The 60,948-nt window shown below is 40.9% G+C and overlaps 1 protein-coding gene across 3 annotated transcripts; it reads left to right on the top strand.

The window, feature by feature from the left end:
- Window positions 1-811: 811 nt before the first annotated feature.
- On the top strand, window positions 812-58,046 carry plcb3 (phospholipase C, beta 3 (phosphatidylinositol-specific)). Of its 3 annotated transcripts, XM_085146955.1 has the most exons (35): window positions 812-1,567; window positions 15,603-15,626; window positions 19,456-19,539; window positions 37,669-37,737; window positions 38,813-38,950; window positions 39,254-39,333; window positions 39,424-39,477; window positions 39,753-39,825; window positions 41,124-41,224; window positions 41,323-41,489; window positions 41,898-42,044; window positions 42,136-42,293; window positions 42,501-42,583; window positions 42,856-42,940; window positions 45,398-45,545; window positions 45,699-45,797; window positions 45,880-45,956; window positions 46,042-46,138; window positions 46,345-46,429; window positions 46,985-47,109; window positions 49,350-49,504; window positions 49,584-49,745; window positions 49,835-49,934; window positions 50,076-50,180; window positions 51,041-51,144; window positions 51,242-51,377; window positions 51,802-51,843; window positions 51,991-52,100; window positions 52,204-52,304; window positions 52,488-52,644; window positions 53,335-53,411; window positions 54,009-54,098; window positions 54,197-54,254; window positions 54,651-54,737; window positions 55,607-58,046. In XM_085146955.1, the coding sequence occupies exons 1-35, from the start codon at window positions 1,469-1,471 to the stop codon at window positions 55,916-55,918; spliced, it is 3,789 nt and encodes a 1,262-aa protein (XP_085003081.1). In that variant the 5' UTR covers window positions 812-1,468; the 3' UTR covers window positions 55,919-58,046. The 3 variants fall into 3 exon arrangements, with proteins under 3 accessions (XP_085003081.1, XP_085003098.1, XP_085003090.1); XM_085146972.1 differs by lacking the exon at window positions 15,603-15,626 and having other exon boundaries at window positions 51,041-51,135; XM_085146964.1 differs by lacking the exon at window positions 15,603-15,626.
- The last annotated feature ends 2,902 nt before the right edge of the window (window positions 58,047-60,948 follow it).

The following is a 60,948-nucleotide window of genomic DNA, read 5'->3' as shown; positions in this document are numbered from 1 at the left end:
TCCTCTGCTCGGCATTAAACACTAACAATACAGTGTCAAATCAAGTCAACTTTAATTGTATAGCACATTTAAAAGACATAGGGTGCCAGCCAAAGTGCTAAACAGACGTTCCCTACAGTAATACAGAGAAACTCCCAAATGACCCCCTATGAACAAGTACTTGGCAACAGTGGGAAGGAAAAACTTCCTTTTAACAAAGAGAAACCTCTGGCAAAACCAGACTCAGGGAGGGGCGGCCTGCCTGTGGTTGGTTTGGGGGTTCTGATTGGTTTACCCTAGCTTAGCAAAAAAAAACTTGGAACATTAGCTGGGCGGAGCTTCTTTTCTCAAAGCAAGAGCCTGAGATGACCTTACCATGACCTTGGCCATGTTTTATGTGAACTTAGAGGTAAATATAGGGAAAAGCATAAGAGACATGGAGAGATGGAAGACAGTTTGAATTTGCACGATGGGAAGTTTGTAGATTTACTTCAAATAAGGGACCAAACTGTCTAAAAAAGGGTCATTATCTTTTAAATATGACACTTCCAGGTTTTCCAGTGTAATGGAAGCAGAGTTAGGATTGATTGGAGCTGTCTGAATGGAGTTGGGGAGATTTGGAGATGCCGAATCATGGAACAGGAACAATCGTGCATATATGTGATATGCTGGACCGTGTTCTCTGAGCTTTTGTTGCATGCATGCTGTACAGAGAAGGCAGAGAAGCAGGCAGAGGAACTGAATTAAAACACACCCATTTTACTACACCCCCTCCTCCCTTCCTCCCTCCCTCCCTCCACCCCATTCTCATTCACTCAGCGCTATCTGACGCCGTCCCTCTCTCCTCTCAAAAATCCTCTCCTTTTTTCCCTACAGAAAACATGCAGGGAGGAGAGGAGGAGGAGAGAAGAAGAAGAAGAAAAAAACGCGTCGGAGGCGACAAGGGAGAGAGAGAGAGAGAGGGAGGAAGCAGAGAAAGTTGGTAGTGGAACGAGAGGGAGAGGAGAGAGGGGTCGACCAGATGGAAGGAAGGAAGGAAGGAAAGGATCTCTCCAAGGGCTCAAGTGCGTGATTAAAGGATTCTGCACAAATAAACAAATATATGAATCAAAGCTTATGATTTAAAAAAAAGTGGAATTATAGGCGCGTCACCGCTTTGCGTGGACGCGGACAAGACACAGCGGCGGTGCGCACTGAAACAACCCGAGTCCCGTCTTTAGTCTGGATTTTACTCCTCATGTTCTTCAAACTCTCGGGGAGGCTCGCTAACTTTTAAGGACAGTGCCTGACTTTTAAGAACCTCCCTCCCTCCCTTCCTCGCTCGGTGTTTCAATTAACCCTCTCCCCGGAAAAGAAGAAGAAGAAGAACAGTAAAAGAAGCTCTGGGGCTGGAAGTGCAGGAAGGAAGAGCCTTCTGTTACTTCCGAGGAGTTCCAAGTCGCCGTAGCCGGGGTTTAGGCGTTGGCACCCGGGCTGGGAGTCCCTCGTCATGGCCGGGGCCAAGCCGGGAGTCCACGCGCTGCAGCTGAAACCCGTGGCCGTCCACGAAGCGCTGAAGAAGGGCGGCAAATTCCTCAAGTGGGACGAGGTGAGAATGAAATGTCTGAAAGTTTCCTTCAGATCAAACGCATAATAGTGTCCCATTTATGTTTGCGTGTCGCAAAAGACCTTGAAGCGACACGAGTGCGATCGGCCGTCCTGCTGCGGCACGCTTTGACTAAAAAGACACGAGAAGGGACAACATGACAGTTTTGACAGTAGGCCCACTGTCGCGCGTGCCTGTGCGTGCGTGCGTGCGTGCGCGCGTGTGTGGCTGAGATGTAGACACAGATGTAATAATGTATTTACAGGTGTGTGTGTGTGTGCACAGTCTGTGCTCAACACAGCAGCGCACTTTATTTGCAAATGTGCGCGTTAATCAGATACTCCAGCCAAAAAAAAGTTCCCCATGTAGTCGGCGGCAGGCATCTGTGCTTGAATGTGAGTGTTGTGCTGAATTCTTGTCAAGCCGGTTTCCCCCCTGGGCTCCGGTTCAGCTCATACTTCTCTCACACTCACACACGCATACACTCCCCTCCCTCCTCTTCCTTCCCACCTCTGCACCACCTTTTCCCAGGGGATTAAGGAAGAAGGCACCTGTCTCTGCAGGACTTACATCTATTTGGAATCAATGTTGTTTTTGTTTCTTTCTTTCTGTGATTAATTCTCCCTTCTGGTTTCTGCTTGTTTCTGAAGTGTGTACGGGAAACCTAAACACACACCAGCCTGTGTCACTGACCTGTGTGTGTGTGTGTGTGTGGGTGGGGGGTGTCCATGTGTCTGGGCGTCCATCAATGATTAACGGAGTGGCTGACTGAAGGGCTCAGTCTGCAGGCCCTGTGTGTTGGATTTATATTACAGCTGCTCGCACTGTGTACACCACAGTGTGTTTATCCATGTGCGGTGCGGGTCATCAACAATCTCGCTGCCGGGCAGGTGTGTAGCTCCAATAAAGCCGTTATCATAGCAGCACTTTGCAGACATGGTGCAGTTGTGTTGACACACAAGACGCAGAGAAACTTTCAGCCAAGTGCAATTTAACAACTTATAAGCAACACAGCCCGACATGTCATCACAATAAAATGGTGTGTGTATGTTTCAGGCCTTCATGGAAAGGGTCTCGTCACGCAACACATTGAACTCCCTTTGATTTCCTTTTCTTCTCTCACACACTAGCTTTCTGTTTCTCTGTCTCTCAAAGGGAATTCCCAGGAAATGGTTATGCCGCTTATTAAGTGTGTGAACACTTAAAAATATGTGCGTGCCCTTGTCTGTCTCTCGCTCCTCTCTGTTTGCCGTTTTTTTTCCTCCGCTGTCAACAAGTGAGTTACGGCGACGCAAGAGGGCCTGTTGCTACTAAAACGTGCAGAGGAACGCTCTGCACGTTTGCTCTGAGGATTAAAATCGGCTAGTCTGTGTCCAGAAAGGTTCTTAGACATGAAACAGACTGAATTAATATTTAAAGAAAGCGAGAGACTCGGTGCTTTTATTCAGGAACACGGGTCGGCTTCTTTCACACAGTCAGACTGTGAGTGAAAAAGATGCTTCTAATTAGCCAGCAGAGAGTCAACGAGCATCTCAGTTTCCTCCCTTTCCACACAGCACGATAAATGCTGCGTTAAAGCAAGTAAAAGTTTGGTATGTTTTTGTGCATATTTTCAGCTCCGCATTCTTTCAGCAATAAGTTCAAGGCTGACAAACGGCTGTTGAACTTACTCCCTTTGATTTCCGTTCGTTCTCTAACACAACACGAGGGTTAGTGTGTGTTTTGCGCTGCTGCACCTTCCTCTCGTTTTAATATAGGGCTAACGCTAACAGCCGTTTTATAGCAAGTTATTTCACCAAAATCAACATATAAACATGATCTGGTGTCAGCTTTACGATGGCAGGATTTGAAGCTGCCTGTTATTGTACATTGGGTATCGTTGCCATATGAGTGGGACAAAATGGGCATCTTGAGTGGGCAGATAACACACACGCCCGTTTGCTAATGTTTTAGAGAATAAACAGCTGGAAAAACGAAGGTTACCAGTTTTAAAGCCGTTAGTCAGCATTCATTTTCTTTCAGTTGTCTCCAAATTGATGCCTTTATTTGTCCCAGACGTAAGATAAGATGAGTTTTATTTATCCATTGCAAGAAACTCTTCAAGAAGAAGCACATTTTGCATATTTGGACTAGTAAATGACAAAATGGTTAATGGAGTGGTATTTTCATTTGAATAAAAGCAGATGCTTTGGCGGTTTAGTGATCTGGAGCATCTAGGTGTGCGTTAAGGGTAACGCAGTCTTCACAGGAGACTACATCCCAGCAAATTCACCTGAAGGTCAGACTGTGCAGTGCAATGCAGAAACTCTGTTACATCTCAGAGTCTACAGGCCTCCGTTAGCATTACAAATGTTCAAAGCTCTCAACAGTACAATTAGAATAAGACTGAACAAGTGTGTTTTGTTTGGAAGGGTTGCCAGGAGAAAGCTTATTCTCTCTAAAAAGAACATGGCAGCCCAGCTGAGGTCTGCAGAATCCTGCACTGACCGACCGCTCAAAGCACTTTTTACTACAAGCCCATTCCCACTGCGCTGTACTCTATGCCTTTAAGTACTTCCTAACACACACACACACACTCTGAAGGATTCAACGGGGCAATTTGAGGTTCATTAACTTGCCCCGGGACACTTCAACATGCAGACGCCGGAGGAGCCGGGAAATGAACCGCCGACCTTCCGATTAGTAAGGTCTTCAGGGTGCAGTTGCCCCAAAGTTTTCCTGTGGTTACACTTTTTTAAAAAATGAAGAAATGCACCGGTTATGAGTCGACACTAATATTTCGATTAATGTTTGAAATATCAGTATTTTTGTTGAATAATTTTCCCTTCTTTTTTTTTTTTTTCTTTTGTTATGTTTTGTTTTCGCACAAATCGCAAAAATTTCATCTTTACTGGGAAATAACAAAAAGGCTTTAAAGTCTTTTGTCACATCGTCTTTGAACATTTAATCAGGCAAAAATGACCCACCCAACACACAGTAGAGTCATCCTGTTTGTACTAATATAAAAAATCATTTCAGTCAGATAATTAATATATTTCAAAGTTTATGAATGGAAACAAGGAAATGTAGGCGTGCGGCTTAGATTTGATTGCGTTTGATTTAAAAGTTGTTGTTTTTTTGCTTTTCCGACACAGAAACAGAACGATGCAGCTTTCCAGATTTAAAGCCTCAGAGGTGTGTTTAAACTGGACGTCATCTGCTTTAAATTGAGCGTGAATCCAAAATAATAGTGAGCCAGTAGTTTTGTAACTATTGGTGGTTGCTTGTCATTTATTAACTGTGATATTTAAGAATATTGAATGTGATTTTTCCCTTCTCAGAGTGATGTTCGCCAAAGTTTTAAGCCAGCTGTGTCACAGACTTGGTGTATTCCTTTAAGTACTTAGCAAACTGAGATAAGCATTAGGAAACACACATATGCAGAAAGTGCCTGAGGGCGGTGCAGTTTGTTTATATGAAAATCCCTCATTCGACCCCCCTCTTTTCCTCTCTTCCTCATTACTTTGTCCTTCCCCAACATGTATCCGATTTTTATCCTGTTCTTCCCTCACCATCCCTTCAAACTTCAGCCTCTTTCTTAATAGTTAATTCATGTCTCTTGTATTTCACACACGTCACTCATTCAGCTGCTGTATTCTCTTCCACTTTTATTGTTTTTAGATTTCTTTTGCTCTGTTTCTGAATCGCCTTTAGGAAGTCTGCTGTAGGCACATCAAATGACACACACACACACACACATACTGACTCATGCTCGGGGGAGGAAGGAATGTGTTCCAAACTGACCCTCTTTCGTCTGCGATCGGGCTCGTCCACACACACACAAGCGCACGTGCTCTGTGTGCACGCGTGGTTGTTTTGTCATGGGTGTGCGTTTTGTGTTGAATGACTTCCTGTTTGAGCTTGTTGTAAAGGCTCCAGAGCCAAACCATTTTCCTTCACTCTCCCTTGGTCCGTCTGTTGACTGTACCATTGCAGCTGCTCTGCCCTCTGCAGCCTGGCCACAATTCAATTTAGACAAATTCCAACTGGAATTTGGTTAAAATTCCTCCTAAACAGCCAGTTAAACAAACAGAGACAGACAGTTTGTCCACAGAGTTGCTTGGATCGCTGTCAGTGTGCTGTAGGGTGTCCTGATATGAATCTTAAGAGTCGATTTAAAAAAAAATAAGAAAATAAATAACTTTAACAGCATTAACATTTGCCTCTTATGCAGAGTGTTTGCACGTTTCATTCAATCGTTTTTTCTTTACGCTTCCATGTTCGCTTTGGTCATTACCAAAATGAATAGGCCAAGTAGACTTTTTCCGAAATTTGTGGACTTTATATTCACGTTGCATAATTACAAGCAGACTTGGGCTTGTAAACAGAGTCCCATGGAATCACAAGTTGCTCATTAATTGTACAGAGGTTTGGGAACCTGGCATCATTTTGGGATTACAGGTTTTGGCTCCATTTCAAAACCCTTTAAGTTGAGTGAAGCACGCCGGACCATAAAATGCTTGCTTTTTGGGCTCATTTCCCACAATCTGGTTGGGATTATTTTGTCAGACTTTAAATACTGCACAGCAGTTCACTTATAGGGGCGCAGAACTATAATCTTGGTGACGGCTGAAGAAACTTAAAGCTGCTGTTGTCCTCTGAGTTTATCAGGACGGTGCTGGCAAACCAAACTGACAGCCAGCACTTGTTCACAATTCAGAAATTCCATCTAGGCGTTTCTTTCTGCGGTTGCCATTACTCTAATCTAGTTTGAAGTACACTTCTGTGTGCTTTGGATAAAGTCATGAAAGTTAAACATCATATCAAAAGCCAAATATGATATTTGGATGATTGTGAGTCTGTTTAATTTTAACGACTCCGTGGTCTGCTCAGTTATAATACCCCGTTCCCGTTCAGGTTGTTAAAGCAATAGTTTGAATTCTGGAAATATTCTTATTTGCTTACTTGCCAAGAGCTCAATACATCCATCATATCTGCAGGTTGTTTAGTGCTTAGTTTAGAAAATCAACTGAAAATGGCGTTGGTCTGATTATAACAACCTCTCAGAGTAGCTTTGCATGATTCATTGTTTAAAATAATGCTTATCTGTGTTAATTCCGACTGTAATGTTATTGTGTTTAAGTCATAATTTAACTGTTTAAATTTTACATTTTTACTCAACTAAATATCATAAAATTATAGTAGACTTGATCTAAAGTCGATTCATCTGACTAAAATATAAAGCGTAAAGGTTTACTGGTGAGAGATTGGATCTCGTCTCTCTGGAATGTTTTCATCTCATTTTTGTTTGTTGACGAAATAAACGTTTTTCTAGTCGTGCAAAAGGTGCAAAACTATGCAATGAATTTAACACTGATCCTTATGCATCCAATACCCAACCTTGGTGCAGCCCCCTCGTCCTTTGTCTGAAACAAACTATTGTAGCTTCCTCCCCCTATGAGTGCTTAATATAAGCACCCACCATGGCAACAGTACATGTGCTAGTCAAAAGATTTTATAGACCAACACTATAAGTTTAATGTGAGACATGGGCTCTTATGCATGTGACGATAGCACGTGGACTGCAAAACTGTCTGGATCTGTTGTTGAAGCATTGCTCTCCATTCCTGGATAAGTGCAGCCTTAAACTTGGTTATGACCCAGCATGTTCTGGCGTGTTCAACAGAGAACCTACTAAGACTAAATGCTGGCTAAGCAATCATCTGGATAAACTCCCGATCGTTGGCCATTGTGCTGGTGAAACGGGCATAGTGTTCGGTGTACATGCTGGAGCACCTCATCTCATTGCCTCTGTCCAGTCAGATATTCACAGAGGCCTATCAGATCAGACATGACACGCTCATGGATGTCCAAGCTCAAACATGCGCGGCAGCATCCAGGATGACGCACGGTGGCACTCGTGCCAATGTTGCACTCGCACTGTTTTTTTGTGCTCTGACACCACTGGCTTGAGAGTGCAGTCGAGTGTATTTTTATTTGATAATCAAGTCAATCAATCAGCTGGATTTTCCAAGAGATTAAAATTATGTACAAAGAAATGGATTTAAAAAAAATACATTTTATGATATAAAATGTGGCTTCTGTTGATTAGTCTATACATGACAAAATAAAAAAAATATATATATAACAAGACCACTTTACAGTTTTTGGCCTCCATTAGCTCTATAGAGCTGTTTTTATATAGCTGCAATCATCCATGCACTGTGGCCCTCCTGAGGTTTTTTTTTTTTTAGAGAGATTGCCCAACAGAGATTGCATGTGTGAATACACACTTTTGATGCATTCTGAAGGACTGATCTTCAAGCTGCCAGCTACCTATAGTACAAAGTCTGGATGATGTCCAGTTGCACATGTGAGGATAGAGCAGCTAATCATCCAGATTAGCTGCTCAGATTAGAGATTTCACAGCAACCAAGACAGTATCATGTGTCCTGCCCCCTGGCATGCCCTACCCTACATATCATTTCCAGGAGTGAGAATGTCTGTTGTGCTCTACATGTGAAAAATGGGCAGCTATGGACACCATCCAAACAGTCTCACCCCTCCCCTGGAGTTCATGCCTGAAAACTGATTCAGGCAGGATTGATTCATATTTTGGTTATTACATCAAACTGTTTCGCTGTAGTGCAGGTGGTGGTAGCATGCCAAGACATGTTACAGTAAGTCAGCAAAGGCAGAGAGGAGGAAGAAAGGTGAGCTCGGTGTAATCTCGCTCCTGTAGCGGTTTAGTGACTTCTTTTGTGGTCAGACACCAAAATGGGAGGCAGGAGGAATTTGTTGCATCTATATAACTAACAGAGGCTGAGTGAGATGTTGTGACATGTTGTTATAGATGTTTTTTGAGGTCCTTTTTAAAATTTTGTTCATAATTTTCAAGGGATTAGAGTTCTAACACTTTTGTTGCTAAAGGTCTAAAGAACAGGGTGTGTTTTAGAAGAAAAAAGTCACTCCATCAAAAACATATAAAACAATTACTTAGTACTTAAAAACTTAGGTTTTAAGTACTTAAAAGTACTTAGGTTTTAGGTACTTAAAACCTAAGTACTTAAAAACTTTAGAAAAAAAAAAGGTAGTTGACCCAAAACGTTTCCTTGCGGGACTCCCATGTAAAACAATATTGTGAGAAATGTCACATGAGTAGTTTTTAAATACTTGGAACCTGTTGTATCAAAACATCAGGAATGAAAGCGTTTTCAAAAATGTCTGAAAAATTGCTCTAACAGTTTGAGTTTTTTTGCGAAGTTCTTATATGCTAATGCCAGTACGGCTGATCGTGCCAAATGGAGATAATATCGGAAGTCACTGAGGGGAGGTATTGCCTTCAAGACGATATTCAGTTGCTTACTGGGGGGATGGGAAGAGAAATGCACATAGTCTGCACTTTGGCTTATTTGAATTTCCCCTTATAGCCAATGAAAAGTCAACCTTTTTCAACACACAACCATCATTTTCCTAAATAACTGTACTTGTGCAATGTCCCAATTAGTGTGCATCCATTGTGTTGGATAAGAGAAGTTTTTATAGTTTAGTTTTTAATGTATCTTGAATTGCTTATTACTCGTAATCTATTAAGCAAGAAAGCTATTAGCATGTTAAATGAAAGTAAAACCGTTATCAGCTGAACCTTCTTGTAAAGGTTTGCTTTTCAGCCTGACCGTATCCAGTCGCACGCTGCAGCTCTGATAGGAAATATCTGCCACAGCATTCTAGGGTGATCTTTGCTTTCTGAAAACAAGATCAGATATTGTCGAGCCACGCTTCCTTTCCGTTTTCAAATAGACTCTTTGCTGTTCATGTCTCAACGCTGAATTCTGACGATGCTGGAGATGCAAACCGGGGTTTCACAATGACATGTTTGTGAAAGGCTGTGTTTAAAATGAACACATTTCAGACCAGAGAAACCGATCTCTCTCACCAGCAGAGTCGTCCTCTCCTTTTTTTAGGAGAGCACAATGAGCTTCACTATTGTGCCAATTGCTCCTGTGTGCCAGTATTTTCACAAAGTGGATATCTTGGTTTGGCTCTTGATTGATGCGCGGAAGCGGCGCGCCACAAATTGCAGTTATGAGACAGATGTTTGGGAGATTAGAGTGAAGGCAGGAGCGAAAGAGTAGAAGGGGAGGAACGGATGCGCAGAATCGCGGGAAGGGCCCGACACCATGTCGACAAACGCTGTTGACATCCTGACAGAGTGGTGAGAAACAAGGGCCGGATGGAGAGGGAGAGAGAAAGGTGGAAGGTCAACCACAGCCACATGTGAAGTGTTGGGACTGCCATCTGAACTCTGCATCTCATCTCGTCTCCTTCTCCTCTTTGACTCTGTTACGAATTTTACCTTCATTTTCTGCCGTCTCTTATCTTGTATGTAATCTCTTGCCCATTTGTCATTGCCATCTTTCTTCCTCCTCCTATTCATCTATCTCCTTCCTGTCTTTTGCTTAAGCTCTTCCTTAATTTTCAGACAAGTCTCCTCTTTGCCCTCCTCTTGTATTTCCCTCTTTCTGTCTTGTGTCTTGTGAGTTTTGAGTCTGGTCAGATGTCATGTCGTATCCAATCGTCCACCATTCATTTTTGGTCCTAGATGGCCTTTATCTCATGAAGGATATAAAGTACTAGAACCACCAATCAATGTTAGTCTTCAGGAAAGTTGAGCATCACTGTGTTGATACCGTTTTACTGCACAGCAAGGTTTCTTGGCTGTTTTCATCGAGGAATAGTAATACACTTGGCCCGCGTAGCGCTGTTAGAAATCACTGTGACAAGCAGAGTGTTGAAATTGGATCAGGTTATAGGGATGATTCAAAGAGATGGACACTGGGTGATTGAAGACTGCGGAGGGTGTATCTGTTTATGCTCTGATGCACATTAATCTGAATAGCGTGACATGCAAATCTGGTGATTGTTCCACATTCAGATGCTTTTGTATTTGTGGCACATGTCCGATCAGCTCCCTGAATGTAGACGCCTGTCATCTGTTCAGCGCAGGAGTTGGCTTTCTTGTGTTGCTGTTAATTCTTAGCGCTTGCATTAAAAGCAAGTTCTCTGCAGAGAAACATGTTCAGCTCGGTAGGTCCATCGAGTCGAGCGGAGAGCATTTGCAGGAGAAACAAGAATTTTTTTGTTTTTTTGTGCCACTTACTGGACTGTAGTCGTTCCTGACGACGACAAACACTTTTGTCTTTACTCTCAAAGGGCACTTTGATCAGACAAGTGCCTTTCAAACAACAATTTTCTCTTTTAGTGAACATTAATCTGCTACAGAGTGCCAGTCCTGTGTTTCAGTGAGGAAAAAAGAACCGGTTGTAGTCTCTACATTAATTTGCAGGTTTAAAGTGCTGTTAACACAGGCTACAATCTAGCATTTCCAGTAGGGGGGGAAATCACAAAAATGGATCTTGCCACTTTATTTAGCTGGGTGAAACCTGTGCACACTTGGGTATTGTTCAGTATGCAGAATGTGCTTCTGTCTTCGGAAGGGTTAGTGGTTCATTTGCTGCCTATACAGCCCAATCAGATGAGAGTTAAATGAACCCCGTGGAAAGGAAATGGTGCAGCACCTGCAAACAGGAGAAACTGTGCACGTAAAAGTACTGAGCGTGTGCAAGAAGGTAGCATTAACCAAAATATTAAAAAGACTTCAAGAGAAGCCTCAGGTGTTTAGATCTAGTATGTGTGTATGCCCATCAGACGGCATCTACACCTACACTAAATAAATCTTTACAGACCCACTTATTTCATTCCTTCCATATTCAATTCTATGGCATACTTTCACATCTCTGGCTTCACTTCTCCCTCATCGCTCTCCTCTGTCTTGAGTCCAAAGGTTACCTACTGTCATCAACTTTTACCATGTTGCCAAAGCAGCTGCTGAAACACACTCACACTAAGTGCACGCTGGCCCTCTTTCACACACCACTCCCGTAAGCTATTACAAAACACACACACAGAGTTGCAGTGACCAAAGGTGCAGCCGGAGAAGCCACTTTTATCAGTTTCCAACTAATGGCTTTCTCCTGACTGGCATTACACATACTCATAATAATTTGAAGGCAGTATAACGTGTGTTTGGCTTTCTACATCTGAGCTGTTACACATTGTGATTTTTCAAGAGGTGTTCATTAGTTTGTCCATAAGACATCTGCTCCAGGGGTGGTCCCTCCACTCTGTGTGTGTTTGGCATTATATGGTCAGGTAATGACGGTGTTTGTCACTGGGTCAGGGCATCTGGAGGCAGTCTGGAGAAGGAGACACGGTCTTTAATCAATTAAGGAGGAAGAGATGTTTTTAAACGTTGCTTAGCGAGTAAAGCGAGGCAGCGATTGACACGGAGACGATGAAAATGCAAAGAGGGAAATAAGACTTCAGAGGGATCCTACATATGGCGGTTAATTAGGGAGTGGGTGAGGTCCAATTATAGACCCACCACCCCCCTCTTACACCAACACATCTTAGGGTGTTTACAGTAAACATGGTGTCTGTGTATTCACGCCCGTGTGTCCCGCTAATGATTTCCTGGTTAGTTTTGTAACCTTTACACTTAATGTCAGGTGGAAAATACCTTTGCCTTTGTGTTGTAAAAATAAAAAAAACACCTTCAGATAAAGAATAAAGGCATAAATGACAAATTGTTGTCACTACCGTTAATCTTTTGGTCTACAAATTCCTAACTGCAGCCTGCAAATAACTGACTTTATCTATCCAACAATCCCAAAACCAAAGACATTCAGTGTACGCTGATTAAAAAATATCAAGCCAAGCGTCAAATCCGAACATTTTTGAAGCTACGGCCAAAGAATGTTTGGCACGCAGGCTTGATTTTAAGTGATAGGGAGGAAAAAAACAACTAAACAAAAGAATTAAGTGAAAGTATTTCAGACTTCACGTGGAGTCAGAGTGGATGAACCGTGAAAGAAACAAGAAACTGTGTGTATTTCAAGTTGTAAAGGCAACTAACAGGTATGTAAAATCCAGCAGGCGTTAAAATGCAAATATATTTGACCAATACTGGTGTGTGTGTGTGGGTGTGTTTGGGTTCATCCTCCTTCTCACTTATGCATGTAAATTAGCAGCACCTGTACTTTTCTTTGTGTGAACAAAGAAATCCGCTTTCCATCATCCTGTTGCACTGGTGTCTCCAGCATGGTTTAAAATATTCCCCACCCTCTCTGGTTCTCGGTGCAAAAGGGGTGGGTCTGCCTAATCAGAAAATCCTGTCAGAATTGCATACAGCATCAAGTTTTCCTAGAAACGATTGTGCATTAATTTTCAGGCTGCTGCTTATTTTTCAGCTGCAGGTTTTTCATTCAATTCCAGAAAAATTTCTCAAGTTGTTCCTGAAGGTTGCACAGAAGGTACTAACATATGACATTTATAATATAATGCATAGAAGTTTGCAGATAGCAGGCAGTGAACTAAACCACATAAGCCCCTACATGGCTTAAAACTATTTTTATTACTGCTACTTTACTACTATTATATTACTACTTTATTACTGTTTTTAACAATTAGAGGAATAATAACATTGCAGCTTTTACTGACTATGAAGATGACTCATCAGTCTCAAACATACGGACTTGATAATGACTGTAGTCACAATGACAAAATGTGTGCTTGCAGTTGAGATGCAGTGTGTGTGTGAACCTGATTATTCTGTCTCTGTTTGTCTCTGCTAAACATGACCTGACCTAATCATATTCATGGATTATTGCCTGTTATTTAATATTGGTTATGTGTTTTCTCAGCTCATTATATTCATGGTACACAGTAGTCATGCTATAGATTTTGTTAATACTAAGTTGTATACATTGAGAACAGGGTCACTTTAGTGTACTAAGTAGTAACCTTTCTATCCGGTCGTTAAGTGATGACGTGACGAATCCTACTTCCGGGCCTAAAGTAGTCTGCGTTTAATATGGCTTTTGTGTTGTTAACATGTTATGTATTTTCTTCTATTTAATCTCAAAAAGCTCCTAAAACAGTCAGACCTCCCTCGGCTTTTATTACCGCTAATCATTTATTTAAGATCAGTTTTTAAAACCTTAGGATGTAACTACAGCCCAGCCCATGCAGCAGTATATGAATGACTAACCTCGTATTGTGGATGGATTATCTCAGTTGTTCTCCTGGCTGAAGTTTGGTCCTTTTACAGCATCCTGCCATGCGATTACATTTGTTTCTGACCACCGAGAACACTCATGTTAACTTTTATCGAGTGGAAAAAAAGTTAGCTTGTTTATATTATGCTAACATAGCTGTGTCGCTAGCGGTCACGTAGCACATCATTATATACCAGCTAGCCAAACTTCAGTAACCCTACAAACGTCACTGCTGTTTAGTTTTCTGTCTTCATTTATGTTGGAAGTGATAACAGAGCTGTACGTTTTAATTTGTTTCCAAAACCCCGCAGTCAGGACATGCTCTATTGTATTTAGATAGAAGCTAATGAGCTAACTTCCTGCTAACTTCTAACTCCGTTAAATGTCATAAATTCCGTTTTCATGGATGCCTGGATGTTAAACTCAATTGTTACACCTGGTAGAGCAGAACGCTGATCATTTTATTAAAGATGAAAGACTTTAGACAGTTTTTCAACTCTCAGTAATGCCATAGTGATCGTTTGATATATGGACCTGCAGCGGAGTTTAGGCCCAGACACGGCTAGTGACGTCAGACTTAACGAACGGATTGTCTTCAACTAACAATATGTGTGCAGTTTTATTACAACATAGGCTAGCAATGATTAGCTGTATATCCAGTCTTGCTTTGCAGGGACAGTAGAGCATGAAGCTGAGGTAACATTGTCAGGTCTGTCATATTGTTCCACTTATTGCCGTCATCATTTTTAGTTGGTGAGGTTGAATAGATCCTTAGTTTAGCAAAATCTTTAATTTAAAGGCAACAATTGGTATAATCTTTTAAAACTGGCTTTTTTGTTTGAATGTTTTTGGGTTTTTGTTGTATTTGTTTGTCATTTAGCACTAGGAACATCTGACTTTCCAAATGGAAGTTTTAGTTTGTGTTTTCAGTTCTGTTGTCTTGCACAGCAGTCCCCAACCTTTTTTGCGCCATGGACCGGTTTATGCCAGACAATGTTTCACGGACCGGCCTTTAAGGTGTCACGGATAAATACAACAAAATAAAACTAGTACTGGTACCGAAAAAAAGAAGATTTATTCATAACACATGTGAAAAGACCCAGGAAAACAGAGTAGACAATAAAAACGATAACAAAATAACGCTGAAAACCGATAAAAACCCTGAAAACTATACACTTCACACCTGAGCCTCAACTCTTGCGGCCCAGTACCAAATGACTTACGGACCGGTAAGAGGCCCGGGGGTTGGGGACCGCTGGTCTTGCAGACATAAGATACACAAACAAAAGCTATATGGCTGGAGATTTAGAAGCTTCACTGCAAGACATTTACTCTGACCAATCTCCGGCTGAAAAGAGGCCTTGACATCAGGTCACAGCCTTAAGATGGTAATCACAGCGTGAAATTGGGGATGTATAGCGTTCCATTTGCACCAGTGAGTAAGCAGAGGTCACAAGTTCAGTGGTTAAGCGCACATTTGACTTCACGATTGAAGTTGCATTCAAATTATTCTGTCAGTGAGTTTCTGTTCAGAGCGAAGCAGTAACTCCTGGTATCTCTAGAGCTGGCTGGAGCTTCAGACTGTGTTTTTGTGTTATAGCTGCTTCTTGCTAACTAAGCTAACGCAGCTCACTTTTAAAAGAACATATTGCTGCTCATTAAGGCCTGATGATGGGTCTAAAATTGCCCCCTTGTCTACTCAGTCATTGCTAGTCACTATAGCAACAGTAAAATGGCTGACATTATACATGGTCAAGTTAGAAAAATGAGGCTGATTTAAGATACAGCATTAGATTTAACTTCAGCTACGTCTCCTGACATTTTTGTTTTATTTTCTATTATAACATTTTTTTCTTGCTCCCACCCACCTACTTCTATCCTGTTCTTAAACCTTTGTCTTTCTCCTTTATTTACCTCTCTTGCTAACCTGCGCTCTCTGTTAGCCAACCTTGGAGCCTAAAATGAAGGTAGGTTCAGCTTAAAATGTAATGTATGTTTTGCAAGGAGTCTGTAAGGGAACATTTTAAGAGTTTGGGAAACACTGGGAATATTTTTGCTTAGGGTTGGTAACACGAGAAGCCCAGCATTAGACGCTAAATTTGTTGCTTAGCATAAAAGCTAAAACAGGAAATACGACTAGCCAGGCTCTGTCCAAAGGTAACAGCTGGTGAAAGATAACAATATATCACAAGATATGTGTTGTTTGGATAGCTCATAGGTTTAAATTAAAACGCTAAACTAATATGGTGCACATTTATTCTCTTTTTTGGATATAAAGTATAAATGAAAACTGTTAGCATTGTTAGCCGTTTTATAACTGTTTTATAGATGTAAAGAAAAATTGTGTACTTTAAGTATACAAGAGTATACTTAAGGACTACAGTCCTTTATGGAGTCCCATAAAGTTTTCCTGTCTTTGCCAGTTGCCTCCATCACTTATTTTATCAACCCACTCTGTTTTTGTGTGGAAGCCTTCTAGTGCTTTTTTTCCTGTTCGCTTCATTTTTGTGTTTGAGTTAAAATTGCAGACATTAATGTTTCAGCTTTGTTGAACTCACATGATAGCTGCATAATTTTTTCACCACACATTAAGGAAATTATAAGCTTCTTTCCTTTGTTAAGTTGATAGTGAGAAAGGTTTATGTGGTTACCAGGAGGTCCTTCTCTCTCTTTATAATCCGATTATGAGAAGTATATTGTTAAGTTGATGCTTTGGTGTTGTGAGTCTGTCACTTTAATAGCAATTTGAATCAACATCCCTGTTTCCCGGGCGGTCTTGGCAATGTGTTTGTCTGTTGGACCAGAGTGTGACTGTAATTACGCAGCCAGAAGCTTTGTGTGTGTGTTTGTGTGCCTGTGTTTGTGCATGTGGTCATCGTATCTTGAGTACGACTCCATAATGATGATTCTAATGATATGTTGATTCAGGCTTCTGTGCCATCATTATGCTGCACATGAATGAGATCTTCATGCTGGTCAAAGCTTGTGGTTTCCAGCTTGAAAACAGCTGTTGAGCAACATGTGACATAAATACACGGTGTCCTTTCCTTTGTCTTTCTGTCCATCTACAATGTCATAAAGTTAAACAAAGTAGAGTTTTATACTAACTGGGTCTTATTATTTTTGTAGGTTGGCCATAATTTTGATGGTAACAACAAAAACTTTCAGTCAGTAGCGAGCATTTAGGATTTTCCCATCTGTTGAGTCCGTGCCTCTTCTGCTACTATACAGATGTGTCGTGATTTTCCTTGAATAGTGTTAGCAAAGCATATCTGTCCCGGTTCAATAATAAGCAAATGAGTTATGTAGTCCATGAAATGTGCGATGACTTTTTCTACAGAATTTTCCTCATAAATAAATATGTAAATGATTAAAGTGTGTAAGCAGTCCCAAATTCAGGTGTTTTACCTAATCACTGTTATTAAAATTTTTAATGGTAAATACCTCTCACTATTTTCAGACCATTACGTTTTTTTTATAATTAACTACAACTATATTAAAACTGTTAAACAACAAAAACAAACTAAAATTAAATATATATAACATGCCTTTAATTTTAGACTACAGTCTTTTCAATATAGTCTGATTAGTCAATCTGAGGACGCATCAGTGCAGATGTTTGATACTGGGACTCAAGCGTTCACAATCCGATCCCCGTTCAGAACATCTTTAATGTGCCCCTGACAAATGGCACCCATATTATGACAAAAACAACAACTATAAATAGCACGGAGGCTAGGGCTGGGCGATATGACCCAAAATTCATATCTCGATATATTTTACCTGGACGGCGATATAAGATATATATCTCGATTTTTTTTTTTTAAGCCATAAAGTAAGAACAAAAAGAGAGTTCGTAGTCAAAGCTGTGTCCCAGATGTCACACGGGCACTTTTATTAACATAGAGCATAGATGTACATAAAATTTACTCAAAAATAAATTATGAGCATTTATTAAATAATAATGCTCCATAAATAAAAGAAAACAATGTTGTTTTTGTGCATAACAAAAAGCTCACAATTGTGCAGTCAAAATGTAAACTAAAAGATGCAGAGCATAGTAACAAAGACAGATTTCCCAGCTGCTCTGTTCCCAACTTCTACTGTGTGACTCACAGCACAGAGTTTGAAATCCTCTTCGTAACCACGTCTCTTAACAGGTGCCATTTATGGTCCTTATACACAGTAGGGTAATATTACGTTGAAGCACAGTACGTATCACTCCGCAAGGCTCCTCGGTAGCCGTAATGCTCTGACAATCCATCAACCGGTGCAGCACCGTAGCTTACCAAAGTTGTACTAAAACATTTTTTGACAGATTGCTGAGCGCCGTGTACCACATAAAATTGCTTCGCGGCCATCAAGCACAACCAGAATTCATACATAAGGCTCGCTGTCAACTTTTGAGAAAATGAAAGGATTTTAGGCTGTGCAGCGCCTCTGGGCTGCATGGCGTTAGCCTGGTTAGCTCGTTAGCGTGGTTAGCTAGCTAACACGTTGACGGCGTACAGCCCCACGCACGGGGCGATGCGCAGTAACTCGTTAACGGAGATTTGCCGCGTCCATCTTGTCGCTTCCTGCGGGTGAAGCGATGGGGGAGGAGGGGGAGTTGTGTTCAGTGAAGGAGGGGCGAGGCCCAGTAACGTTGCGTAAAGACAAAAGTGGACGAAAGAGAGGCAAACTTGCGGCTCCACAAGTATAGTTATAACGTAACATAGACTATATCGATATAAAGGATATTGTCACATCTTATATCTCGTATAAAAATATATCGATATTTTTTAAAAACTCGATATATCGCCCAGCTCTAACGGAGGCTAATAAAAGCTAAACTAAAATTAAAATTCAAAAACAAACTAATGAAAAATACTACAGAGCAATTTGAGACTGACCTAAATACTACACTCTGCTATGCAAGTACAATTTTTACACTTACTTAAAAATATAAATGTAAGTAAAGTCATTTAAAAATAGTCATTTAGTCATTTGGCTGCGATGATTTAAGGTTTAACATAAATAACTAGACTTAACAAATGTTAGTCAAATCTGTTTGTTTTGTTTCTATCATAGACAAAAATAATTCAGCTTATGTATCAGATAAGAAATTGCCAAATGTCAGTATTGGTATCAATGTTAAAATCGTATATTGATGGGGCCTGATTGCCTTATGTTATCGAACAGCTGGTTGAAACTCCAACAAACTGGCTGTAGATGGCCAAAAATACCAAATTTCACAATGCTGTTGAGTTATTTATTTTATCAGCTTCCAAGTACCTTGCTAACTGTCTAGTTAGTTAGCAAGGTACTTGGAAGCATATTAATATTAATCATAGCTTTTGAAATGATCTATATTCTGCTATAGTACAAGCTACATGCTTATCTTAGATTCCGGAATGTCGTTGTTTCCCAGTCTTCCTGCTGACGCCTCATGATGTAATACCAGTATCCTCTTTCATCGCTGGCGTGGCTCACTTTTTCATTTCAGAAATGTACTTTAGAGGTCTTTACCCTTTGGATAGTTCAGCTTTTTGAAGGATTTTAAAAAAAAAAGAAGCTTTTTTTACTAGCAAACAATGACAGAGAGCGAGCGTTTGGGACCTTAATTCAATGTGTGTTGTGATAATGTTCCAACATAATACCCCATCAAATTCAAGGCCAAATCTATAAAAAGTAAGACCCAAGTTGTAATAAATACTGGCTCCTGTTTTGAGTTGCACATTGTGTTTTTTTTTCTCTTCTTGGACCTTTATTTTGTGTTTGCAATTTTTTAACATCTGCATTTCTGTTGTCGCCTAGGAGCCTAACAGTACACAGACGCTGATAAACCTGAAAGTTGATCCGGAAGGATTCTTCCTCTACTGGACCATAGGTGCTGGACAGGTGAGACGTACTTGATGTCTTACACACACAGAGTTACACACATACAAACTGATTACCTTCAAAGTCGGCCAAATAGACTGTCGCACATCTCCGAAGTGCTCGGACACGATCAAATACAAATGAGCCACTCTAACCATAATGGATTTTTAATGTACCATCATGAGTGCTAATATGGATATTACACTTGTTATTTGTCTACTTTAACACCACTACATAGCTACGCTCCCACTTCTCCTACATATTTCATCTGTCTTTCTAAATGGTTTCTTCCTCAGCTCTTTGTGTCACTTATTGTGGTTTTAGCGGCCCATTAGTTCAACCAAAATGGGTTTCATCAATTTGTCCTGGCCTTGTTTGTCTCCTGTTTTCTCCTGTTCACTCTGATCCCTGTAGTCTTTGTGGTTATCAGCAATCCTCCATCTCTTTCCCCCCCATTCATGTGTGATTGCTTCCCAACATCCGTCCTTCCTCTCCTTGACTTTAGAGGTTACGTTTAAGCCATTAGTTTAGTAATATTGGATTTTACATTTTAGGCATTCAGCAGTAAACTGGGAATTGGCAGCATGATGGTGATTCTGACTGTGGTTATGCATGTAGATGTATGGGATCATAATGAGTTATTCCTTTGATATTGGAGTATGGATATAGTAATCTGCTGTCATGGGTAAACATTTCCATAAACAAATCCTGTGAACAAAGCTGCCCTTCTGTTATATAGTGAGATATAGGCAATATCTCACTGTTATCATTTTACTCATCTCTTCACACAACTGTATATCCCAGTTATGCTGGCCTGGTCTGTACATTTTATAAGGCTTTCTGGATCAAATGACAATACAGGGGCAGCTCAATTAACTCCCTCCCACGCGCGCTTACACACAAACAAAAGTCCTTCCCAGTGACTTTGTTTTTCTCCTTCCCTTTCTTCTGCATGCACAAACCGTCTCCCTCTTTATTTCTGGCTGTCTGTTTATCCAAAAGGCATGTAAGGAATGACCTGTTGATAGCCAATATTATCACTGGGTTCTGTCTGCGTGTTTTGCAGTATGTGTACGCACTGCATGTGTGCGCATAACTGGGCCAGAGCACACGTCACGCTGTCGGCCTGCACATGTGTCAGCATGTGTTTGTGCATTCACATAACAGACACAAGCTTTAAATACTCATTCTATCCTGATGTCTTACTTATATATATATATATATATATATATATATATATGTGTGTGTGTGTGTGTGTGTGTGTGTGGTATTAGGATAATAGGCCATTTGTCGCCTGAGGTGCAACTGTGACACTGTTTAGCAAAGAGTCAGATTGTCAGTCATTGAATGTTTTCAACAAGGTGTTAAAGCTGCTCACTGTGACTGAAGATGACTTGAGACAGCATTTGAGGAAAGAGAGAAAAGGGACAACACATTGTTTCCAATGTCACTGATTAAACAGTGTACATCTTTAGTTTTCTTGGAGTCATTAAAGAAAAAAAATCATAATAGATACACTGGCTGTATCCCAATTCAGGGTCTGCAGCCTTAAAGTACGCAGTCTCAACGATCCTCAAGGGCCGCGTACTTAAAGACCGCTAAGGCCGGAAGTGCGATGCTTCTGAAATGGGACGGCCTAGCCTCTGTTGCGCTGCTCAGGTTGCCTAGCAACCATGATACTAACAGCTGGAAACGTTTCATACAGCTTTGTTTAACAGAAATGAAGGAGAAAATCTTTTGTTCACGTGTTTGTTTGTTTCTACATGAGCTTTGATCATTCTCTGTAAGATTAAGCTCAGCTATTGAACAGCGTATATTTTAAAGTAACGGCTTTTAAACCAAGTTAGTACAAACGTCACTAATGTCACATAACTTTGCCGACATGTGGCCAACAGTAATGTTTTAATGTTCTTCGTTATTAAACATTTGCACATAAATAAGTGACATAATATTCAGTACTTACTTTTAAAAGTTTACTCTTCGGGCGCCCCTCATCCGCCGTTTTTTTTCGGCAAAATTATCCACACCCACTGCCGCGCTATGCATTCTGGGATATGTTGGGCCACGAAGTCTACACCGCCACGTCCTTAAAATTCAGGGAAATGAAGGACGCATTTGAGGGCCGCATTTCGAGCAGCCTTCGAATTGGGACAGCCTTCGTCGCGTCGCTGTGACGTAATCGGCCTTAAAATGCGGCCTTTAAGGCTGCAGACCCTGAATTGGGATACAGCCACTCTATGCACTTTCTTTTTGCAAGCTTGATGCCTAAATTACCCACAACACAATTGTACCAGGAGTTTGGACAGAGATCCGTGTAGACTGAAGCAGAGGTGAGAGGTGGACCGGACACTCTTTCCCTACCCACAGATTTATCACATGTTGCGCTTTGAAAGAACATCATCCGGTCTTTAAGTCTGACGCCATTAGCCGTTTCTGGGTCCAAACTCCGCTTCAGGTCCCAAAGTCAAACGAACACTGCGGCATCACTGAGAGTTAAACTGTCTAAAATTTTCAATCTTTAATAAAATGATCAGTTTGGCTGCTCTGCCAGGTGTAACAATTAAGTTTAAAATACAGGCGTCTGTGAAAACAGGATTTATAAAATTTAACAGAGTTAGAAGTTAGCAGGAAGTTAGCTCGCTAGTTTCCACCTAAACATAATATACTATGTTGTGACTGAGAGATTTCTGAAAAAATTAGAACGCACAGCTCTGCTATAACTTCATATATAACTGACAGACAGAAAACTAAACAGCAGTCACGTTTGTAGGGTTACTGAAGTTTGGCTAGCTGGCATATGATGCTATGTGGTGGCTAGCTGCACAGCTATGGTTAGCATGACATAAACACATTAGCACAGTGACGCTGGAGGATGAACGTTAACGTTTTTACACTCAAAAGTTAACATGAGGGTTCCTGATGGTTTTGGAGAAATGCAATTGTATGGCAGGATCCTGTAAACGGACCAAACTTCAGTCAGAGCCACTGATATAATCCATCCACTGACTTTTTTTAGGGGTTTGTTTAGATTAAATAACAAGATACAAACCATTAAAACCATTAAAAAAACAGCCTTAATAATTGCAGAGTAGTTTGGACCTGGGAGCAGGGTTCATACGTCATTGCTTGAAGACCGGATTGTATTGAGTCCATGTTGTTCTGTCACAAAGTGAAATAGACCAGTTTCACATTACTAATCAATTGAATTAATTCGAGCTTGAGTTTCATTTAGAAGAGTTTTTGAGACCTCTACATCATCAGTGTGATTTAAAGCCTGAATAAGTTGCAAATAAAAACTCATATGGGCACATTTATATTTCATTTCTTTTTGTTCTTCCTAAGTTGCCAAAAGGTTCAATAAAAACACTTCAGTTTTTGTTTTTTAAATCTAATTTTCTAGCAGTTATTTTGTGGTCCAGGCTTTACAGGAGTTAAACAACATTTCCATGATAAACAGCCGTCCGTTACACACATGCTGATTCCTTATTTGCTTGACTCTAAACACTTCTACACATGCTCCGTAGTCCTGAAACTTTTCTAGACTTCACCACCGTGCAGCTGCACGTGAGATTGTTTAGTGGGTGGGACAGTTCCAGTCTTTTACTAGCTTCTCTAGTGCCAAGCTCGTGTTGTGCTTGTTTTATACCCATTTAAGAATAGAGTGCCCTCACCCAAACCCAACAGGGTGTTTCTAATCGCGAGGATCTACAGCAGAGAAACTCCAGCCGTGTGTGTGGAAAAAGGCTAAAAAGGCTGATTAGTTGTTACATCATTTGCGTTGTGGTGTTTCTTTCTTTCTTTATTTTTTGAAATAAGAAGAACATTATTTCAAAGGAGGCATTAAACTAAATTGCACTAAATGCCAGATTAGATTTAATCCCTGTGAGTGTGATGAAAGAAATCTAGGTGGACTGTCTGTCAAGCCGACTCCGGTCCATTTGCCTGCGTGAACCCAGTTATGCAAACAATGGATTTTCATAATATCAGATTTTATCTTTCCATTACACCAATGCCTAAGTCGAGGAAGATTCCCCTCTGCCTTACTGGAAATGCAAGCAGCGAGCGCTGGTAGTGCCGCCTCATTTGCCTCGTGTGCCACAGTGTTTGACCTTTCTTTCATTGCTGCCTTTCGTCTTTGTTAGTGTTGGCATGACTAAGGCCGATTGTGGTCCCCATTCTTACTTCAGTAGCGGGAATCCGGCTCTCTGATGACCACGGCCACGAAAAAACCTTCAGGCCACCAAGGCTAATTAGAGGGAAACGCTGGTGTCCTTGACATGGATAGAGTCAGACTGGCAGTGACTAATAGTGTTTGCTCATTATGTTGAATGTAATGTTGAAAATGACTGGCCAGTGCTGTTATATTTGTTTCTTCAGCTTTTCTCAGAATGAACAGCAAATGAGAATCGGCTCGGGGAAATCTTCCTTGCAAACGTCCTGTTGCTCGTGTTGTTGAAAATGAATGCACCTGAATGTATAAAAATGCACGCGGGCTTTACAGAAGTCCTAATTTAAAGTGGCTGTAGTCATTTCAGCGATACCAGAGTGAAGCTTCAATTCAGCGTTGCGACTCCCCAGGAGATTTCCAAGCAGAGCTGAAAAGAAAGAGGACACTGCAACACAGATATCCAGCGATCATTAATGAGAACAGTTAATACGCTTTTACACAGATGACAAGGGTATTCTGGAAGAAACCCATTTCTCTGAATAGAGCCACCCAAAATATTGGCTCTCCAGTGCATTTTATATTTTTGCCACTCTGCTCTTTATCATTTAAATGTCATCTATGAGGATTTAATTTGAGGATTCTTCCCAGTTGACGTGATCAAGATCTATTGTATCAACCTGATTCATTTAATTCAGGGTGCCCGTGGTCACTGAGTGGAACTGGATCACTCACTAGAGTCATTTTTAGAATCTCAGCAAAGGCCTGGAAGGACATCGAAAAAGTCTGCAACCCAAAAATGTCAAAAGCACTTTTCTAACAACTTAAGAGGATGTGTTGTACCACAAAGGTGACATTGCATTTTATTTAGGACAGGCACGCAAGCATGAAAGCTCAACCCCTCCTGTGGATTTCATTTTGAGCAGAGTTTCTCTTCCGTTTCCCGCCCAGCATATAGTTCTTCTAATCGCTGCAGCTCAACAGTAATGTCATAACATGAAATAAATTTGAGACACCAAGATGTTGTTGTGAATAACTCGAAGAGGAGCTGACCACCCAGGATGCAGTGGGGCCATTGATTTGAAAAAGAAAGAAAGAAAAGAAGTAAACTTGTGTTGAGAAGAGCATCCCTGACAAACCACTTAAATATTGGCCTACGTGCAGCCCTGGGGAAGCATGTTTCCATCCCTTTTCCTCTTCCTTCATCCGTCACTCTTCTATTACCCTCCTTTTATTCCGCGCTGACTTTATTTGGATTACCTGCCTCCTTTTTCTCACCTTTTCCTCATGAAATCTGGTTTATCTCAGTCGCTTTGAGCCTTTTCACCTTTTCCCCAGGTAATTCTCTCCTCATCCTGTCTTATCTCCATCTGCATTGTGTCACCTTTGTCTCAATCTTCGCTTTGTTTAACATTTCCCTTTAAATATATCTCTACTTTTCTCCTTTTTTTTCCAGGGTCTCATTTATCTCCGTCTCTTTGCTGACACTTTTTCTTCACGGCGATTTTCTTCCTGCTGATAATTTCTTTCTCCATCCTTCTACAGCAATCTTTCACATCTCTTCCTCTGCGCCTCCCCCTTCCTTCTCTTTGTTATCGCCCTCTCTCCATCTTTGTGTAACGTCCAGAGGTTCGGCTTATGAGACCTCTGACGTATGAGTGTATACTCGGAGCCCAGAATGTCCCATAAGTCTTCCGTTGTTCTGTGGAAGAGCTTTGTCCTGGGAAACGTCACACATTAAATAAATCCTTCTGTGAGAGGTGTTTGGTGTGCGGGTCTATCCATTCTCAACTCTGCTAGTGCCGATAACGACCAACTGTTGCTGACAGAAACACATACACAAACACACACGCGCTGTACACAGTGGTTGTGGGCAGACACACCCCACCGTGCACTGGTCTGCACTGTTTCCCCCCTGTCTTTCACTTCACTGTGCTCCTTTCTTTGCCTCTGAGATAAAGGAACATGACCAGCAACAAGTTTTCTCTGTCTAGTCAAAGAACAACTTCACTTCAACCGCTATTTACACTCTTTTGGTATTGCATTTATACATCATTTGCATGTTCATTTGTTGTTTTGGCCCCAAAACAAATTACTTGATTTGCTTTGAGCAAATAACAGCTCAGCAAAGTTTCTAATTTAAACTTTTAATTTATTTATTTTTTTATGGTTATTAAAAAAAAACTGGCTTGGATTCAAATAAGCTCTTTTTTTGGTAATCAGCCTGTCATTTCTGAGGATTTATGGAGGCATTAAATGTTTTCCCATGACATTATGATGAGTAACATGTTGTTGGAGGATATGCCTCAGAACATATAAGCACACACTGCAAATTTAACCGTCCCAAATACAAGTTTTCTTTGACCTTACTTAACTAACCTAAGGCATGTTGTAGCAGACCGCTATGGTCCAATAGGAATTGCAGCCTTCCAACCCTTAAGCAAAAACTTTTTAGCACTGTCGGGGAAAAAAAAAAAACCCTTTCGGTCATCGTTCGTCTTCAGATCTGTAACAGTAAAGGCTTGTGACCTGCCATAATTCTTAACTCCCAAAGACCCCACTTGAGTAAATAGCTGTGGCTAAATGCTGAACGCAAAGTGCATGCCAGTGGTCGCGGGTTACACAAGATCCACATGCACATCCCATACCCACACATCTGTTACAACATATGCTTGCAACTTCTTGCTAATTCTGCAGCGTGTCCTTCTGCTGTCCTCTGGTCAAACTTTCCTCCTCTTTATATTTGTGTCTTAACCTCCTAGGACCTGTCGTCCACATATGTGGACATCACATTTTGAGGTGTCAAGACCAAAATACTAAATTTTGCTCTAAAAGGGCCTGATATCCACTTACGAGGACATTATGCTGCTGCTGTTCTATCGAAATTTAAAACAAATGTCCTCATATGTGGATCTCATTTTTCTCAGAAGCAAAAATCTGTAAAAAAAAAAAAAAAAGAAAATCAGGTAATTCTTTGTTTTTTACATTCATCAGGTCCCAATCAGCCCAAATAGCAAAGAGAAATTGAAAATGCATGCCATGAAAGAGTTTGGGTCTTAGGAGGTTAAATTAGGTATCATGCAGATGCTACTGGGGTTAAAAGAACAGTAAGGTTGAGGCGAATGGAGCATATTTGGATGGATGTTAAACTACAGCCATAAGTACATAAAAATGTCAAAAGTTTATTGTTTGCCATTTTAGTTTCTATGCATTTTTTTTTTTTTTGCTGTAAGAAACCATCCTATGAGAGGGAGCAAGGGACATTTATAGCCCGACTCACACTGCTGACAAAAAAACATTGAACCTGCGATCTTATATTGCAGTCCTACTGAGGCCTGTTGAAGCTGGGTGCCAGTTTCCCCTTAAACTCCTGTTTTCGCCTTTTTCTTATAGTCGTCCTCTATTGCTATTTTTATACTAAACTGACAGCCAAAATCTGTGTGTTAAATCTGCCAGTATATTCAACCACTGCACATCGCTTTGTGACCACTGGCTAGTCACTAGTGGACATTCAAGGTTCCAGTCACTGTAATGTATTTACCATCCTTCCATATTCTATCTGTGGCGTCCTTGGCTGGTATTTGCATTAATCTCTTTCTGCAAAGCTGAGAAAAGTTTAACTCTGGGCGAGAGCCCAGCTGATAAAGGCTGCTGTACCGATACTGCCGATATGTTGCTTGTGACCCGTGCACCTTGCATGTCCAGTGGTTAATTAAATGCTGTGATGGATTAGCCTGCTAATAAATCAGCACTTGTTTTGAAGCCCTTCAGTACTCCAAAGCAAATAAAGTTCACCCAGTTTGAGATATTTCACTTCCAGTCTTTGGTTTACCTTCCAGTTGTTTGAACTTGGCTAGCTGTGATATTTTCACTGAACGTGGCTGAGATTTCCCATTTCTTCTTCTTGTCAATCCAACTTCCATCTACCATTTGTTTCACTGCAGAGTAAATGTCTGGGTTAAACAGAATAGAAACGGGAAACGAATGTGGCGGGATGTGATGAGTCATATGGTTTTAAAGACCAACACCAGCAACGCACATCTTTAGTGTTTTTCGTTTGGTAACAGTCCTGACAGTGCTAGCACGGATGATCATTTCCAATGAATAAAATTGACCTCAATTCAGTTCTGTACTTTCGATCCAGGTGGAGAGCAGCCTCAGCTGTCACCTGGCTTGAGGTGAAATGCACCTCGCCCAATGACTAATCTTCCCGTTTGCTCAGTTTTACACTGCCTGTCCTTTCTTTCACACGTTTGGCTTCAGCTCTGTCTACACTTCTAATCCTTCTTCAATTTGTCCTTCTCTCCCTGCCGTTTCCCTTCCCCATGTTGCTCTCTCTCTCGGGGCAGCTGGTAGCTATCAGAGGGATAAGGCAAAAGATGTTCCTCTAATATAAACTGAAGGATGACATTTCCTCCCTCTCTGATCTCCATTTCTTTTAGCGTTCCACCTCACTGTCTAGGTTTTCTGTCCTTGTTCTTCCTCTAGATTTTAATCAATGCATACATTTTCTCACCAGTTTTTGGTCTTTTGTTTTGTTTTTTTGGGGGAACAGCACTTCTAATCTCTCTCTCTCTTGGCGTGGGAAAGTGGGCAGGAAGTAGCTCAGACGCGGCATGGGGGTTCTGGGGAATTTTTTGCCCCCTCATCCCTCCTCCCTTCTTCTACTCCTCTTCTTGAATTCCCCTTCTTCTGTCCTTCCTCCTTCCACTTGTCATTTCTTCCTTCTTTCCTTTAAGGCAGGGGTGTCAAACTCCAGGCCTCGAGGGCCGGTGTCCTGCAGGTTTTAGATCTCACCCTGGGTCAACACACCTGAAACAAATGATTAGTTCATTACCAGGCCTCTGGAGAACTTCAAGACATGTTGAGGAGGTAATTTAGCCATTTAAATCAGCTGTGTTGGATCAAGGACACATCTAAAAACAGAGTTCGACACCTGTGCTTTAAGGTGTCATATCGATACCACCTGGGCTTATAAACATTTGCCCCCTGAGGGATGTAACCTGTGTCTCAGACTTCCGGTTTGGTCGGTGATTTTGCATGCCTTCACCAGACTGACGTGTAGGACACAAACCACAAACAAAAACCTGCACCGATATGTCAGGTATTTTGTGTGTGTGTGTGGTGTGACTTTTAAAAAACACCCAGGAGGCGTGAAAGTGATACGAACCATGCAAATCCAACATGACAAAAGGCATTAGGCAGTGGATGAGGCTGAGATGGGATTTTAAATAAGTGCGTATCTCTTTAAAGAGGTCATTTGGTAATAATGTTGCTGTTAATGAACCAGAACCGTATGCTGAACGGGTAATAGTGAGTGCATGCATATGTGTGGATATGCCAGGCTAGGAAATATAGTAACAGCCTCTTGCAGCTACACAGCTCTGTGTGTGTCTGTGTCTGTAAATGAACCAACTGAATTGTCAGTAAAATGACTGTTGGCAGGTATAAGTAGAGATCTAATAGAGATTATCTTTGCTCAAGTCGGACATCCCCAGAGGAATTAACTTGGAGCTGGGGGCTTGCATAACACACTCTTGATCATCTTTACACACACATATGCGCACACACAGTGGTTCACAGGGGAAGTTGAGCGTGTTGGCCGATACTTTGACAGCTTCCTCCCCATGTTTTATTTTCTGTTGACATTATCTGCTCGAGCACATGGCGGACCAAGTCTTCCCATTAACTCCTGTATAGACGGAAACATAGTGACACTAACGCACACACACAGACACGCACGCACAGACAAAAATCATGCACGGTGTCAAAATTCAGTTCTTCTCTGCAAGAAGAACTGAGACGCTGCACGGTATCGAATCCATTGTGTGAGCGGATGCTTGTGCGTGTGTGCGTTTCTGTTTGACAGACGTGTCGTTCTCTCGGCGTAGCTAATGAGACTGCCGCCCTGTCTCTATGTGTTTGTGTCTATCAGTATGTGTGGCTTTACTGCTCAAGTCTTTTGCAGTTTCCTGAATTGTGCAGCGTAATGTTTCAGTTTACTCTGAAGTGAAAATGAAAAGGGCCTTTTAAAAATAGATCTCTGAATATAAAATAGAAAATAAACTTTTGAGTCGCTCAACAGCTGAGCAAACACATTTGTATAAATGTTTCACTTGTACTTCGCTTTCACTCTTCTGTCCAGTTCCTCCTAAAACTCTTTAGTGGGGTTTCGAGGTCATTTGATGCCGACTGTCTGGTTCTTTTATTCTGAAGTTTTGGATCATTATCTTGCTGTAAAATGAACCGCCAACCGACCAATCTCTCCTCCTTTCTCACCATTTGATAGTGAAACAGCACTTTTTTCTGCACTACAGCATTTTCCCAGTAAAGATATAGAGGGTATAGTAACTCAGATTGTTTCAACACAGCCTTTGTACAGAAATGGGATTTGTAAGTAATCAAATGTTTGCACACCTGCAGAATTTTATTGCATAAACCTTCAAGGCCGAATTACCACCCATTGCTTCATGAAAGCTGAAACAACCCGTCTTCTATACATACCACTGCTATTTTTTTCCCCAGCAGCCTACCACTACCTACCCTTTAACCCTGTCCAAGTACAATTTCTTTTTTCTTTTTTTAAACAAGCTCAAACTTTTATTAAAACTGTTCTAATAACAATAAAAACTAAGAAAATGTCAATTTTGAGGAAAAATATGTGCCAAAATGGCACAAAATTAAACACATGCAAATAGAAACACGACTCACAACCCAAACAATTAGTTCGTTCTTTGTTAATTGTAGTTGTGGCTACTCAGGGTATATCTGTCACTGTGTGTACTCTTTCTGTTTTACTTGCAGGTACTGATTTGGTAATCTGGTTAAACTGCTGGCTCATTTACAGCCTGTAAGATGTACTTAATTTTCTCTTTCTTTAGAGACACCACTCAAATATGCATTTTGATTAGCATAGTATCTGTAAAGATTTGCTTCTTTCGCCGACATACAGACTACCGGCTCAAAGTTGGTAGAAGACATACAGGTGTTTGTGTCTACTTGCCTGCATGTTTATACTTAATCTTGTGGTCTGAATATACCTGCAAAGTTATTAATCAACACATTAAATATATATTCAACAGTTGCTGCTTTAAGTTAGGCTAAGCTAAGCTACTTTAGCCTGACAAACATCTTGCCTGACTTCGTTTCTATCGTTAGTCTGTCATTGCCCCTACTCGGACCTATTTCTCCCCAACCAGTTACTTAGAAACCAAGGTATCTGCCTGAATGTGATGGCATGCCAACAACCGGTTTGGCTAGGATTATAAAAATGAAAGAGACCAAAGTGAAAGCAGTTCCTCTTCCTCAATTTCTTGTTCAGTAGTCATGCCTGGCAGCTAATATACAGAACTTTCAAATTGCAATATAAAATATCTCAGAATTGGTCACAGCACACACCTGAACAATGCTTAACAGTGTTAAACCCGGCCGTCTCGCTTATAGGCTACTTGAGATTTTTATTTGAGATTTTACAGCATTGAGAATTTAATCGATGGTCCCTTAATGGGTCTTCACCCAAACTCAGTTCAAATTTCTTGTTCTACAGGCCTGTGAAGTGTGATGGGTCGTGAACTGCATGCGCTTCTATGTCACTGATGTTCTGGTTTCATTGTGAAACAACGCAAACAATAAATTTTGTGAAGTAGACAAACCCAGGAAAATGATTTATGCTGATTACAGTTTCAGATTTAGCTGAGGATACGAGTATGACTGTAATGTCAGTTTCAGTATCAAACTCAGTTTTAAGTGTGTGTCGGGCTGCGGGTGGCTGCACACGAGGGCCTTGTTCAACCCGGCACTGATCCATGCGTGTTTGTTTCATGAGCAAGTCATGATTAGTTCAACTGTTCTTGTGTTTTACGAGTTTTCGTGTGCGTGTTCAGCCCGGTTCACCCTGTTTTTATTTGCACTGTGAGACACTGTGCGGTGCTCATTGTGTTCAAGTCCCCTCTCAGTCTTGTTTTTCGTCTCCATAAACGATGATGTTTTCCATTTGGACGGACCTCGGTTCTCTTTCATGTTTTATTGTTTGTCTCCGTCTTAATTTTTCCATTTATTCAGCATTTTTTCTCCGTCTCTGGTGATTTTACAGTAACACGCATTATAAATCACTCTGGATCAGATCTCCTGCTAAGTGGCTGAAATGTGAACGTTCGCGTTCTCGCTCTAATGTTTGCCGGCTTTTCATTTTCACTCTGAAGACGACAGAAATATGAAACAGCTGAGTGAGGAAGAAAGCAAGTTAATAGAGGATGACGGGCAGAGTGGAAGAGTGGGATCAAACTGGTATAGACAGAAAAAATATAACAAAATGACAGAGTTATAGAGCTGTCCCATGCTTCACAGGGGTATTAAGTGTTCCCCCGTCCTCCTTCTATAAACACCTTGCCAAGTCTCCCATCAGAGCCATAAAACAGTTTAAAGCTCTCTTTGTTTTACGTCTCTGCTGTTTCTGTGTCCTTTAAAGTCCTCTTCTGTCTGTTACCTCTCCACTGCTGTGCACTGATTGGCCCGTTGGGTCCCAGCCAGAAAAGTCTAGGGTGGATACGCACGCCGTCCTGGCCTAGCTGTCCCTGCTAGTGTGCATGTATGAGCGCTCAGGAGGTATCAGTTTCCTTTTATGCCGTCATTGTGTGCCATTTGATAGGAGCTGTGATTGGTCATTTGAGACGTATTTAGCAGCGGTGATCTTTCAAACACACACTTGCAGGAAAGGAGTGGCGCTCCCCTGATTGTTTAGTTGCCCTTTCATATTATTCTAATCTTGAGAAAATGAATGGGGGACGGCGGGGAGGAGGGACAGACGAGGGGAAGCGGGAAGTCAATCAAAGAAATGAAGGAAAGGAGTGAAAGTGAACAAGGCCCTAATCGCAATGCGGCAGCGTTTTACTGTACTCACTTCAGTGACTAAATATAGACTGACCTACTAGTTATTGCTGGAAACTCACCTCTGCATGCAAACAGTAAAACATTAAGACATAGCCTGAGCTACAACCCCCCACCCCCCATTGCTATGAGAATGATTAACCCAGCTCTGTGTGGAAAGTCAACCGACGTCCACCTTTTAAAGTTATATTTTGCATACCGATATCCACATAAAAAAGTGAGAAGCCTAAGAGTTTTTGGTTAATTTTTAGTAAAGAAAGAAACATCAGCTTTTAGATTTACATGTTTTCTGTTGATTAAACGAGACAGGTTATGTTCCTCCCCGTGTTTGTGCCAGTCAGATTGGCTCCTGGGCGTTGCTTGTATTGTATTGCGTGGACAAAACAGACAACTACTCATCTCCTCTTACTGTAGGTAAGAATGGGAAGAGTTGTTCTTCCAAAAACAGGCCTGACTCTACCTGCGAGATCCCAGACACTGGATGGACTCAGTTCAGCTTGTGTGATTCTTCTTTCTTACCCACTTTTTGTTTGTAGTATATTGTTGTTCTTGTTGCCATATAATAAGTCTTTTATTGTTGAACTGGAGTGGCATGATGGTTTGGATTATGAGGGGAAAGAAATGTGCTGGGGAGGGGGGAAGTTGTCACAAGTCTGTGTACTCCAACTGTCCGGATAAATGGGGAGCGTTGCATCAGGAGGGTGGTCGCTTTGGACAATTTTCTATTTAATCCTTTCGGCGACGCTACTTTATACACTCTTAACATGCCTCGCTGTCATCATGTCATACACCAAACACAGCCTCCCAGTTTTGTTGATCTATTTAAGCTGCAGAGCTTCCCATCTCACCCTCTGGCATGTCAGCTCCGCAGCTCTGGAGGGCCCAGATGCGAAAATCAGACTGTATTCCTGTGATGTAATGAATCATTTCAAACATCAGTTGTGTGGCTGTGAGCGGGACTCTAGCCAGCCCTGGGGTGGAGTGTGAGATTCAAGATGCCGGGTAAGCCTTCTTCTCGGTTCCCTGGCACACTGAACATTATCTAAAAGTTTGTTATTTAAACAACAGCTGGTGTAATAATGGTCCGTTTAATATTTAACATTGAGATCTGGATCATATCACTTGATTCTTATTTGCAGGTGCCTGTAGATTTCTAAGCTGTCATTTCTTTAAGTTTATGATGTGTTGTTGATATTGGCCTGAAATTTGAACTTCACAGTTCATTGTTGAGCTTGTAAAAAAAACAAAAAAACAAACCCACACAGCGGAGGAAGCGGTGTCACATTAAGGTACTGCATGTTTAGTGGAGTCTTTACACTAGTTTACATAATAGTACGCAGCAGTACGTTACATTAGTGCTTTTGTGGTTTATTAAAATAATTCACTTATCGAAAGAGCGACAGTTTAGTATCACTTCCTTGGCGTCAGTGCGCGGAAACATACATAAAACATGAATTGTTCTGAAGGGTGCGCCTCAGCTTTTCTTTGGTGGGAACGCTTTGTCAGCCACCTGCCTGTGTAATCCACAGGAGAGTGCAACAAGTTCACAGTAATCGCTGTAAAAGGAGGTGGTGTGCATTCTGGGAAATGTAGGAAATCGCTAACTGAAGCATAAGTGCACACGGCAGGCTGAGGAAAAATTCTTGGGTCGAGCAAAAACAGTAAATTAAAGTAATTTATAGCACTTTATCACAACATAGCTCCTGGAAAACTCATAACCCGACTCATTCAGAGCAGTAATGAGCCCGCAGCTGAGTCTGAAGTGATAAATAGAGTGAGCTGTGTTTGGTGTTTGCACAGAAAAGATGAATGGAGCGCTACAGCTGCCGTTACTAGCTTAAATATTACACACTGAAACACACGGATGCACACACGCGCCAAATGGGCAGAAGGATGGAATATGTCAGGAATGTGCTTTCAGAGAAGATCGACCTTCACACAGACTCACACACCACGTCATGCACTTGGAAACACGACCTAGTGGCAAAACACAGATTTCATTTGGCACATTCTGCCGATCACATGCTGACACATTCGTACTCATCCTGCGTGAAGGTTTTCTCGCGTTCTGTGTATCCAATGTGCACTGACTTGCAAGGCTCTTCCACACACAGACACACATGCGCTTGCACGCTCACACATACACACCCCGTCTTGCTCAACAGGTCAGGATGTTTCACAAGTTGCGACCTGCACATCAAGGATATGTCTGCGTGCATTATCACTGGTGTTGAGTTTGTGTGTTAGAGTGCAAAAATGTTAACTGTTAAGGACACGCGCGCGCACCCAGTCCGCAGACCAACTTGTAGACTCATTTCTGTGGTCTCCAAGGAGTCACCATGGCAAAGGCAGAATGAAACCATGGCCTGTGGGAGAGAAGACATGTGCGTGCGCACATAAATGTGTGTCCTACAGACCCAGAAGTGGTTTATTCCCCCAGGAAGCAAGTTATTCTCCACAGGCCAATCAGAGGACAAGGTTTGAGACAGAGTTTAATCCAATTGGTCCAACACTTCTGACCTTTAATACTCACAACCAATCCCGGGGGAGGAGACGGTCTGCAGGGCGGTAAAATCACAACCCGAGTGTAATAATGACATAGGAATCAGGAAGGGACGAGTTTAAATACTGTGAAATGTTTTTGCTGTCATGTTGGACAGAGCATACAGTATGAGCAGAACATGGAAAATGAATGAAAATGACATGTTTGACAACATAAACGAGTGCAGACTCGTGCAAAAAAACAACACAACTGGAGACACAAATGCTTTATATTTTTCACTGATGACATCATAAAGCAGAGTCATAAGTAGGGATGGGTACCGGTATCCGGTGCCATGATGGCACCGGTTCTGACATAAACGGTAGTAACCAGACCGAAAAGCAGCGCACATTTCGGTGCTTTATTTCGGTGCTTTTTTTTCCTGAGATGTGATACACTTTGAATTCTAGCCAATCATTTTACGTTTCCGGGGATAGTAGGCGGGTCCAGGTACGTACGTTCTTTTAGAGCAGAGCTACAGATTAAAAATGCCCAAGGCGAAGCGGTCAAAAGTCTTGCTGTACTTCACAGCAAAAGATGCAAACTCAGCAGCCTGCAACAAGTGCTTTAAGGTGATACTGTGGAAAGGAGGTAACACCTGAAATCCGATGAAACACCTGGCGACGCATAGCGTTTTTTTTAAAAGCCGAAAAATGCGCCGTATTTGATAGCTTGCTGCGAGACCTCACACTGAGCGCATCTACTGCAGGTGTGGTGCCTGTTATCGGACGAAGAGTTAGCAACATCCCCCAAAAAGCTGAAGAGTAGAGTCCTGGCCCCTAGCCCTGCCAGTGTAGCAGAAATGATGAGGATGATGATGGCAGCAGCAGCCGTTCTTCTCTGCGTGAGTAGCTTAATGTTGTTCGTGTTTAATTTACGTTGAGTAGGCTAACCACGTTATTACATTAATGTAAGGTGAACTAGCAAACACCATCATAGCTACATGCGGCTGTCTTCTTGTTTGATGGCAGATACTCCCTTCACCCTGGCCAAAAAGGCAAAAATGACCAAATAAAAAGTGGGAAACAGTTAAACATGAGAGGTTTTTGGATAAAGTTTTTGTTTTTTCCATTGTTAAAGCACAGCTTCCAGCCAAGAGTGATACCATATATGCCCTATAGCTGCAGAAAAGGCTAACATTGTTATCTTTTTACAAAAAAAACAGCTGAACATGAGAGGTTTTTGGACCAATTTTGTGTTTTCCATTCTTTAAGCACCGGTTTGGGCACCGTTTAAGCACCGGCACCGTTTCAAAAGTACCGGTTTGGCACCGGTATCAGATAAAACCTAAACGATACCCATCCCTAGTCATAAGGTTTTTAAAGCAAAGCCGCTCAGACCCAGAAGGGCAAGCGAGGATAAAAAGAAGTGACTTGGTGACATGGTTGAAGTAAAAACAGCTTTGGGGAACAAGTGTTGGACTAAACAAATATTTACACAAGGCGATGCATGCATCCTCACGTGTGTTTATGGCTGGATTTACGACCACGCTCCCCTCCTTCTGTCCGACCCTTCCATTTTTGTCTCCCCTCGTCACCTCGAGGCTAAGTTAAGGGTGTAATTGTTGGCAGTCGCTATTACAGAGTACCTCTTTTTCACTCGTTTCTGTCTCCGTTTTTCACTCGTTTGCATGTGCGTGCGTGCGTTCATGTGTGTATATATTTGTGCCGCAGCATCAAACATGCAAATGTTCTCCAAAGATCTGTCCTCCTCGCTGTGCGTGTGCAGTCCCTTGCCATTATCTGTCTTCCGTCACCCGCATAATTCATATGTCACTGCTTGTGTCTTGTGTCTAGAGAAGCGGTGGAGTCTGATGAAAGATAAATAAAAGAGGTTTTAATGGAACGAGGTAGACGGCGCATGAGCTTTTTGCCTGAGGAATTAATTTCTGCACAGGCTTTTATTCAAGTTTTTTCTCTTTCTCCCACACTGCTCCATGCAAGAGCAGCAGACTTTTGCTCTATCAGCATTTCTGTTCGCTGCGTCTTACATAAACTGCTAACAGCAGTAAATAATATGTTTAAAACCCGTATGTGACACGAGAGCGGTGGTGCGTAAGGAGGCTCGGCCACCATTATTTGTTAAAGCACGTTTTCCAATCGAGATTTTGATAATCCAAAAAAACAAAACCTCCTAATAATTAATAGATTCAGAACCACCAGAAACACACGTGATCATTTCACCCAAATTTCTCTTTGATGAATGGATGCACTTTATTTTAATCAGTCCAGCTCTCTGCACAGAGAGTGTAAGGGCTTTTATTTGTGCTGCATGGATCCTGTGTATTAGATCTGTTTTTCCTCTATTTATTTCTATGAGTCCATCAAGTATTTCTTGATTTATAATCATGTATCACATCAGAAGCCCTCAGAGTAAGGGAAACAATATGATATGTGTGCATGACACTGTGTAGAAATAGATGAACTTACATCTCACAATTTCCTCTTTCCCCACCCGTTTAATAGGCTGACTGATAAAGATTAGCTGTCCTGCTCTCACACGCTTTCACTGAGTGTGTGTGATAATGCAAATCTTTTGATATTCCTCTCTCCTGTAGGATGTCGAGATTTTGGACATCAGTTACATCAGGGACACCAGAACGGGAAAATATGCCAAACAGCCAAAGGTTGGTAATATTTGTTTATGCCTGTGTGGGAGAAAAGGGGGGGAGAAGCTGTTACTTTGTCCCCTGACCACAAATGTGATGCTCAAATGTGACTGTCGCCAAACGATTCATGTGCGTTTCCTCTCTCAGCTGATGGTGCAAAGGTGACGGAGTGCTAATGAGGCTGATGACAGATGGACTATCAGACAGGAAGTGATATAACCAGCGACTGTTAGTGAGGAAGTCATTGTGTAAGAGCCTAGATCTGACCAAGGCAGAGTGTGAAATATGGGAGCGTATTAGTGGTAAACAATTCAAACACAGATGTGTGGCGAGTCCATTCTGCACGTTAAAGTGTTTATTACAAATGGTTCTGTAAATGGTAAGATAAAGTCTTATTTTTTATGTCATACCATGGTTATAGTATGAAAAGTGCATTAAAAATATTGACTAAACCTGCTATAATCAGTGGATGATCTCTGTTATTAAAGAGCCTTCTCATAATTCATGGTTGCACTTCCTCTCTCATGTTAGCATGAATCTAGGAAACCATCAGCTACTGTACAACACCTTTGAGATTTACAATCTGGGGTGAGACTTCCTGATTTGGTGTCTATGTGAAGTATTTACCTGCTTCCAACCAAATCCTGCTTGAATTTTTGTGCGCCTTACCTACAGATTCTGTATTTTCATATGTGAACATTAGTAGTATGGACGCCGTCTTTGAGCATTTTGCGTATTTCTTTAGCACTATATTCCCTATAAACAGTCTATAAAGAGTGCTCCTGGCTAATGTATTTAACTGAAATGAAAGGGAGACATGATGTCACAAGAGTGATCTATAATTGACAGAAAGCCATTGAGTGTTAGAGAGAGTTGGTGGAGGGAACACAGGGTGGGCTAAAAAGGAGGAAAGAGTCGTTTGGTTAATTAGATCAAGGCGCTGCACCGCATGCATCACATTTAATATCCTCAGGAGATGGAGACACGGACGTGTTTTATCTGTCTGCTCAGTGTTCAGATCGTTGTTGAATTTGCTAGATTGTGTCCGTGTAATGAAACATCCTGAAAAAGCATAAATATCTTTGTGTGCCAGGACGCAAAGGTGAAAGAACTGCTGGGCCTTACTAAGGAGGTGAACGGAGAAGAGAAGCTGTTAACCGTCGTCTATGGCAATGACCTGGTCAACGTTTCTTTCCTCAACTTCCAGGCCTTGCAAGTGGGTGTAGCGAAGGTAACCACAATTCTTAACTAACTTAACTGTCCAAATAATTTATAGTTTAATGTATTTCCTCCTTTTCTTTTCCTCTTTTCCATCCTCATGTCCCCCACTGCACTTCTACCTAACTTTATTCCCTCAAGCCTTGAGCTGATTGCTTACTTTACTTTGACATAAAGGCGTGCGTATGTTAAGTAGCTAAAAACAGAGATTAATTCCTGTGTGTGTCTGCTACACTGTATATAGTAACTGTTTCACCAAGGTTTAACAGTCAAACAACCGTCTTTTATGCTTTCATGTCTGTGTGTGTGTTTCCAGATTTGGGCAGATGAGCTGTTCGCTTTGTCCACAAACATACTTTCCCAGAATGTATCGCGGAACACCTTTCTTTACAAAGCGTAAGAGTTTGTGTGCGTGTCGTCCTACAATGCTGCGAATTTTCGATGATTAAAAAATACTCATACTTGACTGTTCTTTGTCTTTGTCAGGTACACGAAGTTAAAGCTTCAAGTGAACCAGGAAGGGAAGATTCCAGTGAAGAAGTGAGTACCACCCTCGCCAACCACTTTTTAAACTGCTCCTCACTTCTTCTTTCTTTTCCTCTTCTTGTCTCTCTTTCACTTTCTCTCTCGGCTCTTTTATAGTGACTCTGATTTTTTTATGTTTACAATCACTTCTTAGGTTTCTGACTCTTTTTAAATTAACAAATTTCCCAGAGGAACCTACCCGAGGGATTAATAAAGTTTTATCTAATCTAATCTAATCTTTTTGCTTGTAAACATTTGATCTGAATGTAATTTTGTACTTTGTCTTTTAGTGTCATCAAGATGTTTTCTGATAAAAAGAGAGTGGAGACAGCTCTGGAGCAGTGTGGCCTCATTAATAACAAGGTAATCACTCAATAAAATCACTGATCACATGGATAGTCGACATATGGGTTTGGTGAACTGGTGTATGCATCGAGAATGGCTGAAATGAACTGAACTGCGGAGGCGTTGCATATAGTTGTGTTCTTGGTGTGTCTTTGCAGTGCAAGGAAGGCAACAAAAGTTGGCAGGCCCGTGGAAGAGTAGCAATAAAAGAAAATACTAAGATTTCAGTGGGTTGCAGGACAAGACATAACACGTGAAATTAATACGTGAAATGCTTGTTTGTGGATTTTGTTACAGAGAGAGGCTAGCTGCTGCCTGTACTCTTGCACAACAGTTAACATGCTGCTCTTAGAGGCATGTTTGTATTCAAATAATATTGGCCACACAGTTTTTAAACTCAGCTTCTAACATTTCTAGCTTTTATCTGTAGCCACATGTTACCCTGAGTTAAAAACCACCTAGCAAGCTAACATACAAATGTAAATCCTTTGCTGTACATAAAATAACTGCATAGTAAAATACAAATTAATGAAACAGTTTAATAATGCGGTGAAAGCACTGAAAATACAGGTGAACTAATAAATGAACAGGTAAACTGGCTGCTTCAGCTGCTACATATAGCTAGCTAAACATAGTATAGCTAGCTAACTGACTAGCTTTGATTACTGCAACTTGCACGTAGTGTTTTGCTAAACTTTAAGTAATTGTTACATAAAATGCAACTCTTTCTCTTGCAGTACTTTCTTTCACATCCAATAAAAACCTCTTGAAGTTCATTTGGAAATAAACAATGGAAATAAACCAATTTACACAACAAACTCAAGATTGCCATGAATCTTGTTTTCTCGACAGTGTGCCTGCGGTTAAAATGTTAATCATAGTAACATGCTTTCTACTAAAACTCTCTTTCTAAAACAACTTTCTGCTAATCTTTGCTTGCATCTGCTATGTACAGTACCTCAGCCCTGTGGGTTTGAGGTAAAATTAGTTTTTTATTTATTTATTTTTTAAATTCTTTTTTGATGAGTCAGTGCAATCTTTCCTAAAATCAGTTTGAAGTCACAAGACTTTTTTTTTTCTTGAAGAGATACCAGATTGTGCAAAATGTGCTGTCAGCATTTCTCTTTAGATTGCTGTACTCTGGAGCCTCCTGCTGGGTACTCAGAACAATGCAGCTTATAAAAGCCTGTTAATATTCTCTCTAGACAATAGCACATAGCAGTGTAATGTGATGCTTTCTGTTGTTTATTAACTTATAAATGTGTGTGCTTGAGGCAGAGCCTGTTTATAAAATCAAATCTGTCTTTTTGCTTCAGTCAGAGGGAATAAAACCAGATGATATCACCTGGGACGCCTTCCAGAAGCTTCTCGACAACTTATGTCTTCGACCTGAGATCCAGAGCATCTTTGAGGAAAGGTGCGCTTTAAGGATGCTCTAGCTATAGTCTTAGGATTTCTAGTAAAACTCTTGCCTACGTGTTATACACTCGGACTCTTATTTTCTCTCTGCTCCAGTGGCTCCAAGAGGAAGCCGTTCATCTCTTTAGACCAGCTAATGGACTTCATCAACCGCAGGCAGAGAGACTCCAGACTAAACGAGGTGCTCTACCCCCCACTGAAAAGAGACCAAGTCCGACAGATCATGGAGAAATACGAGACCAACACCAGTCAGCTGGAGAGAGGTCTGTAACTCTCTGTGTGGCATCAAGCTTTTATTCAGAGCTGAATCGGTGGACGTGATTGGTTGTTTTTAAAACGGACCTATTACAATTTTGTGTCTTTCTCCTCAAACACGCATGCTATTTAAAGTGCTGTATGCAGTATAGTTCTTGATTACCCTGATGAAGCGATAGCAGGCCAAAAAACGTTGGTCAAGTACTAAGGCTGTTCTTTATCTGTGTTATTATATTAATAAACCTGCCATAACTATGTTAATCCGCGATCTGCGAGATGATTGGCTGTCCTGCCTGCAGCGATCACATCTGGCTGCCCTCTGCACCTGTTGATGCCTCTCCTAAGAACAGCAGTCTTTGATCTGTTGGGATGTTTCCGGCTGTTTTGAAACGCTGTCATCGCGTTCTTTCTTGCAGACCAAATCAGTTTGCAGGCATTCAGTCGGTATCTGGGAGGAGAGGAAAACACCATCGTACCTCCAGAGAGGCTGGACATCATCGACGACATGAACCAACCGCTCTCTCACTACTTTATCAACTCGTCACACAACACGTACCTCACAGGTGTGACATGTAAACAGCATGCATGCAAGCGTGATGGTTCATTTGCTGGGCGCTTTTAGGTTCTGAACCCATAGCTCTTCTCGTATCTTAGTGGGCCAGCTGACCGGGAATTCTTCGGTGGAGATGTATAGGCAGGTGCTGCTCACCGGTTGTCGCTGTATTGAGCTGGACTGCTGGAAGGGCCGACCACAAGATGAAGAACCCTACATCACCCACGGGTTCACCATGACCACTGAGATCCCCTTTAAGGTGGGAGCTGCTGCAGAAATGTCACAGGCACAATTCTGCTCTCTTTGACGTTTTTGTTTTCCTCTTGATCAGCTTGGTCAGTTGCAGTTTTGTGTAATTTTTTACTCTTGTAAAAAAATTTACTGTGGAGTAATTTTCAACAAACAAAACCTGTGCTGAGGGATTGTATCCAGTTTTGAGTTTTTATCATTCGTGTCTTGACTGCAGGAAGTGATTGAAGCCATAGCAGAGAGTGCTTTCAAGACCTCGCCATACCCCGTCATCCTGTCCTTTGAAAACCACGTAGATTCGTAAGTTGCACATCTGTGTGTGTTTTGTCAGGAGTATTCAGATGATTTGGTCTTCTGCAGACTCTTTGCATTAGGGATAAACACAGCACGCTTGAGTTCAGCTTATTTAATACCAGACCAGATGCAAATCCAATCCTTTGAAGGAAATGCTCGCTCTGTAACATGTGCAGTGTTCAGAGTGCAAAACATTCCTAAACCAATGAAGGGTTTATTGGGTTAATGATTTTTAGGACACTAAACCAACCAACCAACCATTTCCTCTGTCCTTTCAGAGCAAAGCAGCAGGCTAAGATGGCAGAGTACTGCAGGACAATCTTTGGAGATGCGCTGCTCATCGAGCCATTGGAGAAATATCCAGTAAGTCATCTCTGATGTGGATGCTGAGCTTTTCCCTCAATTTGCTCCTGCCACACTTGTAAAAGTGTAAAAGTCTAAATAACTCAAGATGTCTGAACAGATCAGGTCACTGCTGGGCTGAAAAACTTGAAGCTTTTTTCCCCCCGTTCACCCAGATAAAAACCAAAGTTTCTAAACCCTGCACTCAGTGAACAGTGTATTAGCAAAGACGGATAACAGGCTTCTAGCTGTTTCATGTGTACTCAGCCTTTTTAATGGGGTTTATAATGAAAGGTAACATCCCACGAGCCTGAATATAGCTCTAGTGTGTGACTTGAAGACGTCCATTTATACCAGGTAGCCAATGATCAGCCTAGATTTGAATCTTTAGCCATGTACTTGTTTTATAATCAGCTCAGCGAGGGGGTTCAGATGAAAGCAAAACAGCAAAAAGGATAGAGCATCATCTTGGTATATACTGCACTTGATGGTGCTATAGGCTAGAAGTTGGCTTTTGATGTTTTTCCACACCTACAATGAGTTTTTAAATGATGATTAGCAGCACCCTCATGTAGTTCCACATTCAGTGGTGTTAATGCGTGGGGGGTTTAGGTCATGTGTTTGGTTTTTCAGTCTAGTTTTGGATGATCACTCTTTCTCTGTCTTTCTGAGTCTCTCTGTTTCTCTACAAATATACAATTTGTCCCTTTTTATTTATATAACAACTTTGAAGTTGTTTTTTTTAGTTTTAATGATTACATTTGCTGTTCCTCAAGGCAAATTATTAAGACACTAATATCTTTTTACTCGTCTGTCACGGTGTTACTCAACTTACAAACCATCAAATACGATTGCACTCCTTATGCCGATCAGCTTGTGACCTGACCCGTCATGCTTGGCTTTTGGCTTCACAACGCACAAACAAACAAGAAGTATCAGCTGGTTCAGTCCCAACCGATGGCCTATAAAAAATGTCATTACCAAGGTAGAAACATCTCATCATGGGTGAAGCCAATGAGCTCTCTCACAACCTTATTGTTGCAAAACATACTAATGGCACTGGTTACAGAACAATTTCTAAACTATTGAAGGTTCAAGCGAGCACTGTTGAGGCCATAATCCAGAAGTGGAAATGACATCATTTCACCATAAACCAGCAACAACCAGGTGGTCCCCACAAGATCTACAGAAAGACCTGCAGTCAGCAGGCACCATTGTTTCAAAGAAAACCATAAATAATGCAGTCAACCGCCATGCCCTGTATGCACGCTCATCATACAAGACTGAAGAAGCATGTTTAAAGTTTGCTGAACAACATTTAGACAAGCCTGTGAAATACTGGGAGACTATAGTCTTGTCAGATGAGACCAAAATTGAACCGTTTGGATGCAATAAATCACACCATGTCTGGAGGTCAAAGGGACTGCATTTCACCCCGAAAACACCAAACCAAGAGTGAAGTTTGGAGATGTGAACATCACGGTGTGGTGTGGCTGTTCTAGCAAGCAGCACTGGCAAGCTTCCGATAAAAGGAAGCTAACAAGGAAGGATGGGTGAATGGAAAATGTACCAAGACATTCTTGATTAAGAATCTGCTGCCGTCTGCTAGGATGATGATGATGATGAAATGAGGATTGATGTTGCAGCAAGACAATGATCCCAAACACACAGCCAAAGAAACTTAATTTGTTTCAGAGAAAGAAAATAAAGCTGCTAGAACGGCCCGGCCAATCACCTGACCCGAATCCAATTTAAAAAATCAGGATTTGAAGAGTGTTTGTGTGGATGAATGGGCCAAAATCCCACCTTAGCAAAGCATGCGACTAGTTTCTCCATACAGGAGGCTTTTGTTCAGCATTAAATACATTTCAGTAAGCGCGTTCAACACTTTTTCCCGGTGCTGACATCTGGTGAGAATTTCACGTCAGTAGCACCTTTAGAGATATATTTACTTAGAAAATTGGAGGAGTTTTCAACACTTATTTTAGCCTCTGCATTTCTAGTTTCAAGAGTCATAGAGGCCAGTTTAACATTACCAAACTGTTGAAAACTGTGACCTTGTTTGCTTTGCTTCTTTTAGCGCAGACTCATTATTCATCTCAGATAAAGGCACATGTGCTTCTTTTTATTGCTCAGCTCATTCAGTCAAGTAAAGATAAGAAAAGATCCTCTATTTATCCCCAGAGCTAGAAAATTACTGTTACATCACCTAAAACGTTAACCGTAGAACAGCTTGGAAGTAAAGTAGAATAGCTTGCAAGAAAAGCAAAAACCAAAACGATACAATAATGATAAAGAAAAAGAGCTCAACAGGGCAAAACTTGCAGAAAAGAAGGAGCACAAAAATCGTATTTTCTGGTCAAAGATGTGTAGCTCTAAAATACCTCTTCTCATTATATTTAAATATCAAGAAGCTCGACAATGCGACTACATTATTCTCCTCCCTCTGACAGCATGGTGTTATCCTTGTGATTTTAGCTGAGTGAAGGTCAGCTGCTGCCTTCGCCGCAGGAATTGATGGGGAAGATCCTTATTAAAAACAAGAAGAAACATCACCATCACCGACCCTCTGAGAGTGGCAGCATAAGGCGCAAAGAGCCAGGGGAGCAGTCTTCGCCTCACAACGGTAAAGTGCAGGCAACCACCTGTTCTCCCCTGCTAGGATAATAACATCAACTTAGCCTTTGTAATGTGGTAAATGATTGCAACTGAAAACGAAGTTGATGTAGACAATCAAAAGAATTCCTGTTAAGCTGATAGTTTGCTGTTGCGTGTGTAGACTGCCCTCTGACAGAAGAGGGAAGCCAACTCCTGTCCAATGGAGAGGAAAAGCTGGCTGAAAGGATGGTGAAAGACTCCGAGCCTCGGAAGTCCATTGGTGGGTTGAAGAAACAAAGGATCCCAGCACATTGTAGAAGTTGTCTTATGTAAAGTTACTTTTTTTAATCACACCCTACCAGGAGGTGAAGGAGAGAGCGAGGAGGAGGACGAGGACGAGTCGGTAGTGGCAGAGCTGAAAAAGCCAAACTCCGACGAGGTAGGTGCCAGCAAGAGGACTGATGGATTGTTTGACTGGCTGGTATTAGGCTGCTTTACGGATTAGTGGTATCTGCCTCCCGCAGGGTACCGCCAGCAGCGAGGCGAACGCCACGGAGGAGATGTCAAATCTCGTCAACTACATTGAACCCGTCAAATTTAAGACCTTTGAATGGGCAGCTAGTAAGTGTGTGTGTGAGTGCGTGTGCGTGCTTAACGGAAAAGGAAGGATGCATTCACTTTATCAGGCAAAAACTGCGAGTGAGAGGAGCAGCCGTGTTTATGGTGTAGCTCATTAGCCAAACAGACTCACTCACAGGTAGCATCATCTTGTCACAGGTTATTCTGACTTGTTTTTTTCCCCCTTTGCTTCTCATTTCTTTCAACAGAGAGGAAGAGGTTCTTTGAGATGTCATCGTTTGTTGAAACCAAAGGCATGGATGCCCTGAAGAGCTTCCCTATAGAGTTTGTTGAGTATCCTTGCAAGCTTAAGTTTAAAAGTGGTAAAAAGGAGTATTTGGGCAAGGTTTAAAAAGTACAATTTATGGTGTCATGAGAATTTACTTGCTGAATTATTATTTACTGGGTGTACTGACTTTCTCAAATCTTAGGAATAAAGATTAAACGCACAAAAACCGCTGGTAGGCATACTTTCCCGTCTGTGTAGTTAGGCGGGCTAGCTTTTCTCCCTCATTTCTAATCTTCGTGCTTCAAGTTAACCGCCCATCAGCCGTAGCCTCAGTTTTAGCGGACATTGAAAGTAGTATCAGTTTTCTCATCTGACTGTAGAAAATCAACCAAACAACTGTTTCTCTAAATATCAGCTGCGCTGTCAGTCCTTCTCAACAGTTTTTGACATTATTGATGGAGGAAAATGTCTCATCTGGTTTTGATCTCGACCTTAGACCAAACACCAGTGACTCTTTTTTTTCTGGTGCAGTTTACAGTGTGTAATAAATAAATAGTCTCTGCACATGTGCAAGACTCTACCTCTGTATACAGTGTTAATCCTTAGCAGGACTCCTCCAGGTACAATAAGAACCAGCTGAGCCGAATCTATCCTAAAGGAACGAGAGTAGACAGCTCCAACTACATGCCTCAGCTTTTCTGGAACGTCGGATGCCAGATGGTGGCGCTAAACTTCCAGACACTTGGTAAGTTGTGCTACTTTTAGTCTTGGACATAAAGAAACTGGATGTGTTTAAAAGTTAAGCCTAAACTGTAAGACAGCAAACCCTTTGCATTCACATCATGGAACAAATTGGGACTAACTTGGAACACCAAAAAGACTCAAGTATTCAAACCCTAACCCAAAAAATATTGATGATGTCCTATAACTTCAAGCTGTCCTCATTCTACATGGAGCTACTTTTATACAGGGTGGGCCATTTATATGGATACACCATAATAAAATGGGAATGGGGCAAACTCCTCAAGATGGGTGGGGACCATGGTGGCCATTTAGAAGTCGGCCATCTTGGATACAACTTTTGTTTTTTCAATAGGAAGAGGGCCATGTGACACATCAAACTTATTGGTAATGTCACAAGAAAAACAATGGTGTGCTTGGTTTCAGCGTAATTTCATGAGTTATTTACAAGTTTCTGACCACTTATAAAATGTGTTCAATGTGCTGCCCATTGTGTTGGATTGTCAATGCAACCCTCTTCTCCCACTCTTCACACACTGATAGCAACACCGCAGGAGAAATGCCAGCACAGGCATCCAGTATCCGTAGTTTCAGGTGCTGCACATCTTGTATCTTCACACCATAGACAATTGCCTTCAGATGACCCCAAAGATAAAAGTTTTAAGGGGGTCAGATCGGAAGACCTTGGGGGCCATTCAACTGGCCCACAACGACCAATCCACTTTCCAGGAAACTGTTCTTCTAGGAATGCTCGGACCTGGCACCCATAATGTGGTGGTGCACCATCTTGCTGGAAAAACTCAGGGAACGTGCCAGCTTCAGTGCATAAAGAGGGAAACACATCATCATGTAGCAATTTCAAATATCCAGTGGCCTTGAGGTTTCCATTGATGAAGAATGGACCCACTATCGTTGTACCCCATATACCACACCAAACCATCACTTTTGTTGTTCCAACAGTCTTGGAGGGATCCATCCAATGTGGGTTAGTGTCAGACCAATAGCGGTGGTTTTGTTTGTTAACTTCACCATTCACATAAAAGTTTGCCTCATCACTGAACAAAATCTTCTGCGTGAACTGAGGGTCCTGTTCCAGTTTTTGTTTTGCCCATTCTGCAAATTCTGTGCGCCAATCTGGGTCATCCTCGTTGAGATGCTGCAGTAGCTGAAGTTTGTAAGGGTGCCATTCGTGAGTAGCTAATATCCGCCGAAGGGATGTTCGACTAATGCCACTCTCCAGTGACATGCGGCAAGTGCTACGCTGTGGGCTCTTGCTGAATGAAGCTAGGACAGCCACTGATGTTTCTTCATTAGTGACAGTTTTCTTGCGTCCACATTTTGCAAATCCAACACTGAACCAGTTTCACGAAACTTAGCAAGCAGTTTGCTGACTGTAGCATGGGAGATGGGTGGTCTCGTAGGGTGTCTTGCATTGAAATCTGCTGCAATGACCCGGTTACTGCGTTCACCAGATATCAACACAATTTCCATCCGCTTCTCACGTGTTAACCTCTTCGACATGTCAATGGCTGTGAACAAAGCGAAACTTGTAAATAACTCATGAAATAAAGTTACGTTGAAACCAAGCACACCATTGTTTTTCTTGTGACATTACCAATAAGTTTGATGTGTCACATGGCCCTCTTCCTATGGAAAAAACAAAAGTTGTATCCAAGATGGCCGACTTCTAAATGGCCACCATGGTCACCGCCCATCTTGAGGAGTTTGCCCCCTCACATATACTAATGTGCCACAAACAGGACTTTAATATCACCAACCATTCCCATGTTATTACGGTGTATCCATATAAATGGCCCACCCTTTTACATGCTTTACATGCAATGGGACTCAGAGTGGACAACAAATCTTCATGCCACACACACAAACATTGTCCCCCAGCACAGGCTGAAGCCATGCCATCGTAGTGTTTGCTTGGATTGAACTGGCACCTGAGTATGGGCAACCCATTTTTTATTGGCCTTAATGGTGACAAATTCAACCGGCCTAAAATTAAGCTTTGAGTGAAAAGATGCTAAGTAAACCCTGCAAACACCTGGTGGCACCATCTAAACACTCTAACAATTATTAATAGCTATGAATAATATGCATTTATCATTACTGTGGTTTATGTATTTGTAAAGTTGTTTTAATTTAATCTTTCAAAGTCTTTAGTCAATTAAAGGTTGGAATTCTGATGCTGGTTGATACCAATATCTGCTCTGTTTTGTTCTTCCTTACTCTTAGACCTTCCTATGCAGCTGAACATGGGTGTGTTTGAGTATAATGGCCTGAGCGGTTACCTGTTGAAGCCAGAGTTCATGAGAAGGACAGACAAACACTTTGACCCTTTCACAGAAAACATAGTAGACGGCATAGTCGCTAACACGGTCAAAATTAAAGTAAGACACATCTGAGTTCAGTATTTGCAATTTCGTTGCTCCCGTGAGTGAAAAAATGACAAATTTGTAACCCAACCAGGTGATCTCAGGCCAGTTCCTGACAGATAAGAAGGTTGGTGTGTATGTGGAAGTGGACATTTTTGGACTTCCAGCTGACACAAAAAGGAAGTACAGAACCAAAACATCTAATGGGAACTCGCTGGACCCTGTGTGGGATGATGAAATGTTTGTCTTTAACAAGGTAACAGACAAACAGAGCAGGGTTCGCATATCTTTTAAACCTTTATCTCTTGCTCTCTAAACTTCTCTTGTGGTGTCAACATTCTCCAGGTGGTCCTCCCTACACTGGCCTCTCTGAGAATAGCTGTGTTTGAGGAAAACGGCAAGTTCATTGGACACCGGATTCTCCCTGTTTCGGCTATTAGGCCGGGTAAGGAAATAAACACTCTTGGCATCAAACAGTCACTATCAGAGGCCATCACTGATACTTTATTTGCACTCAGTGGGAACATCGTACATGGTCTTTTACCATCTGTACTAACATCAGTTATTTATTTCTTCCTCCTTCTAGGCTACCATTACATCAACCTGAAGAATGAGCTAAACCAGCCGCTTATGCTGCCGTCACTTCTGGTTTATACTGAAGCTCAGGACTACATCCCTAATGAACACCAGGGTAATGACACCATGCAAGCATCACTCTGGATTAATATGTCACACAAACAGGCTAAAAATAAACTACATCCACAAACCTTTGAGGCATTTCTCTTTTCTTCTTGCATTCAGCAACTTTTGCCCAATATATCCTCGACCTAGCTTATAGATAACACTTTTAAAGAAGCAACTTTTAAACAATAATTAGTAGCAGATTTAGCTGTGTGGTCACCTGACCACCCTGAAGATGACACTAGCCAGCACATGTTCGTGTATAGTTTTGTCTCTAGCCCACTTGCATATGAAGGTGTTTTATTATTTGGTCAAACCATGTTTCAGTGTTTGGATCTGGATTTTTTAATTATTATTTTTTAATTACTTTCATTTTCTTTATATGTATTGTATCTGTTGAGCAATAACTTTTTGTGGAAATACTTACTTATCTAAGTCTCATACCTTTTTAGCTAAAAAAAAAAAAAAGTAGAAATTGAAATTGTTACCTTTAGCTAACTTTTAGCTAAAATGTTTGTCTTCTCTGTTTATTGGCTAGTTGTTATGATATTATATACATGGCAACATGTGGCTTTAAAGGAAGAATTTTAATAGTTTAAGGTTAGTTTTGAAATTCACTTATTTACTGTTTTCCTGAAATTAAACTGTTTACAGACATGAGCGGTATCAAAGTTAGCAACCAGCTAGCCTAGCTTAGCATGGCAAAATGGAGGGCAAAGGCTAGCATGACTCCCACAAACAGACTTAAACAATGAATCTACCCTAAGAATGAAAACTATTCTCATATTATTATTTTGTCAGCCATGTTTACAGCACTATAAGTTACACTAACTTGTATATTGTTTCATGGATATCTGTGTGTGTCTTCAGAGTATGCAGAAGCTCTCACCAACCCTATTAAGCATATCAGTGAAAAGCACAAGAGAGAGACACAGCTAGCTAGTCTCTTAGAAGACAACAGTGAGGTGAGACAGGTATGTTGATCACATTAGTTCACCCACACTCTATTTTTGCTTTCGCCTGTACACTTTTATTGTAGGTTTTAATTCATTACATGTCATTTTCACCCAGCCTCTCACCAACCAGCCCAAAGAAGGAGAGAACAAGAGAGAACTCAATCCAGGATTTGGAATCCCCTCTCCTTCCCCAACACCTTATCCCCCCCCAAAGGAAGATCCCCCTGATGTCATCAAGTTACCTGCACCAGGTAGAGTCACGTCTAAATGATTAAGTATACAGATTCTACAGACCTGCACATGTGTTTGCTTGTTATAGTTGCATCTATAGCGTAATAGAAATTGTGATATCTTGAAACTGTATTGCTGTGTATTAGCACTGTGGCGTCTTGGTCCAAGACTCTATTATATGTTGAAATTACCTCACGAAATATGTTCACATATGTGTCTTTGATAAAGCTGTGAAATGACCTACTTTCACTGTGTGTGTGATTCATCCACATCCGCTATGTCAGTTTTTCACAAGTTAAAGCGTCAGGCTTTTCAAAATAAGACTTTTACAGTCCTTTTTTTCTAGCAGTGGCATCAAGTTCTGTTTATTTGCATCTGACCATCATCCATTTCATGCGCCCTGAGTGTGTGTCTCCTCTTGTGTTTATTTCTCTTTGTGCGTAGTACAATCTCAGAAGGAGGACCTCATAGGTACTGTCCTAACAGGTAAGGTCATCCCAGCTTATTCATTTCACTCATTTCACAGAAATCTCACACACAGCTAAGTGTGCAAAAATTATTTTATGGTCAGGCTGGCCAAGATGGAAATGACAAGTTTACAGCAACATTTATGCTGGTTTGTGTGTTTGTCAGATGTCAAGGTTCAGTCTGTAGAGGAGCTGCAGCAGAATAAACATTATGAAAAGCTCCTTAAAAAACAAAAAAAAGAACTCAAAGAGCTGCGCAAGAAACATCTGAAGAAGGTACACAGACGGATTCAATTATCGAAACTAGTAATTGAAGTATCAGTTTGTTGCTTGTTGCCTTTGTGCTGCAAAAATAAATTGGTTTTTGTGGTTTGTGTAGGTGTCTAATCTAAGTAAGGACCAGAAAACCCAGCTTCAGTCTGACACCCAAAGGAAACGCAGCCAGATTGAGAAACAACTCAAACGCAGTTTCAAGAAAAGGTAAGAGTGGACATGGGGTGTAACTGGGCAGTTTTTTCCCTGATGTTGGGGGGGAAAATCCTAAAATATGAAAAAAGGAACCAGTGATGGAGAATAGTTTTTCAAAAGAATGCTAATGAAATGTGTTAAGAAGGAGATACTTTGTAGAAGATGTGAAAGAGCTTACCTGAAATTGTACCTCAGTGAGTCCCAGGAACTGGTGCAGAGCGAGTTGGCTGCCTTGGATGATCTGGAGAAGCAGAAGAATCAGCTGAAAGACATTCACATGCAGCAACTCCTAAAACTACGTGAAGAGCTTTTTGCAATCGAAAGAGAGAAGCAAAAAACACACCTGCAAGAGGTAATCTCTCTCTCATACACACACAGCTCTTGCATGTACAGTGCTGTGAACAGCTAGTACTTCCATAAGATTTAAAAGTGTAATTGTAATTGGTAAGCACATGCCAGGCTGCTAATCAAGCGCACTTGATTATTTATCTTCAGGTACTGTGAAAACTTCCAGAAAAGCGAATGTTTTGTCAGTTTTCTGTGCTGGAGCATTGTCGTGTGTGTTAACACAATGCCACGATCTTCAAACCGAGGAATGCTCAGAGAAACTGCCAAAACTTCATCTCAGGCTCTGCAGACATCAGTTAGCGTGTTAAATGTTAAAGTTTATGACTCACACCCAGCATGGTGGTGGAGGTGTGATGACCTGGGTACCTTGCAGTCACTGAACTAACCATGAACTCCTTTGTACACCAAAGTATTCTAGAGACAAAAGTGAGGACATCTGTCCAAAAGCTAAAGCTTGGCTGAAACTGGGTCACGAAACAGGTCATTGAGCTCAAGCACAGCAGGCAACCTACAACAGAGTGCCTGAGTAGTTGCGTCACAATGCTCCAATCAAAGTCCAGACCTCAACCTGGTTGAAATGCTGTGGTGTTACCTTAATAGAACTGTGCATAAACAAATGTCAGTGATTTGAAGCAATGTTGTAGAAAGTGCAGTGATTTGCTAACAGGCCGTCTTTTCTGGGCTGTGTTTCTAGGCCCACCAGAAGTTGAAGGAGATTGCCAGCGAATGCCAAGCAGCTCAGGTGAAAAAGGTCAAGGAGCTATGTGAGAAGTAAGTCAGTCCATTTCTACACTGGGGGGGGGGGATGTTGCGCGTGTCAATCATGCAGGCATAGTGTGAATGTTCACTGCTATACGGACGAAGATGTATGTCTTTTTAAATGTTTTAAAATCCCACCAACGTTCCTAAAATCAGTACATTAAAGGACTATTAAATGGATATTAAATGCTGGATGCCACAGCAGCTAAATATGACTTATGGATCATATATGTCTACCGAACTGAAAACACCACATCTGAGCGCCTTGTGTATAAAGTTTGGCCAATATTGTAAAAAGCTCTGCACCATTTTTTTTAATAATATACTTGTTTGAGTCAGCAGCCAGACGTCTTACTGAAACCAAAAAAAGAGAACACTCCTGTTTTAGATTTATTTCTAGTTTTTGTTTTGTTTGTATTATGTTATTATAATTTAACATGAATGATCAAATGAAAAAAGCTGAGTCAGAAGGAATTTGTATCAGATGTTTGGGGGATGACAATCTCCTTTTAGCTACTATGGTTTCATTATATCATTTTTGCTTTATCTGCAAGATTGATTTGATAGTCCTTGTCTGGACCTACTATCTGTGTGTCACTGTGTCTGCAGGGAGAAGAAAGAGCTCCAGAAGATCCTGGACAGGAAACGACTAAACAGCATCAGTGAAGCCAAGAACCGTGAAAAAGACAAGGCTGAATCGTAATAATTTTTTTTTAAGCATTAGTAAAGAAAAAGAGCCTTATCTTAAAGAATTGAATTCCTCACTCTTCTTTTCATCCTTATATTTTTCTCTTTAGGGAACTGAATGAGATCAACAGGAAACACATTCAAGATTCTGTCTCTTTAATCCGTGGGGTAAGTACTCTAGCACACACACACTTCATCTTTTATCACCAGCAGTCCATTTTTCTTGTTTATAGCTCATATTTCTATTATTGATATCAACTTCAAAGCACTTCCTTTGTCTTTGTTTTTGATAAAGATAGATAGATAAAAACGTTATTAATCCCTCGGGTGGGTTCCTCTGGGAAATTTGGTTTCCAAAAAAGCACAGCACCGACAGACGTTACAGAGTTAGAATATATATATATATATATATATATATATATATATATATATATATATATATATATATATATATATATATATATATATATATATATATATATATAGGAGTTAAACAGTCTGATGGCGTGTGGGTTTTTTAAATTCAACATTTTCCCCCTTTCCTTTTTCCTTTCTGTATCCCAGCTGGAGGAAGCGCAGACCAGGAGAGACGACAAGCTGCTGCAGAGGCATCGGGACGTCCTACAACACATAGACGAGGAGCTTCCACAGGTGAGCAAAAGAAGCGAGACTAAAAAAGTTTGATCTGCAAAAAATCCCCAACTTGGTTAGAAATACATGTAGCAACAATGCTGGCATCTCTATAAATAGAAATTAAGAAATGACAAAGATAAGCCCAGGGGTTTATTTTTAAACTCTCACTTTAGGATCACAAAAATGAAACCAGTGGTCAGCTGGTCAGTTACAGGAGCACGTTCAGTGAGAGACTGAGAGTACCGAAAAGCACCACTGAACGACACAGGAAATCTTTCCTTCCTGTGGCCATCTCCCTGTACAATGCATCCACTTAACACACTGGTTACTGCTACAACTACACATGTTTCTTTTCCAGCTATTTATTAATGAGTGACTTTGTGTGTGTATATATATATATATATATATATATATATATATATATATATATATATATATATATATGTGTGTGTGTGTGTGTGTGTGTGTGTGTGTGTGTGTATATATTGTACTATTCTTAGTTAGTGTATTGTCTGTCTTGTTAATGTTGGTTTATAATGGAGCACTGTAACAAAACAAAAAAAATTTCCCCCAGGGATCAATAAAGTATTCTGATTCTGATTCTGATTCTGAAGTTCTTTAAACCTGCATTGTTTCTACTGACCAGTAGGGGGCGACTCCACTGGTTGCAAATAGGAGATCAGCTGTTGTAGAAGTCAATGTGAATAATGAGGCTGCTTCCACCTTCAGTTACCGCCTCAGCGAATACTTTTTTTTTAATGTCTGATTTCAAATAGATACGATGGTTACAGCTATCTTCTATATACAGTCAGTTTCTTTATTCCAGTCATTTCCTGTTGTAGCTGAAATGAAAATGTGTTAATATTTTGCCTCTGTGTCGTCTGCAGCTTAAGTCTCAGTTGGATCGGAAACTGGAAGAGGAGTATCACCGCCTTCCCGAGGAGATCTGCCAGCACCTACAGCTCGAGCTGCAAAACAAAAATCTCCAAAAGAACGCGCTGTTCTCCGCCTTGTCCAATCATAGCAGTCCCAGTACAGGCTCGGGCCCACCCTCCAACTGCTCCACGCCCTCTAACTCCTCAACGCCCAGTCGGAGCACTTTGCACATGAGCCGGGACAATAGCACCGTCTCTCTGGCCGATTCCACTTCGTCGTCCACCACGCCCGTCTTGTCAGACGCAGAAATGTTGTTCAATTAAAACTTTTACTCGTTCAAAGGAATATACAACAGGGGTCTATAGTGATTGTAATGTGGGATAGTAATGATGTAGAATATTTACTAATTTTATTCTTTCTTTTTAATCCTGACCTTTTTTTGGTCTTGTCTACAGAGCTATATTATTTTTTATTTTGGCCGTTTTTGTCAGAAAACTCATTGTGGATTATGTTGGAATAATTCATAAGAATCGTAACCAGAGCTGTTTTGTTTTATTGTTCTTTTCTTGTCTTGCTTTTAATGTCACCCCCCGTCATTCCTATTTTGTGTGGTCAGTCATCTTATTTCCAGGCTTATAATGGCTTTAACCTCTTTTTTTTTTTTTTTTGGACGTTTCTGGAAAGCTTTAACCTGTGCAGAGGGGGGAGCATAATTATAAACCACATAAGTAGCTCCCAGCTGCTGAGAGTAATGGTAAAGGGTACTTCTCACTACAAATGTGATCAGCTTTATTTCTTCACAGCTTTATCTCCTCGAGAAAGACGGGGAAATGAAACAGCCAAAGGAGATTTTTATTTTTCCCAGTTGTTATGAGGTTAGAAAAGTGCATCAGATGTGAGCATGTGAGTATCAGGACGGATAAAACGGGAAAAGGGTGATTTTAAAATTCCATTACAGCTGAACTTTTAGCTGTAATGACAGCGGCTGACCAGCAGGTGGTGCTACAGCCTTATCCATTTTATTTTTTTTTAAATTGGTGATTTGAGCTGTCTGTGCATGCAGCCTGATAATCCTATTAGACTGTACCCCAACACACACGCCTGCACATGCACACCTGGATTTGCCGCGTCATTGGTGGGGATGAAGCCTCTGCCCTTTAACCCTCCATGAAATTGCAGCCAATGAGGAAGGGGCAGAGGAGGGAGGGGGCATGAGCGCACATCCATCTGGCTACAAATTATGAGGAGTTTTGGTGACGCAACACTCGCTTTCTAAAACATGTGGGCATCTTTCTCGACACATTTACACAGTTTATTGGTTCAGGAACCCAAAGACTCTAAAATCCTCATCCCATCCAATCTGCTCCACGTAGATGCGTATTTAACGCACAATAGGGACAAATCAAAATAATTTTTTTCCAAATATCAGAGATTACGACACTCAAGGAAATTCGAGTGTGTATGTGTTTGTGGCCAGAACTTAATCTGTTGATGAGGCATCTGCTTGTGGGGACAGTAATACTTCCTACTAAATGGAGAGAGTTGGTGTGTATGCACTTCTGTTGGTGCAGTTAGTTTGACATCAAAAGCTAAAGTAGTGTCATTACTGTAGACGACAGTCTGATGATGACACAGAGCGGCACTATGACATCTTAATGTAAAAATGCACTCATTTTTCTTCTTTTGTTTAAATTAAGGCTTTCTATTAGCGTGGTATTAATTATTTAATGCTGCTTGAACTTCACTAAAGCCTCAAAAATACCACTTGCATGTTTCCATTTTTTTTTTAAATGGACATAAGGTACATGTACATTTTATGTTAGCTTAAATATGCCCTTCCCACACAGTTCCTTCACTGTATTGGATAGCAAAAATGGTGTGTGGCATTGTGATGTACAAACTGAATGGTACATTTAAGTTAAATATCAGTTTCTGTCTCTAGCAGAGCTCTCTGTTTGGCTGTATATATTTTGATTTTTTTTCCTCTTTACTTTTTTGTCAGTTTAACAGCAGCGGTCTTTGTTTTCTTTTCTCGTCCTCATCGAAGGGGGAAACGATGGTACTTTGTTTGTGTGTACTGTGTAGGTATTTAGCTGTATGTGAATTTTACTACTGACCACAAGTGCTGATGAAAGATGGAGGTGAGAGAGGTCAAAGATGGCTGAGAAGAGAAACGTGGGTTTCATTTAAATGTTTTCTCAAAGAAAATAACTATTGGATGACGTTTTGGGAGTCCTGTCTTGTCCTCTCCTACGTCCATCCTTCGATGAGCACTGGCTGCCTGTATTGTCTGTCTGATTGCCCCCTTCACACACATCATGTAAACTGTTATCTTTTGAAACTGAATTTTATACAACTTTTTGTCTTTTATTGTGATTCAAGTCTTTATTGATGAAAGACTGTGTCTATTCAGGCTGCTGAAAAATGAAACCCTTCATATCAAGTCCCCATCACAGACTCAGTATGTGTTATTTTTTTGGCATTTTAATATATCTGACGATTTAATGGCGCTGTTCTTTGTTCTCAAAAAGGAAATCTCTGAAACTAATAACAGTTTGGTTGGTTTTTCATATAGGTCAACAGTAGGATAGGATGATTTTCTGTGCCATGCTCCATAGAGTAGACCTACATGTGCATGCTTATTTGTGTAGTGTGTTATAGATTTGAGCCTTTATTTCCAACGTTGGTCTCAGAGGTGAAACTCACCAGTCTCAAATAATTTTACTTGCCAAAAATATCAACATACTCCTCGCAGGTCAGCTTGGTCCAAGTAATTTAATTCAATACTTTTTATAGTGCCAAATCACAGCACAAGTCATCTCAGGGCACTTTACATAGTAAGATCGAAACTATAATATTTTAAAGGGGGGAAAAAAAGAGTTAAGCACTTGGCAACAGTGGCAAGGAAAAACCCCCTTTTAACAGGAAATGACCTCTGGCTTGACTACGCCCACTGAGGCTGGCCATCTGCCTCAGCTTATTGGGGCTGAGGGAGGAGCAAAGAGAGGAAAAAAGCACTGAGAAACAAAAGTCCAACACATTCCATATCCAGCTAACACTATCTAATGTCCTTGAACATCATAAAGTCATGACTATTGGGTACTCGAGGTTTTTCCATTCCTGTTTTTGAGGAGAAACGTACATCCCATTTTTCATCTCTTTATGTTTAAATGCACTTTTACTCTATTTTACGTGTATATAAAAACCTTTAGTTCCTGTGACGCCGACATCAATGCAACTACTTTCTAAGGATTTTACTTCATGTGTAACGTATCAGCCGTTGTTTATTTTCTGTACTAGAAAGGTTTTCCTCTTTGCACTTTGAGCTTGGATTTATTTTGTACTGTTCTTTTGGGTTTTGGATGGAAAATGTCATCGCATCCTAAATGAGAGTTTTTAGATTTTAAAATTTTAGTGAGAAATCAAACACAAGTCATGCACCGCTTGCCAGAAGTCACATTTCTAAGCAGATCTGAGATTTCCATGTGGAAGTCCAATTTAATAATGCAACTCTTTTCTCTGCTGTTCGCAGGAAATGTATCTGTGTATGCAAGTGAATAAGTAGGCTACAGTATTTCAAATTCGTTTTTTCTTTTTGTGCAAAGCTTTTGATATGTGGACTCTTACTCTACTGTAGAAATTCATGTTGTCAGTGGCTTTACAGATGATGTACAGTGTCTTTATAGATGAGCTAAGACAAAGATTTTAAAACCGTTTACAGATGTCAGCTTAATATTAATTTATTTTAAGTATATTGGTGGGATCACCTTCTGAGGCTAGGGGAAAAAGAGGAGTCCAGTCTTCTTAATATAACAATTATAGGATGTATGTATCTCCTCCTTCATGAGTGGGCCAGTCTTTGCACGAGCATCGTCTTACACTGCGATTATTAACATTTTATTATAAATTCTTTTGATTTCCGTATTTTTCATCCCCCGCAAGTGCAATGTTAAATTGTCCATGTGTGTTTATTTTGGGTGTCAACACATGTCGCCCATATGTAACTTAACTTTGAAAAATTTGTATCGTTCGTGGAATTTTATTTGAGTTGCCCCTAAATATGGAATGAAGAATTTGAAAAAACACCGCCGGCCTGGCAACAACCACCAGTAAGGCAGTGAAATAATTATATTTTGATAGTTTGGCATGTAAAGGGTAGTAAGTGAAAAATAAATGTAAAAGTATTTGCATAGTCTATTTAAAAAAATAAATAAAAAATCAGATCCGTACAATAGTTAATCAAGAAATTATAAAAATCTGTGTGTTAATTTTATAATTTTCTGAACGGTGTCTAGGTCCAACATCTAACATTTTTCCAGTTCTTCAGGTTTGAGTAGATGGCTAAATGGGAGTATATGACCCAGTTTATGACCCAGTTTATGGCCCAGTTGAACCTTGTGTTTATAGCAGGTTCGCAAATGTTGCCGATCATATAGAATTTCTATGATAAAATCCGCTGTTAGCATGCTAATATTTGCATTTAGTCCAAAGTATTGCTCTGCTGATTACAGTCTGACATCTAGATTTGACATTTTATTTTGATCCAACTTTAAATTATATTGGTTTAATACTAAATTTGAATGCTAAAGAATTAGCATCTTTGCTAGTCAACGGGCTACTAGAGTTAATACGGTGGTCAGATTTTTTACACATTTGTTAAAACTCTTTTAAATTATAACTATTTCCTCAATCAGGATCTTTAATTCTTTACCGTGACACTGTTTTAGTCGAGTGCATCATTATGCTGCTTTGGCACACAGTCAGGGAAGAGAAGGCCAGTCTGTGTGCTAATGCCGTTAGCTAGTTTCCTTCCCAAAGGCATAGAGCCCCTGGGTTTTTTTTTTCGTGTCAGCTTTGAGCTTTAACCTTTTGTTTTTGTCCCACTTACCTTAAAAAAATCCCATTCAAACATACCTGCACACTACTGTGTTCTGACACAAACACATTAGCATAACGCTGGACACTGTTCACTTTAGCATCATGCACAAACACTGCTCAACTTCGTTCTTCGCAGACATTTGGTGTGACTCCCTCAGGCCGGCCCTACAGCTTTTGGCTGTTATGTCCTCCCTCCCTCTTCAATTCCTTTTGCCTCAGTGCCCCATTTCCTTGCCTCCAGTTTCACCCAGTAATGAGACCATCTTTCACTTTTGAACCAGTTTAATCAAAAACTGCAGCTGTGTTTGTACACATCAGTTAGTGATGTATGCATGTGATATATTAGACAAGATGTGTAGCCAGTCTTGTTCACACTGTGTATGTAGTGTATGACTGTGAGATATAAAGGGAATACTATACAATGATCTGGATGTAATGCTATATTGTTTGTTCATAACTGATATAAGACTGAGCA

This window comes from Neolamprologus multifasciatus, chromosome 3 (assembly GCF_963576455.1).
Source record: "Neolamprologus multifasciatus chromosome 3, fNeoMul1.2, whole genome shotgun sequence".
Lineage (NCBI taxonomy): Eukaryota > Metazoa > Chordata > Actinopteri > Cichliformes > Cichlidae > Neolamprologus > Neolamprologus multifasciatus.
This window is presented reverse-complemented; position numbering and strand designations above follow the sequence as displayed.

Bases quoted from the DNA above. Each gene is read 5' to 3' on its own strand.
- plcb3 (XM_085146955.1), top strand. From the start codon at position 1,469: ATGGCCGGGGCCAAGCCGGGAGTCCACGCGCTGCAGCTGAAACCCGTG. The intron at 39,334-39,423 runs GTAAGAGTTTGT...TGTCTTTGTCAG, and splicing joins AACACCTTTCTTTACAAAGC to GTACACGAAGTTAAAGCTTC. The intron at 45,798-45,879 runs GTGGGTTGAAGA...ACACCCTACCAG, and splicing joins CGAGCCTCGGAAGTCCATTG to GAGGTGAAGGAGAGAGCGAG.